Here is a 72089-nt window from a genome sequence, read left to right as displayed (position 1 = left end):
CATCAAATAATAACAAAGATAGCTAATAATGTAAGCATACTGTGTCCATAATAAGTATATAGGTTGTATGTTGGGAGCTTTTGGGAAAGAGCACAGTTAGAAAGATATGGCATATAGAAGCAAACCGGATGGACATCATGAAAATGATCGGAGAGGTTGAGAGTAGAAGAAGTTCAGGAGCAAAAAAAAATATATGTGTATATATATATTGTGATGTCACAAGAGGCTACACAGCTTTCAGCGGGATTGCTCAAGTAGTGCAAGGAGACCAGGTTCAACCAAAACAAGGATTTTATTAAAGGTCTTGGGAAACTAACGAAAGTATAACACAATACTGTTCTCTGGTGGCTCTTAAGGGTTAACAGTTCAGGGATGTCTCTTCCACATCCAAAATCATAACTCTCCCTCCTCAAATAACTTTTCCCCAGTCTTACTGTCTTCCACGTTGCAGCTAGTGGCCAACCCAGCAAAACGTCCTTCCAAATGTCCCACACGTATTTCCACAGGTGCATATATCCAAAGGTGAGTATTTCCCAAAGGTAAGTATCTCCAAATCCTTATATTCCTCATGGAAGTGGACGTGCAGCACTCTTGTCCTCCAGAGAGCCCAGGTTGGAGACTGTGTCTCTTCACCCCCCACACACTCCCTCAGTGTGTCTCTTCACTTCCCAAACCTTCAGCTCATCAGCTCCTCATTGGTTTCAGCTGCGTGGGAAGATTGGCCATAGAGGGTTGGAGTTCCCGACCATACCAGCAGATGGAGCCATAGCTGTCTGGGTTTGCAGCCATCTCAGGGGGATGTAACGTCCCTCCAGGACACAGCCTCTCGTGACATCACAATATATATATATACATATAATATAATTATTGTAAAATTAACTCTGTCCATAAGGTGTAGATAGTAAGTATAGACCGGAAGTAGAGGCCTGGGCATTGTTGTTCACTAATTTACTCCAAGTAGGGAAAGGATGGTGGGGTTGAAAAGTAATAAAGGGGAGTATAAATATAAAAAAAAAACATGGGGGATTGGAAGTGATGCAGACAATTACATTGATAGAAGATACAATCTATCTGCAATATTAAGCTGATCCATTCCCCCAGAAAAAAAAAAAAAAAAAGAATGCGGTGGTTGACAGAGTCGAAAGCCTTGGCCAGGTCGATGAAGACGGCTGCACAGTACTGTCTATTATCGATTGCGGTTATAATATCGTTTAGGACCTTGAGCGTGGCTGATGTGCACCCATGACCAGCTCGGAAACCGGATTGCATAGCGGAGAAGGTACGGTGGGATTCGAAATGGTCGGGTGATCTGTTTGTTAACTTGGCTTTCAAAAACTTTTTGAAAGGCAGGGCAGGATGGATATAGGTCTGTAACAGTTTGGATCTAGAGTGTCACCCCCCTTTGAAGAGGGGGGATGACCGCGGCAGCTTTCAATCTCTGGGGATCTCAGACGTTACGAAAGAGAGGTTGAACAGGCTAGTAATAGGGGTTTCGGCTGCTAATTTTAGAAAGAAAGGGTCCAGATTGTCTAGCCCAGATGATTTGTAGAGGTCCAGATTTTGCAGCTCTTTCAGAATATCAGCTGTCTGAATTTGTGTGAAGGAGAAGTGGGGGGTGGGGGGCATGGGCAAGTTGCAGCGGAGGGTGCAGAGCTGGTGGCCGGGGTAGTGGTAGCCAGGTGGAAAGCATGGCCAGCCGTAGCAAAATGATTGTTGAAATTCTCGATTATTGTAGATTTATCGGTGGTGATAGTGTTTCCTAGTCTCAGTGCAGTGGGCAGCTGGGAGGAGGTGCTCTTATTCTCCATGGACTTTACAGTGTCCCAAAACTTTTTGGAGTTAGTGCTACAGGATGCACATTTCTGTTTGAAAAAGCTAGCCTTTGCTTTCCTAACTGCTTGTGTAAATTGGTTCCTAGCTTCCCTGAAAAGTTGCATATCGCGGGGGCTATTCGATGCTAATGCAGTACTCCACAGGATGTTTTTGTACTGGTCAAGGGCAGTCAAGTCTGAGGAGAACCAGGGGCTATATCTGTTCTTAGTTCTGAATTTTATGAATGGGGCATGCTTATTTAAGATTGAGAGGAAAGCACTTTTAAAGAACAACCAGGCATCCTCTACTGACGGAATGAGATCGGCATCCTTCCCCGATATCTGGGCCAGGTCAATTAGGAAGGCCTGCTCGCTAAAGTGTTTTAGGGAGCGTTTGACAGTGATGAGGGGTGGTCGTTTGACCGCGGACCCGTTACGGACGCAGGCAGTAAGGCAGTGATCGCTGAGATCCTGGTTGAAGACAGCGGAGGTGTATTTAGAGGGTAAGTTAGTCAGGATGATATCTATGAGGGTGCCCATGTTTATGGATTTAGGGTTGTACCTGGTAGGTTCCTTGATAATTTGTGTGAGATTGAGGGCATCTAGTTTGGATTGTAGGATGGCCGGGGTGTTAAGCATTTCCCAGTTTAGGTCACCAAGCAGTACGAACTCTGAGGATAGATGGGGGGCAATCAATTCACATATGGTGTCCAGGGCACAGCTGGGGGCTGAGGGGGGGCTGTAGCAAGCGGCAACAGTGAGAGACTTATTTCTGGAAAGGTGGATTTTTAGAAGTAGGAGCTCAAACTGTTTGGGCACAGACCTGGATAGTATGATAGAGCTCTGCAGGCTATCTCTACAGTAAATTGCAACTCCACCCCCTTTGGCAGTTCTATCTAGACAGAAAATGTTGTAGTTGGGGATGGACATTTCTGCATTTTTGGTGGCCTTCCTAAGCCAGGATTCAGACACTGCTAGAACATCAGGGTTGGCGGAGTGTGCTAATACAGTGAATAACTCAAACTTAGGAAGGAGGCTTCTGATGTTAACATGCAAAAAGTCAAGGCTTTTACGGTTACAGAAGTCAACAAATGATAGCGCCTGGGGAGTAGGAGTGATATTGGGGGCTGCAGGGCCTTGGTTAACCTCTACATCACCAAAGGAACAGAGGAGGACTAGAATAAGGATACGGCTAAAGGCTTTAAGAACTGGTCTTCTAGTGCGTTGGGTACAGAGAATAAAGGGGGCAGATTTCCAGGCGTTGTAGAATAGATTCAGGGCATTATGTACAGACAAGGATATGGAAGGATATGAGTACAGTGGAGGTAAACCTAAGCGTTGGGTAACAATGAAAGAGATAGCATCACTGTAGGCACTGATTGCGCCGGGCTCCGCGTGTATGGGGGGTGGAACAAAGGAGCTATTTGAGGCAGTTTGAGCTGGGCTGGGGGATCTACAGTGAAATAGTACAATAAGGACTAACTGGAACAGCAATAGGCAAGGCATATTGACATGGGAGAGAGGCATAAAGCAATCACAGGTGTTATTCGAGAGAGCTAAGACAACAACTGGTAATGGCGATGAAAGTTTGGGCTGAGGCTAAACAGATAAAACAGGACAGGGTACCGTGTAAAGGAACAGTCCAGCAGGCATCAGCTGTGCAGCTGAGTGATCATAAGGTCCAGTGAACAGCAATGTGAGTCCGAGAGCAGTTCGAATTGGTGCTACAGCACAGGCGATCAGGAAGCACGACTGTTGAATTCTGTGTGCTAGCGGGCCGGGGCTAGCAGATGGATCTTCATGGTCATTGCAACGGGAAGCCTGTTGAAACCACAGACGATTACGTCGGCAGGCCAGTCGTGATGGATCGGAGGGGCTCCGTGTCGACACTAGGAGGTCCCGTCCGGTTGACAGAGAGGTAGATAGCCGGGAGATGGGCCTGACTCAAGATTTCCCAAATGTAATAACCCCTAAGAGCTTGTCCGAAATACAATGTGTTGATGTCATATGATTACCTCCATACACTGTTCCTCCAACAGGATTTCTCATACCCGGTTATCTCCAGGACCTCCTTTGAGGATTTGCTTCCCATGATGGAAAAAGAAGAAATCCCCCCCCCCCCCTGTTTCCTAACCTGCTCTACCATCCCCCCTGTTGACACATGGCTTTACCCATGTGTCAATATTTCCGCATATCAAAACAGTGACTTTAATAAAATTAATAATTTATCCTTATGCCAGACATTATCTCGTATGATTGCCCCTTTCTTTTTCCACATGTTCAATTCTTTATCCTGTCTTCTTTACTTGATCATGAATATAGGAAATATCTGTTTCCCCGTATATTGCTCCTGTCACCCCTCTTAATGTCATATTTCACTCATTTGCCTAAACCTATAAATAACAAACCCATTACCACTTTCCGGTAATCTACTGATTTAAACCAGTTGCATTAATTTATTAAAATATAAACCTATTGTTTAATAAATCCAGAACCTATGAAAAATGTTTACTACGCCATCAGCCTAATAGTAAAAACAATCTCCCATTGTTCAATGTGAACTGTCTGCATAACTCACTGTTGTATAAACAAGCTATTCAGACATCCGCTTCACATTACCCTCTGCTTCGTTTACTAAATCCTGGCATTAGTAAATTCTATCCACACACCACCAAAAACGAATAACATATTTGCATACACATAACTAGAAAGCATGAATTTAATACCATTCTTGCTTAAACAATGCAATTCAACATTTCTCATCACCCAATTTCTATTACTTTTTTTCACACAGGAAACCCTCTACAATCTCTATCCTCTACCGCTGTCTTTCCATCTAACATTACTTGAACAGATAACCAATTATTTTTAAGTCATAGTCAAAACAAACAAAACATCTATTCCCAGAGATGCAACGTAAACTCCTATGTTATACTATCCGCCATGTGTTGCTAGGACAATCTCTTTCGTATAAACGTATCAATTAGACCAGTCAGTCAATGTTATCTTACATACTCTGCTTCCTTCCAACACTGCTTCATTATTCTTAGTGTTGGTTTAATAATCCTATTATTCTCTGAGTTCCCTTACTTCACTTCCCATTAATATAAGACACTCGCTTCTCTAGGCGTCGTAAAATACATCCTATTACCTCTGTTATCAACTAAAATTATATCCACCTCTTATGAAACCCCCAATCCGTCATTATTTAGAATACAGCAGATCTAGGCAACTGTCCTTTCTAAGTAGGCTACAAGTAACACCAAACACATGCTGTAGTTGACCAGCATATATTGAATTTATCTCCATAGTATTAATATCCAATGTAGTGATTGACATTACGCCACCATTCTCAATCCTTTATGTAGCAAACCCTTAGGCAACGAAAAAAAAAAAACATGACTACCATGCAAACGTTTCAAACCTTCCCTTCTACATCACCAAACCAGATACTCTGTAGTATCCGTTCCAGCAACACATACCAGCAGATAATTGACACTCATAATGCCAGATTTATTCACTCTATGTGATTAAAATGGCAAATAAATCCCACTACTATCACAATTACAATGATTTGTCGTCTTACCATCTGATACAAAATGACGTTCCTTCACTTACTACACCTAAGCTCCACTCTGATAATTAGCTTAATGGAAACCCTAAATTGGCTTTGTACAATATTATAACTTACGTCTTTAACCACATTACTTATGGTCAGTTTATTCCTTAATCCTTATCTCTATTACATTATCCAAATACGATACAAACTTAGAAAACCAATATTAATTATGTCTCACCCATGACGTATGTCTACGTTTGGGTGAGCAAGTTAATATATAATTATTATTCCAATTATTATTTTATGAAATCTCTAGCCTCTCATTCAACACAAATCCCCTTCATCAAATATACTCCCAGTAGAACCAACAAAGAACAGACTGTGATTTCCAGGACACTGCCCCTTTGTTCTGGCCTCCTATCTCCCCGAGAGTTGCCATGAGATACTCAACTCCCTTCAGGTCTCTCTTACTCCTCTTTTCTCTCCCGTTCTGCTCATGGTGAACGGCATACCTTTTAACCTCAATCAGTGTTGCTGTGCCCCAGCCAATCAGGGTATTTTTTATTGTTTGAGAAATGTCAGGCCTCATTCCGCTTAAAAAGGCTATTTTTAATTGTTGATGATATGGCCCATCTGCTACCTGTTTTTTTTTTTTTAAATCAGCATGTCTATGGTAGTAATCTCTGAGATTGTCACATAGTTGAGTAAGTTTATCTCAATACTCTCCGTCTACGGCCCACTGTAAAATAACTCTGTCCAGTCTCCCTTCACAGTTGCCCAACCCTTTCCTACCACTATCTGTCTCACTGCCCTTTCCAATTCCCCCGTGTTTAACTTAAACCTTGCAGTGAGCCCTTCCATATCTCTCCTGAATCCCTCTATTCCTGTTTTCGGGTGTACCACCCCTTCTACGGCTCGGACCACATCTCTCTGGGTCCATGCCCTGTATACATCTAAGGTTGCCGGGGCTCCCTCAGCCCCTGCCAATGGATTGGGTAAGGCTATCATTGGGTACCAGCCCCCTCCTACTCCCTCATCTCCTGACTCATACTGACTCCCTCCTGAGCTCTGTTCTGAGTCCTCCTGTTCCTCTCTCCTTACTGGACTTTTATTGTGGGGTTTAAGTCTCCTCAGGGACCTGGGTTTTCCACCCTTCTGTCCCTTGATCCCCCTATTGTACCCTAATATACTAAAATTTCTTTACTATATTACCTCTGCTCCGATATGATAGATAGTTATTATAATGCTTAGTATTATTTCTATCATGTGACCTATGTGCTGTCTCCCACCCCTCACGTACGTCTACGTTTCGGGTGCGCAAGTCAGCACTTATCACTTTACTACCTAGACCCCTTCCCTCAGTCATAGAATCCTCCCAGAATCCTATAGACTGGTCACTATTCACTGATGTTACACTATTCTATGCCAGGCAGTGTTGTACACCCCCCAATATATCATTATATCAACAGCTTATTCCCAAACTTCAGATAACCTCATTCTCATATTCACACGACTCTCACATCACATTCACAGACCGCTATTTCCCAACACACAATCAATATTCGTACAGGAATATTTTATTCTATAAAAGTGCCCAGATTTGGAATGTTCACCCTAGCACGTTTGATATCTCACTATGGTAAATTTTAACATAATCCTATATTACTTCTACATTTCCCAAATGTAATAACCCCTAAGAGCTTGTCCGAAATACAATGTGTTGACGTCATATGATTACCCCCATACACTGTTCCTCCAACAGGATTTCTAATACCCGGTTATCTCCGGGACCTCCTTTGAGGATTTGCTTCCCATGATGGAAAAAGAAGAAATCCCCCCCCCCCCCCTTTGAATAATTATATTATGACTGTTGATAGATTATTAGGTCTCATTAATATATCTATTTCACAAGTCAACAATTATTCCTTAATTGAAGATTCACCCCCGTTATATACACTGCTCAAAAAAATAAAGGGAACACTAAAATAACACATCCTAGATCTGAATGAATGAAATAATCTTATTAAATACTTTTTTTCTTTACATAGTTGAATGTGCTGACAACAAAATCACACAACAATTATCAATGGAAATCAAATGTATCAACCCATGGAGTTCTGGATTTGGAGTCACCCTCAAAATTAAAGTGGAAAACCACAATACAGGCTGATCCAACTTTGATGTAATGTCCTTAAAACAAGTCAAAATGAGGCTCAGTAGTGTGTGTGGCCTCCACGTGCCTGTATGACCTCCCTACAACGCCTGGGCATGCTCCTGATGAGGACTCCTGGACAGTCTGTGGTGCAACGTGGCGTTGGTGGATGGAGCGAGACATGATGTCCCAGATGTGCTCAATTGGATTCAGGTCTGGGGAACGGACGGGCCAGTCCATAGCATCAATGCCTTCCTCTTGCAGGAACTGCTGACACACTCCAGCCACATGAGGTCTAGCATTGTCTTGCATTAGGAGGAACCCAGGGCCAACCGCACCAGCATATGGTCTCACAAGGGGTCTGAGGATCTCATCACGGTACCTAATGGCAGTCAGGCTACCTCTGGCGAGCACATGGAGGGCTGTGCGGCCCCCCCAAAGAAATGCCACCCCACACCATGACTGACCCACCGCCAAACCGAGTCATGCTGGAGGATGTTGCAGGCAGCAGAACATTCTCCACGGCGTCTCCAGACTCTGTCACATCTGTCACATGTGCTCAGTGTGAACCTGCTTTCATCTGTGAAGAGCACAGGGCGCCAGTGGCGAATTTGCCAATCTTGGTGTTCTCTGGCAAATGCCAAACGTCCTGCACGGTGTTGGGCTGTAAGCACAACCCCCACCTGTGGACGTCAGGCCCTCATACCACCCTCATGGAGTCTGTTTCTGACCGTTTGAGCAGACACATGCACATTTGTGGCCTGCTGGAGGTCATTTTGCAGGGCTCTGGCAGTGCTCCTCCTGCTCCTCCTGCTGCTGGGTTGTTGCCCTCCTACGGCCTCCTCCACGTCTCCTGATGTACTGTCCTGTCTCCTGGTGGCGCCTCCATGCTCTGGACACTACGCTGACAGACACAGCAAACCTTCTTGCCACAGCTCGCATTGATGTGCCATCCTGGATGAGCTGCACTACCTGAGCCACTTGTGTGGGTTGTAGACTCCGTCTCATGCTACCACTAGAGTGAAAGCACCGGCAGCATTCAAAAGTGACCAAAACATCAGCCAGGAAGCATAGGAACTGAGAAGTGGTCTGTGGTCACCACCTGCAAAACCAGTCCTTTATTGGGGGTGTCTTGCTAATTGCCTATAATTTCCACCTGTTGTCTATTCCATTTGCACAACAGCATGTGACATGTATTGTCAATCAATGTTGCTTCCTAAGTGGACAGTTTGATTTTACAGAAGTGTGATTGACTTGGAGTTACATTGTGTTGTTTAAGTGTTCCCTTTATTTTTTTGAGCAGTGTATTTATCTAGAATACTGGCGCATGGGTTTTCTCTAGATAAACGTCTAAAAATGCCGAAGTTCACTTCCTTTTTGTGTACTATTGACAATCCCGGATTGAACGCAACACAAGGTTAGTTTATTTTTGGTAATTGCCTCAACTACCTGGAGTCAATTGTGGACCCACACTCCATTTTTGATCTTACGCCCCCCCCCCCCCTCGTCTTATATTTATCTAGAATACTGGCGCATTGGGTTTTCTCTAGATAAACGTCGAAAAACGGGCTACCGGGATGTCGATCCCGTTTTGGATTATCGACGGATTACTACCCTCACTACAGCAGATTTAAACTGTTAATTTGTTAATTTTTTCTACTGCAGTTTCCAGATTTCAATCCCCCCAAATCCATGAATAAAGATCACTGACCTTATCCTTGCAGCTGGGATCTCAATTTTGGTTGGATCTCGTCACCGTTCCTGTCGTTTCCAGTTTGCCACCGGCCTGTAATGAACCCCCAATATCAGAGGGCAGGTCTTTGTCTATACGGCTGTATCATCCGCCCGTGCACGGTTTTCGGTGTCCCCCGTGTTGAGATCCGGCTCGAAGGACCAAGTTGTCACAAGAATTTCTATCTCAATGTTTCAAAACTCTTATATTACTCAATCTGTATACCAGAGGTTGTAAATCTCTAATAAGCAGACAGTCTCCCAGCTTACAATTGTCAGATCTTTATTCAGAGAGTGCTCTACCCCCAAAATGGGTGCACAGTCTTTTTATACTCACACACACACACACACACACACACACACAAGTTCTTATCATAGCCTACTCCTTGCTCAGGCAGGTTGCATTTTTTCACTATTCCCATACATAGTTATAGCGTTCTCACAATATTCTGCAAGCCTCTCACTCCCCCTCCCTGTGTGGTGACATCTGTTTTTGAAACTGGTCTCCTGTTATTGTTTTCAACGTTTGCACTTCTGCTTGCCTAACTACAAGACACAAATACTCTGTTGCTGGGCAAATATGCATCTTATATAAGCACATATGATTAACTCTCTAAGTTCTAGTCTTCTAATAGTCATACATTATTAGTTTAACTGAGGGTGTGACATTTTAGTCATATTTTACTCACACATTTCTTTATCAGTTTCTGAAGTATAATTCTGTATGATACGCATGGTTTTATCAAGTCTTCCTGCCCAAGATGCAGTAAACTCAATTAAGATTAAGACTTTTTAGGACTGAATAAGATGTGCAAACTAAGTACATGTTTATTTTCTTTCTTCCAGGACTGATGGAATGTCCGCTAAAGTATTTTTTTTTTTTACATGTTTATAAATTATTCTGTATCTCTTCCTTTGAAATGTTTTCTGAGGCAGGTGCCTTGGGAGAACAGTTAGTATAAAGATACCCGGATCCGGTTGTTATGGGAGCTCCCAAATTAAGTAAGGTCTGGTCATTTTGTTTGTTTTTACCTGTTCTGAATATTTGTTAGTGGTGTTAATACTGATTTATTGTGTTGGGTCGTTTTATTTTGTTTTTAGGGGGGTTTTCACGGGTTAGAAAGGATGCATCTTAAAGGACACACAAATAAAAATTTCTGAAGTATCTATTGTGTTTTTGTTGCACACATGTAAATTCTCTTGATAAGAAATGTCCTGAAAAACCCAATGTAAACCTGATACACAAAATGTTTTAAATGTTTCAAATATCTGTAAATAATGTCTGTTGTACAAGAAACACTCACTTAATAGGGTTGACTGACTTCTGACCTCTGTTCTGACTTTCTGGTGATGCCTGATTACCCTCACTAGAAATACTAGAGACATGGGGTGAGATTTAAATAGGCTATGTAAAATAATTAGGAAGAAGTTTATAATTTAGCAATAGTCCTATATGTGGTTCAGACCATGAAAAGGACAGAGAGAGAGCAATGCCCCTGAATGAGGGACACCTGTCTCTAGTCTATTTTACTATTTATTGAATTACCTTATGGGATACAATTAAGTTAAGATGGAGTTATCAAGGGTTGTAATTCAAATTGTTGTTGTTTTTTTTGGACGCATGAATCACGATGTGAGTCATGGATTACAGTTTCTCCTGTCCTATAGACTATTTTCAGGGCGAGGAACCATTTAACATCAAGTTGTAAAATAGTGAACTGCTCCTTTAAAAGTGGAAGTGGCACTCTCAAACAGTCAGTGAGAGGTGTGTTTGTCAAAATATTTTGTGTTTGTGCTTCTTCTGACAGTGACTGCTCGAGCTGCCGATCACCTGCTCTGTAAGGTAAGTAGCAAGTCGATGAAGGCTTCCAAATTGTTTAGCTAGCTTCACATGTATATCAGCTGTAGCTACATCCATAGCCTCATAACGATTAGTGTGTGAACTTCTTGCTAGCAGCAGCGTTTAGCTGGTTCAGCTACACACACCCACACAATCAAGTTATTGGACTTTGCACCAAGCTAATTTAACTAGCTAGCTAAAACATTACTGAGGGGATGTTAATGGAAATCCAGCTAGGACAGCTGCTCTAGCTAGCTAGCTAGCTAGTTAATACTCTCAACCACCTCAGTGCCTCCTTTTCCATGTCAAGGAATTTACGGGCATGCCAGGGCTTGTCTGTGTCTGCTGCTTCTACTGTGGGTGTGTTCCTAAATTCAATCTGGAGTGCCAGAGTGGGCTCTGGGCGTTCACAAAATCAGAGCGTTGTCAGATTGTCTGTTCATAAATTCGCTCTGGCTATCTACTCCTATTTCAGAGCACTCTCCACTGAGTGTGCCAGAGAACAGAACAACTGATTAATTTACTTTTGCCCTTAACGTGTGGCCCAACAACATTGAGCGCGTCTTTACTGCTTCTGAGGACTATCATTCATCTTTCATTGTAGTGTGTTGATTGTCAAGTTGCGTCAATTCGAATCTGGTATTGGAACAAAAGAGGATTCCCCCTTTTGACACCCACTAGGGTGTCACTCATTAAAATACAATACAAACAAAAATAATCACACTTTTATTAATAGGCAATAATGATAATAAAAAGGCCTTCAGTCCTTCCATCTACACCTAACTTGTACTAGGTTGGCTACCAGCCACCCAGGAACTTCAAACCTTCACACAAGGAAAGACAAACACAATAGTTAAAATGGATTCATAAAACATAAACAGGGAATTTTGATTCCCCCTTTAGACACCCACTAGGGTGTCACTCCACCACCTCACCAATAGCAAACCAAGGGTCATCCTTTGTCAACCCCATTTTCCTCCGAAAGCTAGACTCAGTGTCTGCATCTCCTTCTTGAGCCTCCAGCAAAGGCATCATACCAGCAGCATGCACGACATCTGTAACAGACTTTCTCAGACAAGGGATAATACAGGCAGCACAGCACACCAAAATTACAAACACAACAATTAGGGTCAGAAATCCAGTAACCACCAGCGCAGCATACTTACCAAACCACTCCCCCAACCAGGAGAAAAGTCCGTTTCCCTCCATTCCAGCCATGCTCTTCATTTCAGCTGATAGTTTATCTAAACCAACTAGGGCTTTAGAGATACTCCCGTCAGGACTGGTATTGTTAGGGATAAACGTACAACAATGGCTTACCATTCTATAGACACCACCCCTTTCTGCCTGATCTAGAGCCAACCTCTTTTTACTAAGTCATGAGTGGGATGGCGGATAATTGTTCAGAGATCCCTTTTGCTGCACCCCTAGTCTAGCCAATAAATCGTTGTTGGTCGTAACATATATAATTAATCCAATCCACAATTTTGCCTGTCACCCACCAAAAGAACGTGGTAGTAAACCCTTCCCCTAATTGTTTCATAGCTCGGTATCCATCCGATACCCCCCTTGGTATCCCAATCGCATCCATATAAATAGGGCTATTCTCCTTCTTGTTAAAACTCCTCCTACATCTGTTTAATACTTTGTTCCTGGTGACTAATTCTAACTAGCTGAACCAGTAGAACCAGGGCGCACGTATCTAGCCACCCTTTTGGAATTCTCTGCCTTATACTGCCTTTACTGGCACACGCCCACCACACATCGGTTACAGGGGCTGTAAGGTTTAGAATTCTCTCCTGTGCTTCCAAACTTAAGTCCGTCACATTACTACTATCTCCAATTGATAATTGGTGATGTCTTTGTTTCTCTTTACCTCCCATCTTGATGTTCAGTCCCGCCCGGTCTCATATCTCCAAGTGTGTCTAAACACTTGAGTCTAGGAACAATCCGTCGTGGGGGCCGAACACGAATATAATAGGATTTTATAATCCCAATTTGCTTATTGACATGTACCCCACCCGTTGGCTACGTCCCTAACCTTTATTTTGAATCTGACAGTCTGCCCTTCTCTGACTCCCATTTTGTAGGCCACTCGTCCTTGACGGTCAGTATGTCGTGTCGCTTCTCTTCTCTTTTACTTTTTAACAATGGTAAGGGCATAGCGTAATTGGTGGTGGATCTTGACATATCAAGACCATTGCCGAGACTATGATGCAGCTCAAGTCATCCATATTCCCAAAAACCGCCAACCCTCTCCTGTCCTCAGTCTTTCTGCTTGGTACTACCCCATACTCACACCCTGAGAACACACTACAGTGATGATAGGTCGGGGTAGGAGATCTTCATTAACAGAGGTGATCCCCAGACCCTATTGGTCCAGTTCTTCTCTCTAACTCTGCGTGTGTTCAGTGGTGCTTGCATGTGTTCTTACCTTTTTGCAGTGGGTAACGTGGACCCAGGTTGCTCTTTCTGCTATTCTAATGGCAAAGGCAGTGACCAATATAACCTGATACCTGGTTAGATAGAGTGGGTCACCTTCTCCTTTATTTCACCTGTGGGGCACAAAACCTCTGACATACGGGTGTGGTTAATAAACTATCTTCACACGTGTTCAGCTCTCAATTTCTATTTCTGACTGCATTCTCTTTCTAGACTGTATCTATTTATTTATTTTTTAAAGTATTTTGTCCTCTCCTTCGTATATATTTATTATTTAATCCTACCATCTACTATCATCCCCCTTTTGACACATGTTTTGCCCATGTGTCAATATTACCACCTACCTAAACAATCACTTAGGTAATATTGGTAAATCATCCAATTGCCATCCCTTATTTGTTTATTTTTTTTAGACTGTCCTTGCTTCTTTATTGCTCCTCCCACTTCCTTTGTCTTTTATGGCAGCTAAATTCGACTTTCATTCAGTTCAGAATCAATAGTAATCCAATCAATCAATCCCTTATCTTGTAAAAACACTCATTTTTAGTTCAAACTCTGTTCTACCCCGGCTCTCCCGGGCTTGACCTGAAGACTGATGGTTGGACATGACAGGTCCATACTTAAATATTTCAAACCTAACACAAACCCCCTAAATTTAACATAACAACCCTTTATAACCATCATACTAGGTGTGTTGTTTTTTATTTGAAAAACCAAATTTGAAAAACAACAACCACAAATAGCCAGGCCCCACTTAATTTGGTAGCTCACTTTTATGACCTAAATACTGCCTAACTTCACTACTGCTCCCCCTAGCCCTGGGCAACATTCCAATGAGATAAGCTAATCTCTTTCTCCTGGTTATACATTATGTTAACCTTCAATTACCATCAGTAATCTAAAGATGGTAGTACACACAACACATGATACAGATATCCCCAGTCCTAACCCATCAATAATTGTTTGTATCAATCTAATTCCTCATAACTAATCCATAAAACCACTCAAAATTTCTAGAGTATACAATGATTATTTAATTGATTACCCTAAATCTGCTACATGTGATCTCATCTCAAATGATCCATTATCAATTATTTGATCAACCTCCTAGGAAAATCTGTCTCCCCTTCTATTGTTCCTGTTGAAGTGCTAAGTCAATAGTAGCCAATTCAAACACCTCACAATTTGGATCAAAGGGTTCTACTCTTTCTCCCTCAAGGACTAGTCACGCCTTATCTTCCTCTTCCTCACGCTCAAAGCTGGGAAATAGACGTCTGTTAGGCTTCTCTCTCTTTTCTTTCTTTCCTCCTCCCCTGGGTCTGCATTGAAAAGAGTTATGGCCTGTCTTACCACAGTATCTGCATGGGACCTCACACTCTCTGGCGAAATGCCCTCCTTTGTTACAGTTGAAGCATCGACCTCCCCCGCTGTAGCCTTCACTTTTCCCTGCCTTTACCCGCTATTTCCCCAAGAGTGTCCATTAGGTACTCTGCTCCGTTCTGCTCTTTCTTGGCTCTGTCCTGTCTGATATTCTTCTCATGATGGATTGCATGTCTCTCTGAGGCTATTACACAATTCAGTTATTTTCCCAACATACTCTCCATGATCGGCCCATGGCAAAAGTGTCCTCTGGGCATCCCCTGAAACCCATTGCCTTCTAACGGCAGCCCAAACCTTACTATTCCTGTTTTGGGGTGGGTCATTCCTTCTACCGCTCTGGCCACGTCCTCTGTGTTCATGGCCTCTCTGCTAAATGGCATATTATTATTATTATTATTATTATTACTGTATACATCTAAGGTTGCTGGGGCCCCTTTCATTCCCCGCCAATAGATTAGGTAAGGCTATCAGTGGGTACTGGCCCCTCCTACTCTCTCTCTCTCTCACACTGCTTCTTTAAATTTACCCCTACGCGGTTCTCCCTCCTGTTTCCACTCGGAACAGGTTTTGTCTGTTTTTCATTTTAACGTAATATTTGTCCGTTATTTAAAGTACGTTAGTCTATTTATTTAAATCAAATTATTCCCACCTAATTAGTTAAAGTCGGTGCATATTTATATTTCAACGATAAACCAAATTATTTCAGTCTAATTATTTAACCAGTATTTTGCAGGGTCAAACATCAAACGTTACATTAAATAATAATCCAAATTGCTTCAACTTAATTATTTAAAACCAGTATTATGCTATGTCAAACATCAAATGTTAAATCAAATACTAAACCAAATTGCTTCAACATAATTATTTAAAACCAGTATTATGCTATGTCAAACATCAAACGTTAAATCAAATAATAAACCAAATTGCTTCAACATAATTATTTAAAACCAGTATTATGCTATGTCAATCATCAAACGTTACAGTTCAGTTATATCAGTTCAAACGTTTCAGTTTAGTCATACTAGTTATTCATTATTTTACCTTTATGTTCCCAATTTACTATTACTCCTTCCAACCTCGCCTCCTATTCCTCCTCCTATCTACAAAATACTCAGCCGAACCTAGCCGTACCCTCGTAGTTACGGACCTCGCCGGTGTAATTCTTCGAACCTAGCCGTACCCTCGTAGTTACGGACCTCACCGATAGCAATTACTAATTCAATGATTCCCTATATCCTCGAACCTAGCCGTACCCTCGTAGTTACGGACCTCGCCGAGAGATTTCAGTATTTTCCCCGAACCTAGCCGTACCCTCGTAGTTACGGACCTCGCCGGTAGAACAATACTCTATGGTACCATGGTTTAACATCACATTCACCACAGGTTTGCATGTCACAATATGGTGCTTATCTACTCATAATAATTCGTATAATAATTCATAATTTAGTTCACTTACATCAAACAGGTGTTTCACAAAATTAATTGTGCAGAACTTTAGTTATATAACAATAGGTCTCTGCTTACCTGTTTTTAGTTGTCCGGACTCTTTGTGAAACACACCGTCCAACGACAGCGATGTCCAATCGGCCGGACAATTCCCAGCGAAGTCCCTCTACCAGATCACGTCGTTGGTCACCAATTGTTAAGTTGCATCAATTCGAATCTGGTATTGGAACAAAAGAGGTGAACACACGTCTTTTAAGATATACTAGTATTTTAATTAATGCAAACACTTGAATGGTAAATATTATGTTCGTATATACGGGCTCACTGAAACACCACGCAGGGCAGACAGAGAACTAACTGTCCCAACCCAAAGTTATTATTTTAATACTCTGACAGAGATAGTTCCCGTTCAAAGCGGGCCTGTCAGAGTAGAGGCTGAGCGTGGTTTAAACTTACTCAGCCTATCGTTGGCGCACAGGCTGGTCCCAGCCCCTTGGCGCTTCACTGTTGCCGGGCATTAGTTGTTTTTTGCAACTTGTCTCGAGAGTCAGCAACCCTCAGACATAGTTTCCTCTTCTTCATTGTTGCAGTACACATGTCCTTGAGCGGTTTAACAAAGAGGCAGTGTGTGTGTGTGTCACAAGTCTATCTCAGCCTCCCCCCTAACGGTTCCTCACATTAGTCACAGCTTGTTATGTTAAACAATCTATATCAGTACAGCACAAACCTATTATGTTTAATCATTAATGTATTCTTTTTAAGCTAGGCATCACATCTAATTATAAGAAAATAGATCCCAACATGATTCATAACATTGTTTCTCTTTTTGAGAGAAAGGATGGCACCAAAGAGAAGTGTTGCCTCTTCCACCAAAGCCACTGAAGAGGATGGAAAGAATATGAAGCAAGAGCCTGACACACCAAAGGATGCCTTTACCTCTGCCAAAGAGGCACTGAAGGTTGCAGGGCCACACGTTAAGGGCAAAAGTAAGGCTGATGAGAAATGCTTGCTGTCAGAACAGCACTCAGGAGAGGTGAGTTGGACATCATGTCATATCAAGGCAGGAAGTAGACCATTTATTGGGCTGCCTGTACCACCTATCAGACAAATGTATTATGTACTATTTCAACTCAAAAGTCCTCCTGTGCAGCCATTATTTTACATTTTAGTCATTTAGCAAATGCCTTTATCCACATAGAGTGCATTCGGAAAGTATTCAGACCCCTTGACTTTTTCCACATTTTGTTACGTTACAACCTTATTCTAAACTGGATTAAATCGTTTTTTTCACTTATCAATCTACACAGAATACCCCATAAAGACAAAGCAAAAACAGGTCTTTTAGAATTTTTTGCAAATGTATAAAAAAAACCTGGAAAGACTACATTTACATAAGTATTCAGACCCTTTACTCAGTACATTGTTGAAGCACCTTTGGCAGCAATTAAAGCCTCGAGTCTTCTTGGGTATGACGCTACAAGCTTGGCACAACTGTATTTGGGGAGTTTCTCCCATTCTTCTCTGCAGATCCTCTCAAGCTCTGTCAGGTTGGATGGGGAGCGTCGCTGCACAGCTATTTTCATTCCGGGCTCTGGCTGGGCCACTCAAGGACATTCAGAGACTTGTCCTGAAGCCATTCCTGTGTTATCTTGGCTGTGTGCTTAGGGTCGTTGTCCTGTTGGAAGGTGAACCTTCGCCCCAGTCTGAGGTCCTGAGCGCTCTGGAGCAGGTTTTCATCAAGGATCTCTCTGTACTTCAAATCAAATCAAATCAAATTGTATTTGCCACATGCGTTGAATACAACAGATGTAGACATTACCGTGAAATGCTTACTTACAGCCCTTAATAAACAATGCATTTTTTTTTTATAAAAAAGTACAACAACAAAAAAGTATTCTGAAAAAAAGAGCAGAAGTAAAATAAAATAACAGTAGGGAGGCTATATACATGGGGGTACCGGTGCAGAGTCAATGTGTGGGGGCACCGGCTAGTTGAGGTAGTTGAGGTAATATGTACATGTGGGTAGAGTTAAAGTGACTATGCATAAATAATTAACAGAGTGGCAGCAGCGTAAAAAGATGGGGTGGGGGTGCAAATAGTCCGGGTAGCGATGATTAGCTGTTCAGGAGTCTTATGGCTTGGGGATAGAAGCTGTTGAGAAGCCTTTTGGACCTAGACTTGGCGCTCCGGTACCGCTTGCCATGCGGTAGCAGAGAGAAGAGTCTATGACTAAGGTGGCTGAAGTCTTTGACAATTTTGAGGGCCTTCCTCTGACACCGCCTGGGATAGAGGTCCTGGATGGCAGGAAGCTTGGCCCCAGTGATGTACTGGGCCATACGCACTACCCTCTGTAGTGCCTTGCGGTCGGAGGCCGAGCAGTTGCCATACCAGGCGGTGATGCAACCAGTCAGGATGCTCTCGATGGTGCAGCTGTATAACTTTTGAGGACCCATGCCAAATCTTTTCAGTCTCCTGAGGGAGAATAGGCTTTGTCGTGCCCTCATCACAGCTGTCTTGGTGTGTTTGGACCATGATAGTTTGTTGGTGATGTGGACACCAAGAAACTTGAAGCTCTCAACCTGTTCCACTACAGCCCCGTCGATGAGAATGGGGGCGTGCTCAGTCCTCTTTTTTCCCTGTAGTCCACAATCATCTCCTTTGTCTTGGTCACGTTGAGGGAGAGGTTGTTATCCTGGCACCACACGGCCAGGTCTCTGACCTCCTCCCTATAGGCTGTCTCATCGTTGTCGGTGATCAGGCCTACCACTGTTGTGTCATCGGCAAACTTAATGATGGTGTTGGAGTCGTGCCTGGCCATGCAGTCATGGGTGAACAGGGAGTACAGGAGGGGACTGAGCATGCACCCCTGAGTGGCCCCCGTGTTGAGGATCAGCGTGGCAGATGTGTTGTTACCTACCCTTACCACCTGGGGGCGGCCCGTCAGGAAGTCCAGGATCCAGTTGCAGAGGGAGGTGTTTAGTCCCAGGATCCTTAGCTTAGTGATGAGCTTTGAGGGCACTATGGTGTTGAACGCTGAGCTGTAGTCAATGAATAGCATTCTCACGTAGGTGTTCCTCTTGTCCAGGTGGGAAAGGGCAGTGTGGAGGGCAATAGAGATTGCATCATCTTTGGATCTGTTGGGGCGGTATGCAAATTGGAGTGGGTCTAGGGTTTCTGGGATAATGGTGTTGATGTGAGCCATGACCAGCCTTTCAAAGCACTTAAATAAATAAATTGGTCATTTAGCAGACGCTCTTATCCAGAGCGACTTACAGGAGCAATTAGGGTTAAGTGCCTTGCTCAAGGGCACATCGACAGGTTTTTCACCTAGTCGGCTCGGGGATTAGAACCAGCGACCTTTCGGTTACTGGCACAACGCTCTTAACCACTAAGCTACCTGCCGTTCATGGCTAGTGCTACGGGTCGGTAGTCATTTAGGCAGGTTATCTTAGTGTCCTTGGGCACGGGGACTATGGTGGTCTGCTTGAAACATGTTGGTATTACAGACTCAGACAGGGACATGTTGAAAATGTTGGTGAAGACACTTGCCAGTTGGTCGGCACATGCTCGGAGTACATGTCCTGGTAATCCGTCTGGCCTTGCGGCCTTGTGAATGTTGACCTGCTTAAAAGTTTTACTCACATCGGCTACGGAGAGCGTGATCACATCGTCATCCGGAACAGCTGGTGCTCTCATGCATGCTTCAGTGTTGCTTGCCTCGAAGTGAGCATAGAAGTGGTTTAGCTCGTCTGGAAGTCTTGTGTCACTGGGCAGCTCGCGGCTGTGCTTCCCTTTGTAGTCTGTAATAGTTTTCAAGCCCTGCCACATCCGACGAGCGTCAGAGCCAGTGTAGTTCGATTCAATCTTAGTCCTGTATTGACTCTTTGCCTGTTTGATTGTTCGTCGGAGAGCATAGCGGGATTTCTTATAAGTGTCCGGGTTAGAGTCTCGCTTCTTGAAAGCGGCAGCTCTACCCTTTAGCTCAGTGCGGATGTTGCCTGTAATCCATGGCTTCTGGTTGGGGTACTTACGGTCACTTTGGGGACGACGTCATCGATGCACTTATTGATGAAGCCATTGACTGATGTGGTGTACTCCTCAATGCTATCTGAAGAATCCCGGAACATGTTCTAGTCTGTGCTAGCAAAACAGTCCTGTAGCTTAGCATCTGCGTCATCTAACTACTTTGCTCCGTTCATCTTTCCCTCGATCCTGACTAGTCCCCCAGTCCCTGCCGCTGAAAAGCATCCCCACAGCATGATGCTGCCACCACCATTTTCTTTTTTATTTTATTAGGCAAGTCAGTTAAGAACAAATTCTTGTTTACAATGACGGCCTACACCGGCCAAAGCCGGACAACGCTGGGCCAATTGTGCGCCGCCCTATGGGGCTCCCAATCACGGCCGGTTATGATACAGCCTGGAATCGAACCAGGGGTCTGTAGTGACACCTCAAGCACTGAGATGCAGTACCTTAGACCACTGTGCCACTCTGGAGCCTCACCGTAGGGATGGTACCAGGTTTCCTCCAGACGTGATGCTTGGCATTCATGCCAAAGAGTTCAATCTTGGTTTCATGGTCTGAAAGTCCTTTAGGTGCCTTTTGGCAAACTTCAAGCAGTCTGTCATGTGCCTTTTACTGAGGAGTGGCTTCAGTCTGGCAACTCTACCATAAAGGCCTGATTGGTGGTGCTGCAGAGATGGTTGTCCTTCTGGAAGGTTCTCCCATCTCTACAGAGGAACTCTGGAGCTCTGTCAGAGTGATCATCGGGTTCTTGGTCACCTCCCTGACCAAGGCCCTTCTCCCCTGATTGCTCAATTTGGCCGGGCGGCCAGCTCTAGGAAGAGTCTTGGTGGTTCCAAACTTCTTCCATTTAAGAATGATGGAGGCCACTGTGTTCTTGGGGACCTTCAATGCTGCAGAAATGTTTTGGTACCCTTCCCCAGATCTGTGCCTCGACACAATCCTGTCTCTGAGCTCTACGGACAATTCCTCTGACCTCATGGCTTGGTTTTTGCTCTGATATGCACTGTCAACTGTGGGACCTTATATAAACAGATGTGTGCCTTTCCAAATCATGTCCAGTCAATTGAATTTACCACAGGTGGACTCCAATCAAGTTGTAGAAACATCTCAAGGATCATCAATGGAAACAGGATGCACCTGAGCTCAATTTCGAGTCTCATAGCAAAGGGTCTGAATATTATTGTAAAAATGTTATTTCTGTAGTTTTTTAATACATTTGCAAAAATGTCAAAAAACCTGTTTTCACTGTGTCATAATGGGATATTGAGTGTAGATTGATGAGGAAGAAAATGTATTTGATCCATTTTAGAATAAGGTTGTAACGTAACAAAATGTGGAAATAGTGAAGGGGTCTGAATACTTTCCGAATGCACTGTATCAGAGCCATAGTAAGTCAATTTTTGTGGGATTATTTAAGATACTCTTTTGAAGAGGTAGGGTTTCAGATGCTTTCGAAAGATGGGCAGGGACTCTGCTGTCCTAGATACAGGGGGAAGCTGGTTCCACTATTAGGGAAGAGCTTGAACTGGGCTGAGTGGGAGCTGCCCTCCCGTAGGGGTAGGAGGGCCAAGAGACCAGAGGTGGCAGAACGCAGTGCTCTGGTTGGGGTGTAGGGTTTGAGCATAGCCTGAAGGTATTGAGGGGCAGTTCCTCTTGCTGCTCCGTAGGCGAGTACCATGGTCTTATAGTGGATTTGAGCTTTGACTGGAAGCCAGTGGAGTGTGCAGAGGAGTGGGGTGGCATGGGAGAACTTGGGAAGGTTGAACACCAGGCGGGCTGCAGCATTCTGGATAAGTTGCAGGAGTTTGATGGCACAAGCGGGGAGCCAAGCCAACAGCGAGTTGCAGTAGTCCAGATGGGACATGACAAGTGAGTGGATTAGGACCTGTGCCGCTTCCTGTGTGAGGTAGGGTCGTACTCTACGGATGTCGTAGAGCATTACACTGCAGGAGTGAGTCACTTCTTTGATGTTTGCAGAGAATGACAATGTCACACCAAGGTTCTTTGCACTCTGGGTGGGGGACACCGTGGAGTTGTCAAGCTAGGGCCTAGAATCGAGCCAGGGGGACACCAGTATCAATAATACATGGTGCAGACACAGATCCACTCCACGTCACCTGGTAGGAGCGACCTGCCAGGTAGGATGCAATCCAAGAGTGTGCAGAGCCTGAGACGCCCAGCCTTGAGAGGGTAGAGAGGAGGATCTGATGGTTCACGGTGTCGAAGGCAGCGACTGGATGATGAGAACAGAGGAGAGAGTCAGCTTTGGCAGTGCGGAGAGCCTCTGTGACACAGAGAAGAGCAGTCTTGGTTGAGTGACCTGTCTTGTAGCCTGACTGGTTAGGGTGAAGAAGATCGTTCTGAGAGAGATGGCGAGAGTTGGTCAGAGACAGCATGCTCAAGTGTTTTGGAAAAATAAGAAAGAAGGGATACCAGTCTGTAGTTTTTGACATCGGAGAGGTTGAGTGTTGGAAACCAACCGGTCTGGACATTTTTAAAGTCAGAGGGGACGCAGCCAGGGGTCAGGGATGAGGGAATGGAAGAAGTTTCCCAGAGATTGGGAGAAGTTTCCCAGGGATGGTCTGGAGAAGGGAGGAGGGGATGGGGTCGAGCGGGCAGGTTGGTGTGCGGCCGGACCTCAGTAGACGCAGGATTTCATGTGAAGAGAGAGGGGAGAAAGAGGTCAAGGCGTAGGGCAGTTCTGTGTGAGTGGGACCAGTGAACTCAATAGGCTGAGTGAATGAGGAGCGGATGTCGTCAACCTTCTTTTCAATGTGAGTGGAGGGGTGGAGGATTAAAGCTGCAATATGTAACTTTGGGCGACCCGACCAAATTCATATAGAAATGTGAGGTATAGATCTGTCATTCTCATTGAAAGCAAGTCTAAGAAGCAGTAGATCTGTTCAAAGTGCGCTACTTCTATTCTTCCCGTGCTTAAGTTTTGTTTTTGCGTCTTTTACTTTCGGTTTTGTACACAAGCTTCAAACAGCTGAAAATACAATATTTTTGATTATGGAAAATATATTTCACAGCGTTTTAGATGGTAAAATGATTCTCTACACTATACTTCCTTGTTTTGTCACATAAACAGAAATGAGGGAAACTATTAGAATTTTGTCAACAAGGAAATGGTGAAGCAAATTCTGCATAGTGCATCTTTAAGGAGGGAGAAGGTGGAAAATGGTTTCCTAGCGTTAGAGGCGGAAGCTTGACATTTAGAGTGATAGAAAGGGGCTTGAGCAGCGGATACAGAGGAAGAAAAGGTAGAGAGGAGGGAGGGAAAGTATAATAAGTCCTCCAGAAGTTTAGTTTTCCTCAATTTTTCTGTAAGCTCGCAATGAGTCACTCAGCCACGGAGCAGGAGAGGAGGGCCGAGCCTGCTGGGAGGAAAGGGGACTGTGCGAGTCATAGGATACGGAAAGGGAGGAGTGTAGGGTTGACGAGGCAGAATCAGGAGAAGGATTTAGCAGAAGGGAGAGATTATAGGATAGGTTAGAAGAGGCTGGTGGGAGGAGATACAGGAGGACTGGCTCATTGTAATTGCTGGAATGGAATATATGGAATGGTAGCAAACGCCTGAAAACAATGCATTTGACTCCGTTCCATACATGCCCTTCCAGCCATTACAATGAGCCCATCCTCCTATAGCTCCTTCCACCAGCCTGCTCTGATTGAGGTACTTTGAAAGTGTTACTGTGATTGAAGCGCTTGTTACAAAGACAGTATAGGCTATGACAATGAAGGGCTTTGTGAGGTCAGTTCAACCACACCCTTCGGTTAGAGTATGAAAAGGCTAATTTACATTATACAAACCATGGAAGTGACATGTAGGGTACAGTAGCAGTTTCCGTTGGAGGGAAACTCCCTGAGCGATAGGTACTGTATACATTTGGCCCCTGCATTAACCTAATAATGAAAGGGACTATGCTCCTGTATCCTTGTTCAAGACATGGGGGCGGTGTTGCAGTCTATATTCAGAACCTATATTCTGTCTCACCTAAAGCCTATTCTTGTGGGAAGCTGCTATCCACCACCAAGTGCTAACAGTCAGTATCAGGATAATATGTGTGAAATGCTTGATAATGTATGTGATATCAACAGAGTGGTATATTTTCTGGGTGATTTCAATATTGACTGGTTTTCATCAAGCTGCCCACTCAAGACTTCAAACTGTAACCAGTGCGTGCAACCTGGTTCAGGTTATCAGTTATCCTACCAGGGTAGTTACAAACAGCACAGGAATGAAATCATCAACATGTATTGATCACATCTTTACTAATGCTGCAGAAATTTGCTTTAAAGGATTATCCAATTCCATTGGATGTAGTGATCACAATATAGTAGCCATATCTAGTAAAACCAAAGTTCCAAAGGCTGGGCCTAATATAGTGCATGAGGTCATACAATAAGTTTTGTAGTGATTCCTATGCTGATGATGTAAATAATATTTGCTGGTCTGTGGTGTGTAATGAGGAGCAACCAGACGCTGCACTTGACACATTTATGAAATTGCTTATTCCAGTTATTAATAAGCATGCACCCATTAAGAAAATTACTGTAAAAACTGTTAAATCCCCTTGGATTGATGAGGAATTGAAAAATGTGTATGGTTGAGAGGGTTGAGGCAAAAGGAATGGCAAATAAGTCTGGCTGCACAACCGATTGGCAAACGTACTGCAAATTGAAAAATCATGTGACTAAACTGAATAAAAATAAGAAACTATACTCTTAAAAAAAGATAAATTATATAAAGAATGATAATAGAAAGCTTTGGAGCACCTTAAAGGAAATTTTGGGCAAAACGGCAAACTCGGCTCCATCATTCATTGAATCAGATGGCTCATTCATCACAAAACCCAGTGATATTGCCAACTACTTTAATGATTTTTTCATTGGCAAGATTTGCAAACTTAGGCATGACATGCCAGCAACAAATGCCAACACTACACATCCAAGTATAACTGACCAAATTATGAAAGACCAGCATTGTAATTTTGAATTCTGTAAATTGAGTGTGGAAGAGGTGAAAAAATGATAGTTGTCTATCAACAATGACAAGCCACCGGGGTCTGACAACTTGGATGGAAAATTACTGAGGATAGTAGCGGACGATATTGCCTCTCCTTTTTGCCATATCTTCAATCTAAGCCTACTAGAAAGTGTGTGCCCTCAGGCCTGGAGGGAAGCTAAAGTCATTCCGCTACCCAAGAATATTAAGCCCCCTTTACTGGCTGAAATAGCCGACCAATCAGCCTGTTACCAACCCTTAGTAAACTTTAGGAAAAAATGGTGTTTGACCAGATACAATGCTATTTTACAGTAAACAAATTGACAACAGACTTTCAGCACACTTATGGGGAAGGACATTTAACAAGCACAGCACTTACACAAATGACTGATGATTGGCTGAGAGAAATTGATGATATAAAGATTGTGGGGGCTGTTTTGTTAGACTTCAGTGCGGCTTTTGACATTATCGATCATAGTCTGCTGCTGGAAAAACGTATGTGTTATGGCTTTACACCCCCTGCTATATTGTGAAGAAAGAGTTACCTGTCTAACAGAACACAGAGTGTGTTCTTTAATGGAATCCTCTCCAACATAATCCAAGTAGAATCAGGAATTCCCCAGGGCAGCTGTCTAGGCCCCTTACCTGTTTCAATCTTTACTAATGATTTGAGTAAAGCCAGTGTGTCTATGTCTGCAGATGACTCAACACTATATACGTCAGCTACTACAGCGACTGAAATGACTGCAACACTTAACAAAGAGTTTCAGAATGGGTGGCAAGGAATAAGTTAGTCCTAAATATTTCAGAAACTAAAAGCATTGTATTTGAAACAAATCATTCACTAAACCGTAAACCTAATCTAAATCTTGTAATGAATAATGTGGAAATTGAGCAAGTTGAGGTGACTAAACAGCTTGGAGTAACCCTGGATTGTAAACTGTCATGGTCAAAACATGTTGATACAACAGTAGCTACAATTGGGAGAAGTCTGTCCATAATAAAGCTCTACTCTTCCTTCTTAACAACACTATCAACAAGGCAGGTCCTACAGGCCTTAGTTTTGTCGCACATGGACTACTGTTCAGTCATGTGGTCAGGAGCTACAAAGAGGGACTGCCCAATTACAATTTGCTCAGAACAGGGCAGCACAGCTGGCCCTTAAATGTACACGGAGAGCTAACATTAAAAAATGCATGTCAATATCATGTGTTGACAAGCTGAATGCACCGAGCGGTCTGTTTAAACTACTGGAATATAGCTCGGACACCCATGCATACCCCACAAGACATGCCACCAGAGGTCTCTTCACAATCCCCAAGTCCAGAACAGACTATGGGAGGTGCACAGTATTACATAGAGTAATGACTACATGGAACTCTATTCCACATCAGGTAACTGATGCAAGCAGTAGAATCAGATATGTATATATATATATTTTTAAACACCTTATGGAACAGCAGGTACTGTGAAGAGACACACACACAGGTACAGACACATGCGTACACACGCTAGCACACTCACTCTACACATACGGTACCAGTCAAAAGTTTGGACATACCTACTAATTCAAGGGTTGTTCTTTATTTTTACTATTTTCTACATTGTAGAATAATAGTGAAGACATCAAAACTATGAAATAACACATATGGAATCATGTAGTAGCCAAAGAAGTGTTAAACAAATCAAAATATAGTTTATATTTGAGATTCTTCAAATAGCCATCCTTTACCTTGTTGACAGCTTTGCACACTCTTGGCATTTGCTCAACCAGCTTCACCTGGAATGCTTTTCCAACAGTCTTGAAGGAGTTCCCACATATGCTGAGCACTTGTTGGCTGCTTTCCTTCACTCTGCCGTCCGACTCATCCCAAACCATCTCAATTGGGTTAAGGTCGGGGGATTGTGGAGGCCAGGTCATCTGATGCACCACTCCATCACTCTCCTTCTTGGTAAAATAGCCCTTACACAGCCTGGAGGTGTGTTGGGCCATTGTTCTGTTGAAAAACAAATGATAGTCCCACTAAGCCCAAACCAGATGGGATGGCGTATCGTTGCAGAATGCTGTGGTAGCCATGCTGGTTAGTGTGCCTTGAATTCTAAATAAATCACAGACAGTGTCACCAGCAAAGCACCCCCACACCATAACACCTCCTCCTCCATGCTTTACGGTGGGAACTACACATGCAGAGATCATCCATTCACCCACACTGCGTCTCACAAAGGCACAGTGGTTGGAACCAAAAATCTCAAACTCCTTCTTCTTCTCAAAAATGTCCAACGGTCTAATGTCCATTGCTCGTGTTTCTTGGCCCAAGCAGGTATCTGCTTCTTATTGGTGTCCTTTAGTAGTGGTTTCTTTGCAGCAATTCGACTATGAAGGCCTGATTCACACAGTCCACTCTGAACAGTTGATGTTGAGATGTGTCTGTTACTTGAACTCTGTGAAGCATTTATTTGGGCTGCAATTTCTGAGGCTGGTAACTCTAATGAACTTATCCTCTGCAGCAGAGATAACTCTGGGTCTTCCATTCCTGTGGCGGTCCTCATGAGAGCCAGTTTCATCATAGTGCTTGATGGTTATTGCGACTGACCTTCATGTCTTAAAGTAATGATGGACTGTCGTTTCTCTTTGCTTATTTGAGCTGTTCTTGCCATAATATGGACTTGGTCTTTTACCAAATGGGGCTATCCTCTATATACCACCCCTACCTTTTCACAACACAGCTAATTGGCTCAAACGCATTAAGAAGGAATGAAAATCCACAAATTAACTTTTAAGAAGGCACACCTGTTAATTGAAATGCATTCCAGGTGACTACCTCATGAAGCTGGTTGATAGAATGCCAAGAGTTTGCAAAGCTGTCATCAAGGCAAAGGGTGGCTATTTGAAGAATCTCAAATATAACATATTTTGATTTGTTTAACACTTCTGTGGTTACTTTATGATTCCATGTGTGTTATTTCATAGTGTTGAGGTCTTCACTATTATTCTACAATGTAGAAAATAGTAAAAATAAAGAAAAACCCTTGAATGAGTAGGTGTGTCCAAACTTTTGACTGGTAGTGTACATACATTGTAATATTGTTGTAAGGTGGTATTATACATTTTGTATTGTAGATATGTAGTGGTGTAATAATGTTATATGATTTACTGTTTTATATTTTGTTTTATGTGTGATGTAAGTGCCTTATGTGTTTAGACCCCAGGAATAGTAGCTGCTGCCTTGGCAACAGCTAATGGGGATCCCTAGTAAATACAAAATACAACATTTTGCTCTGTTGTAATGAGTGTGTGAGGTCACATATCTACTGTACTGTACATGCTGCATACAGTTATAGCGGTTTCAAAAGACCAATGTGATGCTGTGTGTGTTACTCAATTATATGTTGCAGAATCTGATAAACTGTCACTAGCTATAGGTATTTGACTTAATGATTTGTTTGATCAGCCTTGGAGTCACATCAGTAGGACAGACTGTGCAGTGCAAATGTTCAATGGGTCGGCAGGTAGCCTAGCGGTTAAGAGCATTGGGCCAGTAATCAAAAGGTCGCTGGTTCACATCCCTGAGCTGCGGAGGTGAAAAATCTGTTGATGTGCCCTTGAGTAAGGCACTTAACCCTAATTGCTCCTGTGAGTTGCTCTTGATAAGAGTGCCTGCTAAATTACTCAAATGTAATGTGGAAACATGACCTAAATCATGTTCCCCACCCACAGGTGTATGAAGATTATGACTGCATGCTGAATCAGACCAATATTGGAAATAACAACAACAAGTTTTATGTCATTCAAGTGTTGGATATAGCTGCCTGTTACTACTGCTGGACCAGATGGGGGAGAGTGGTAAGCTTAATTACAGACAAAGACAAGATGGTAGTTTGCTACACATTCCTGTGTCAACTTTAGTAAATCTAAACTATTCATCTCTTGAGCATCCAGGATTGAAGCACTAAATCCTTTCTCCTCCCCTACAGGGGGAAACAGGACAGTCAAACCTATCAGACCACTCCGTCAGCCCAGACAAAGCCATCAAAGACTTTGAGAAGAAGTTCAAAGACAAGACGAAGAACAGCTGGAAGGAGCGGGACAACTTTGTGTCTCACCCATGGAAGTACACCCTTATAGAGGTGGATGGAGACCAGGATAAAGAGGTCAAGGTAACGGTGGTGTGCTGGATCTCAGGACTGCTAGGGACTCTGATAGATAGGTGGTCAGACTGCAACTTTACACTGACTCTCACTCATTATTGCTTTGCTGTGTCAATTTGTTATCTCTCTATAACATGCTCTCGTCTGGCTTTTGCAGGTGGACAATGTTGATGGGAAGATTGTCAAGGGGCCCAAAAACATCCTGCCTTGCACCCTGAATAACCCCACACAGAAGCTCATCCATCTCATCTTTAGCAACGACATGTTCAAAGAGGCCATGGAGTGCATGGACCTAGGTGGGTGTCAATCTCAGTCCAGCCCACCACCTTTACCGCTACAGCACTGAATCAATCCTCTGTTCCTCAGTCATTAAGCATGGGTGGGGTCTGTCTATGTACATTTTTTAAAACATTTTTAGTCATTTAGCAGACGCTCTTATCCAGAGCGACTTACAGTTAGTGAGTGCATACTTTTATTTTGTAATTATTATTATTTTTTATTTTTTTTTCTCTTTTTTTCATACTGGCCCCCCGTGGGAATCGAACCCACAACCCTGGCGTTGCAAACGCCATGCTCTACTAACTACATCCCTGCACATGTTCTGTTATGTAACATACCTGTTTGACTGGACTGCTTGTTGTATTGTATTCTACTCTCAGTGGAATTATACACAGTACTTGGCTGTTAAACTGAAGTCTCTGTGATCAAAGAGGTATCCTAAATCATTAACTAGAGTCATTTAAATAGAGGGTAAAGCCTGGCGATCTGGAGATAAATGTCTAATCCATATAAAACCCAGTCTGTCTGATCAATAATGTAAATGGCGCCTGACTGTACAATTTATTGTTTTGGGCTGAAGCTTATTCAGCTGTGTTGCGAGTTCCCCAACAACCACCTTGACCAACGTAGAGGAGAGCAGTCAACATAAAGCTATGTAAACTGTGCAGGTGTCTAACATATGAACTCAGACAGAGCGGTAATATGTGTATAATCATCATCTCCTCCCTGGTTGTCGCGCTCTCTCTCTATGGACCACCAGACATAAAGAAGATTCCCCTGGGGAAGCTGAGCACGCTGCAGATCGCCAAGGGCTTTGAAGTGCTGGAGGAGATTGAGGGAGCCATGAACGCCAGCCGGACCAGCATGACCAAACTGGAGGAGCACTCCTCCAAGTTCTTCACCACCATTCCACACAACTTTGGACGCACCAGGCCCCCGGTCATCGACAGCTCTGAGATCATAGAGAAGAAGAAGGAGTTGCTTCTGGTGAGATCTACTTGATCAACTTGTACTTAATTAGATCTGACACAGTATTGTGCTTTGTGGAATGACATTGATATTGGTCAGTACTATTTAGGGCCAATAGTTTTTTTTTTATAGCCTACAAGAAGGACCCAGAGTTTTGGTAAAAGGTACAACTCCTGGCCGTAACCATGATGAGTAGTCTTGTCCAGGCCTGATCCCATCTCTCCTTCCTCCTGCTGCTCCCTGCAGGTGCTGGCTGATATAGAGATAGCCCAGAACCTGAAGGCTGAGACTGAGAAGACCCAGGAGCTGATGGAGGTGGAGAAAGTACCTCATTCACTGGACCAGAACTATCTGTCTCTCAACTGCAAACTCTGTCTAGTTTGTCTAATTTAAAGGTAATTGAGAAATACCTGAAGGCCACTGCACATAGCCACAGCCAGCCAAAGATTATAGATGTCTGGGAGGTAGAGAGCGAGACTGAGGTGGGTAACACATGACACAACTACTTCATCATAATAATGTTAGCATGTAATACAGCGTGAATTTGTATTGATTCATTACTTATTTGGTGTGAGCTTGATTGTTGTAATGAAGTTGAGAATCTCTTCTTTTTTTGGCTAAAAAGTACACGGGTCCCTCTATTAAAGTGACTATGTTTGTGCGTTAGGTCAAGGATTCTGTACTCCTATCTACATATCTGTGTGTGGGTATTGTTTTCGGCAGGCGGAGCGGTTCAGGGAGAATGACAGCCTGGAGAACCGACGTCTGCTGTGGCACGGCACCAATGTGGCGGTGGTTGCGGCCATCTTGAAGGGTGGCCTGCATAGTCACTTCATGCCAAAGTCAGGGGGCCGTGTAGGCAGGGGCATCTACTTTGCCTCGGAGATCAGCAAGTCTGCTAAATACGGTGAGGTTCTACCCCAGCATTACAGTGCATTCGGAAAGTATTCCGACCCCTTGACTTTTTCCACATTTTGTTATGTTACAGCCTTATTCTAAAATGGATTTTTTTTTTTTTACATTTTCCTCTATACCCCAAAATGACAAAGCAAATGGGGAATTTAAAAAACGGAAATATCACATTTACCTAAGTATTCAGACCCTTTACTCAGTACTATGTTGAAGCACCTTTTGCAGCGATTACAGCCTCACGTCTTCTTGGGTATGACGCTACAAGCTTGGCACACTTGTATTTGGGAGTTTCTTCCATTCTTCTCTGAAGATCCTCTCAAGCTCTGTCAGGTTGGATGAGGAGCATCACTGCACATTTATTTTCAGGTCTCTCCAGAGATGTTCGATCGGGTTCAAGTCTGGGCTCTGGCTGGGCCACTCAAGGACATTCAGAGACTTGTCCCGAAGGCACTCCTGTGTTGTCTTCGCTGTGTGCTTAGAGTCGTTGCCTGTTAATACTGCTGGACCAGATGGGGGAGAGTGGTAAGCTTAATTTCAGACAAAGACAAGATGGTAGTTTGCTACACATTCCTGTGTCAACTTTAGTATATCTAAACTGTTCATCTCTTGAGCATCCAGGGTTGAAGCACGAAATCCTCTCTCCTCCCCTACAGGGGGAAACAGGACAGTCAAACCTATCAGACCACTCCGTCAGCCCAGACAAAGCCATCAAAGACTTTGAGAAGAAGTTCAAAGACAAGATGAAGAACAGCTGGAAGGAGCGGCTTTTTGGCAAACTCCAAGCAGGCTGTCGTGCCTTTTACTGAGGAGTGGCTTCAGTCTGGCCACTCTACCATAAAGGCCTGATTGGTGGAGTGCTGCAGAGATGGTTGTCGTTCTGGAAGGTTCTCCCATCTCCACAGAGGAACTCTGGAGCTCTGTCAAGAGTGACCATCGGGTTCTTGGTCACCTCCCTGACCAAGGCCCTTTTTTCACTTGATTGCTCAGTTTGGCCGGGCGGCCAGCTCTAGGAAGAGTCTTGGTGGTTCCAAACTTCCATTTAAGAATGAAGGAGGCCATTTTTGTTCTTGGGGATCTTCAATGCTGCAGACATTTTTTGGTACCCTTGCCCAGATCTGTGCCTCGACACAATCCTGTCTCGGAGCTCTACTGACAATTCCTTCAACCTCATGGCTTGGTTTTTGCTCTTGGGACCTTGTATAGGCAGGTGTGTGCCTTTCCAAATCATGTCCAATCAATTGAATTTACAACAGGTGGACTCCAATGAAGTTGTAGAAACATCTCAAGGATGATCAATGGAAACAGGATGCCTTGTGTGTAGATTGATGAGGAAAAAAATGAATTTAATCAATTTTAGAATGAGGCCGTAACGTAACAAAATGTAGAAAAAGTCAAGGGGTCTGAATGTTTTCCGAATGCACTCTAGGACAGACACTTCAAAATAAACTTCCTTTAGTTTTTTAAGTGTCTCTCCTACAGTGCATTCGGAAAGTATTCAGACCCCTTTACTTTTTCCACATTTTGTTACGTTACGGCCTCTCGGGGGGCCTACGGATCCGGGGGGACGGGGGTGGTCTGCCGTTCACTGGAATGAAAACCCAACTTGGAATGGGGAGGGGCTTTAGCGGTTGGAATAGTGGAGAACAATTGGAGGGTTACTTAGTAGCAATGCAAATATCATGGTACAGCTATATGGACACTCAATCACTATGGTACTTTTTAATGGTACATTTAGAAACATATATTATGATAAATAGATTTGAAACTTGTATCTCATTATGGTAGATCGTGAAATAAGTATAGCGAGTTATAATTGTAATGGCTTAGCAGATAATAAGAAAAGAAGAACAATATTTACCTGGCTCAAAGAGAAGGAATATAATATCTATTGTTTACAGGAAACTCATTCAACAATTTTAGATAAAGTTGTGTGGGAAAATAACTCTGGGGGCGGAAATATACTTCTCCCATGGGCAAAGAAACTCAAAAGGGGAGATGATATTAATTAACAGTAATTTTGATTTTAAATATGTTATGGGACCATAAACAGATATGGCTCATTAACCTTTAAGGACCAAATAATGATGATCCACACTTCTTTGAAAATATATATCATAAATGTTCAACCCTGCAAGCAATACAAGACTCTATTATTATGGTGGGAGATTATAATACTGTTTTAAATACCTCAATGGACCGTAAAGGAAATCACACTACAAACGATCACCCTCATGCTCTTAAGGAAATCATGAATGTCATGGATATATTGGAACTAGTGGATATATGGAGGCTTAAATATCCTGACCTAGTGAGATATACATGGCGGAGGCTCAATCAAACTTCTTTCTTATGTCATTCTCGTTGGCACCAGAAGTTTAAAAAGTGTTGGTAGGGGACAGAATGCGGTCGGACCATCAGATAATTGGCATATACATCACTCTTACTGAATTTCCACGTGGGTGAGGATATTGGAAATGTAATCAAAGCCTATTGTATGATAACTTGTTTTTAACTACGACAGAGGAATTTATAACTGAATTCTTCCGACATAACATAGGGACAGCAAATCCCCTTATTGTATGGGACACTTTTAAATGTGCCTTTAGAGGCCATGCAATTCAGTACTCATCTCTAAAATAAAAGCAATTTAGGTCAAAAGAGTCCATACTAACAAAGGAAACAGAAGGTCTAACAGAACAGATAGATAGCAATAAAAACTGTACCATAGAGGCTCAGAATAAGTTAGAGGAAAAACAAAAATAAATGGAGGAACTTATTCAAAAAAGATCAAGTGTAATATATTATAAAAAATAAAGCAAACTGGATGGAATATGGGGAAAAATGCACCAAATTATGTTTTTATCTTCAACATAGAAATGCTACCAAAAAGAATTGACTGAAATTGGTTACAAATGACGGAGTCACCCATGATTCACCAAATTATATTTTGAAAGAGGAAGAAAAGTACTTTAAGCATATGTTTTCGTTTCAGTCTCCTCCATCTCCTCTAACCGAAGCTAATTGTATGGATTGTTTTTCAAATTTTTTCTATAATGTAAAATTAACAGCTGTACAGAAATACTAATGTGAAGGCGAAATTACAGAGGAGGAACTTCTTGATGCAATTAAAGCCTTTAAGTCCAGGAAAACTCCAGGGCTGGATGGCATACCAGTTGAGGTATACCAAACCTATTTTAATATACTCAGAGGACCGTTATTAGCATGTTTTAACCACTCCTATGTAAATGGTAGATTATCAGACATGCAACAAGAAGGTCTGATTTCATTATTACTGAAACAGGATACAAGTGGGAAATATAAAGATCCAGTCCATTTAAAAAATTGGAGGCCCCTTACACTTCAGTTTTGTGATGCAAAAATTCTAGCTAAATGTGTAGTGCATAGAATTAAAAAGGTATTGTCGGACATTATTCATTGTAATCAGACAAGTTTTTTACATGGACGATACATTGGAGATAATATAAGGCAAGTACTGGAAACAATAGAACACTATGAACAATCTGGGAACCAGGCCTGCTGACTTTGAAAAGGCTTTTGATAAAGTTCAACTGGAGTTTATATACACTACCGTTCAAAAGTTTGGGGTCACATAGAAATTTAATTTTTTCCATGAAAACATAAATTAAATTAGTTTGAATAGGAAATATAGCAAAATGAATAGGAAATGTAGTCATTGACAAGGTTAGAAATAACGATTTTTAATTGAAATAATAATTGAATCCTCCATTTGCAGCAATTACAGCCTTGCAGACCTTTGGCATTCTAGTTGTCAATTTCTTCAGGTAATCAGAAGATATTTCACCCCTTGCTTCCTGAAGCACCACCCACAAGTTGGATTGGCTTGATAGGCACTTCTTAAGTACAATACGGTCAAGCTGCTCCCACAACAGCTCAATAGGGTTGAGATCTGGTGACTGTGCTGGCCACTCCATTATAGACAGAATACCAGCTGACTGCTTCTTCCCTAAATAGTTATTGCATAGTTTGGAGCTTTGCTTTGGGTCATTGTCCTGTTGTAGGAGGAAATTGGCTCCAATCAAGCGCCGTCTACAGGGTATGGCATGGCGTTGCAAAATGGAGTGATAGCCTTCCTTCTTCAAGATCCCTTTTACCCTGTACAAATCTCCCACTTTACCACCACCAAACCACCCCCAGACCATCACATTGCCTCCACCATGCTTGACAGATGGCATCAAGCACTCCTCCAGCATCTTTTCATTTGGTCTGCGTCTCACAAATGTTCTTCTGTGTGATCCGAACACCTCAAACTTCGATTCTTCTGTCCATAACACTTTTTTCCAATCTTCCTCTGTCCAGTGTCTGTTCTTTTGCCCATCTTAATCTTTTCTTTTTATTGGCCAGTCTGAGATATGGTTTTTTCTTTGCAACTCTGCCTAGAAGGTCAGCATCCCGGAGTCGCCTCTTCACTGTTGACATTGAGACTGGTGTTTTGCGGGTATTATTTAATGAAGCTGCCAGTTGATGACCTGTGAGGCGTCTGTTTCTCAAACTAGACGCTCTAATGTATTTGTCCTCTTGCTCAGTTCTGCACCGGGGCCTCCCACTCCTCTTTCTATTCTGGTTAGAGCCAGTTTGCGCTGTTCTGTGAAGGGAGTAGTACACAGCGTTGTACGAGATCTTCAGTTTCTTGGCAATTTCTCGCATGGAATAGCCTTAATTTCTCAGAACAAGAATAGACTGACGAGTTTCAGAAGAAAGTTAATTGTTTCTGGCCATTTTGAGCCTGTAATCGAATCCACAATTGCTGATGCTCAAGATACTCAACTAGTCTCAAGAAGGCCAGTTTTATTGCTTCTTTAATCAGCACAACAGTTTTCAGCTGTGCTAACATCATTGCAAAAGGGTTTTCCAATTATCAATTAGCCTTTTAAAATGATAAACTTGGATTAGCAAACACAACGTGCCATTGGAACACAGGACTGATGGTTGCTGATAATGGGCCTCTGTACACCTATGTAGATATTCCATAAAAAATCAGCCGTTTCCAGCTACAATAGCCATTTGCAACATTAACAATGTCTACACTGTATTTCTGATCAATTTGATGTTATTTTAATGGACAAAAAAAATGCTTTTCTTTCGAAAACAAGGACATTTCTAAGTGACCCCAAAGTTTTGAATGGTAGTGTGTATATATGCCTGGAACATTTCTATTTTGGAGAATCTGTTATAAAATGGGTTAAAATGATGTTACCCTAGGTGTAAAATAGTAAATAATCGCTACTTCTCAGAAAGTGTCAAGAGGAGTAAAACAAGGTTGTCCACTAACTGCATATTTATTTATTATGGCCATCGAAATGTTAGCTATTAAAATCAGATCCAACAATAATATCAAGGGATTAGAAATCCAGGGCTTAAAAACAAAGGTGTCATTGTACGCTGATGATTCATGTTTTCTTTTAATTCCACAACTTGGATCCCTCCACAGCCTCAGAGGATCTAGATAATATTTCTAATCTCTGGATTACAGCCAAATTTTGATACATTTACTATATTAAGTATTGAATCACTAAAAAATACAACTTTTACATTACCATGTAGTTTACCAATAAAATGGTTTGATGATGATGTGGATATACTCGGTATACATATCCCGAAAGAAAGAAATGATCTCACTCCAATCAATTTTAATTGAAAGTTAGCAAAAATAGATAAGATCTTGCTACCATGGAAAGGTAAATACCTGTCTATTTGTGGAAAAATTACCCTGATTAACTCTTTAGTAACTATTTACTTATGGTATTGCCTACGCCTGATCCTGGCGCCGATGAAGATGGGGCCTCACGACTAGCTCTTAGGAAACTTTGCAGTATTTTTTTTTAATGTATTATTTTTTACATTATTAGCTCAGAAAGTGTTTTGCATCATTACATACAGCCGGGAAAAACGATTGGATATCAGAGCGGCGGTAACTCACCAGCATTACGACCAGGAATACGACTTTCCCAAAGCAGATCCTTTGTTTGCTCTCCCTAGGGCAACTGAACTGATTCCAGCGGCTGACCCAAAACATCGCCGGCGGAGGAGATGCACTCGGAGCGGCCTGCTGGTTCGACTTAGGAGGCGCATACCACCCACCACTTCCAAGTATCCTACTCGCTAATGTTCAATCTTTGGTTAACAAAGTCGACGAACTATGGGCAAGGATTTCTTTCCAGAGAGACATCAAGGCCTGTAAACTACTCTGTTTCACGGAAACATGGCTCTCTTGGGATATTCTGTCGAAATCGGTCCAGCCAGATGGGTTCTCAGTTCATCACGCAAACAGGAATAAATATCTCTCCGGGAAGCAGAAGGGCGGAGGTGTGTGTTTCATGATTAATGACTCATGGTGTAATTGTAGTAACATACAGGAACTCGAGTCCTTCTGTTCACCCGACCAAGAATATCTCACAATCAAATGCCGACCGTATTATCTCCCAAGAGAATTTTCTTCGGTTATAGTCACAGCTGTGTATATCCCCCTCAAGCCGATACCACGGCCCTCAAAGAACTTCACTGGACTTTATGCAAACTGGAAACCACATATCCTGAGGCTGCATTTATTGTAGCCTGGGATTTTAACAAAGCAAATTTGAGGACTAGGCTGCTGAAATTCTAGCAACATATCGACTGTTGTACTCGCGCTGCTAAAATCCTCGACCATTGCTATTCAAACTTCCGGGATGGTTATAAGGCCCTCCCCCGCCCTCCTTTCGGCAAATCTGACCACGACTCCATTTTGCTTCTCCCTTCCTATAGGCAGAAACTCAAACAGGAAGTACCCGTGCTAAGGACTATTCAACGCTGGTCTGACCAATCGGAATCCACGCTTCAAGATAGTTTTGATCACGCGGACTGGGATATGTTGCGGGTAGCTTCCAAAAATAATTTTGACGAATACACTGAAACAGTGACTGAGTTTATCAGGAAGTGTTGTGCCCTCTGTGACTATTAAAACCTACCATATCCAGAAACTGTGGATAGACGGCAGCATTTGCGCAAATCTAAAAGCGCGAACCACCGCATTCAACCATGGCAAGGTGACTGGGAATATGGCAGAATACAAACAGTGTAGCTACTCACGCCGCAAGGCAATTAAAGTTAGATTAGGCAATTAAAATCAGTATAGAGACAAAGTGGAGTCGCAATTCAACAGCTCAGACACGAGACGTATGTGGCAGGGTCTACAGACAATCACGGACTACAAAAAGAAAACCAGCCACGTCGCCGACACCGACGTCTCGCTAAACAAGCTAAACACCTTCTTTGCCCGCTTTGAAGATAACATAGTGCCACTGACGAGGCCCACTACCAAGTACTGTGGCCTCTCCTTCTCCATGGCCGACGTGATTAAGACATTTATGCATGTTAACCCCCGCAAGGCTGCCGGCCCAGACGGCATCCATAGCCGCGTCCTCAGAGCATGGACAGACCAGCTGGCTGGTGTGTTTATGGACATATTCAATCTCTCCCTTTCCCAGTCTGCTGTTCCCACATGCTTCAAGATGGCCACCATTGTTCCTGTACCCAAGAAAGCAAAGGTAACTGAACTAAATGACTATCACCCTGTAGCACTCACCTCTGTCATCATGAAGTGCTTTGAGAGACTAGTCAAGGATCATATCACCTCTACCTTACCTGTCACCCTAGACCCACTTCAATTTGCTTACCGCCCCAATAGATCCACAGGTGATGCAATCGCCATCACACTGCACACTGCCCTATCCCATCTGGACAAGAGGAATACCTATGTAAGAATGCTGTTCATTGACCATAGCTCAGCATTCAACACCATAGTACCCTCCAAGCTCATCATTAAGCTTGAGGACCTGGGTCTGAACCCCGCCCTGTGCAACTGGGTCCTGGACTTCCTGACGGGCCGCCCCCAGTTGGTGAAGGTAGGAAACAACATATCCACTTCGCTGATCCTCAACACTGGGGCCCCACAAGGGTGCGTGCTCAGCCCCCTCCTGTACTCCCTGTTCACACATGACTGCGTGGCCAAGCACACTTCCAACTCAATCATCAAGTTTGCAGACGACACAACAGTAGTAGGCTTGATTACCAACAATGGCGAGACCGCCTACAGGGAGGAGGTGAGGGCTCTGGGAGTGTAGTGCCAGGAAAATAACCTCTCACTCAACATCAACAAAACAAAGGAGATCTTGGGAATTGTACAATAAAAATTCTGCAGCATTGAAGGTCCCCAAGAGCACAGTGGCCTCCATCATTCTTAAATGGATGAAGTTTGGAACCACAAAGACTCTTCCTAGAGCTGACTGCCCGGCCAAACTGAGCAATCAGGAGAGAAGGGCCTTGGTCAGGGAGGTGACCAAGAACCCGATAGTCACTCTGACAGAGCTCCAGAGTTCCTCTGTGATGATGGGAGAACCTTCCAGAAGGACAACCATCTCTGCAGCACTCCACCAATCAGGCCTTTATGGTAGAGTGGCCAAACAGAAGCCACTCCTCAATAAAAGGCACATGACAGCCCGCTTGGAGTTTGCCAAAAGGCCCCTAAAGGACTCTCAGACCATGAGAAACAAGATTCTCTGGTCTGATGAAACCTAGATTGAACTCTGGGACTGGGAGACTAGTCAGGATCGAGGGAAAGAAGAACGGAGCAAAGTACAGAGAGATCCTTGATGAAAACCTGCTCAGGACCTCAGACTGGGGCGAAGGTTCACCTTCCAACAGGACAACGACCCTAAGCACACAGCCAAGACAACGCAGGAGTGGCTTCGGGACAAGTCCCTGAATGTCCTTGTGTGGTCCAGTCAGAGCCCGGACTTGAATCCGATCAAACATCTCTGGAGAGACCTGAAAATAGCTGTGCAGCAACGCTCCCCACCCAAACTGACAGAGCTTGAGAGGATCTGCAGAGAAGAATGGGAGAAACTCCCCAAATACAGGTGTGCCAAGCTTGTGGCGTTATACGCAAGAAGACTCAAGGCTGTATTCGCTTCCAAAGGTGCTTCAACAAAGTACTGAGTAAAGGGACTGAATAGTTATGTTAATGTAATATTTACGTTTATTAATTTTTTTATACATTTGCAAAAAAATCTAAAAACCTGTTTTTACTTTGTCATTATGGGGTATTGTGTGTAGATTGAGGGGGGAAAAAACTATTTAATCTATTTTAAAATAAGGCTGTAACGTAACAAAATATGGAAAAAGTCAGGGAGTCTGAATATATCTGAGAGATATAAGGAAGATCAGGAATTAATTTTTTGGGATACATATTTAACCCCTTTTTTTGTGGGGGGGGGGCCCACATTTAACTACTTCCATGTATACTTCCATTCATTTTTGAAACTCTTACCGGGCTACCTTCAGACAAGTCTTGTGAGGCCTGTGGTTGTCCTAGAGCAAAACAACTGACATGTATGTGGTCGTAAGAGGGGCCATATTAGTGTGTAGCCCAAACTGTTCAGACGCTACAAACAGAAGTTGGCAGATTGGCGATATCGACTTCAAATGAGTCCCAGGATGCTTATGGGGGTAGAGAGCCTTATCTCGCCATAGAGGGTTCATAATAGTTTTTGTCGGCCAAACCGTTGAGACGCTACAGACGTTTTCGTGAGAAGTCCGATTTTCGGGATGTCTCCTGGTCTGACAAACACCTCTCTAGCTCTGCCACCTTTCACCGCAGATGCGGATGGCCGACATCGGTGGATGTTGTGGATTGAGACGCAGCCCATGCAAAAAAGCATATCTAGCTTATTATGCTAATTTGATTTCCGCAGGGGTGTGGACAACGACTCTAGGCGGTTTAAAGGACCTCCCTAACAGCCATGTCTCTGTGTCCTTTCCCTGTGTAGTGCATACGTCTAAAGACACAAGGGTGATGTTTCTGAATGAGGTGGTGCTAGGGAAGGAGCACACCATCACTAAGGACGACAACTCCCTGAGGAAGGCTCCTGCGGGCTACGACAGCGTGGTGGCTAGAGGACAGGTGGAACCAGGTACAGCACCACCACTCACAGCTCACCCCTGGTCTAAGACCAACTCACTCCCTTACCCTGGTGACAATATCCATTCACTGTTATTGTCTCAGCCATGGCCAGTCTGTCTCCATATATACTCTAATGAAGTGGTCACTGTATGTCTAAACATCTGGTAGATGGTCAGACGAAATCCAGAAGGCATCAGTATGGTTGTGTAGTAAACACTGTTGTGTTGTTTCAGACCCGTCCAAGGACATCTTCCTGACTCTGGATGGTAAGCAGGTGGCTGTGCCTCAGGGTAAACCCACCAAGCAGCCCCAGTACAAGGACAGCTACTTCTGCAACAGCGAGTACCTGGTCTACAAGGAGAACCAGTGTCGCATCCGCTACCTGCTGGAGCTCAAGTTTTAACTGGAGACAAGGAGAGAGGGAGGAGGCACCTATGCCCTCTAGGAGATGGTATGAAGAGTATTATTCAAGTCATTAAGGTTTTTGTTATTAATAGACACCTCTGTCACTGAGTGCAATATCCAACCAAAGTTCCCTATAATATCAGATATACTCTGTGCCTTATCCTTTATAGTATCCTAACAGGCTTTGAGTGAGCAGTCTTCCATGGTCAATTGTATTTGCCTGTTGGCAGTTTTATTCATAACCTGAGTGTCCTGTGTGGCTCAGTTGGTAGAACATGGCACTTGCAATGCCAGGGTTGTAGGTTCGATTCCCATGGGGGACCAGTACAAATGAAAATGTTTTGTATTCAGTATTGTATTGACTCAAATCAAAAAAAAAAAAAGAATAATACTGTACTCTCTTAAAATTATAATCCTTATTGTAATTCTATTAGTCTAGAATATTTACTTTGAACAGACAAATACTGTGGTTAGATTTTCAATGTAATTGTGCTATTTGGCAACTGTCATTTTTGTTATGGGAGGACTATACTCTTTTCCTTTACTGGATATAAAGTGTGAATACTGTACCTTTTACTAATGCAATACAGTACCTACCTGTATCTTTGTTCTGCACATTATCTGTTTAATTTCGCTCTGTATTTCCTACTCTGAATATACTTGTATAAAGCTTTTTATTTTCACTCACCTACTTTAGGTGAAAAAATATACTATATGAATGTTAGTGCATGCAACATAATTCAATACAGAATATATATGCTGTATCGGCATGGAGTAAAATGCCTGATTGAGGGAATAACTGTAGAGATGATCTCCATGTTCTGTATATGTCAACAAAAGTTTGATTTGACTATACATTAGTGTGTGTCTATGAAGGAGAAGATGCAGCTTTGCCAATCTATAATCCCAGTGCACTGTTTTTGTTCATGTGTTGCCTATCAATGCTTTGAAAGTGCCTGTGGTGATCAATGTGCTTGTCTCAGTTTATGGAGTGGCCTGGGCCCATATTCACAAAGCGTCTCGGAGTAGGAGTGCTGATCTAGGATCATTTTAGCCTTTTATATCGTAAAGAATAAGTGATTCTAGATCAGTTCTCCTACCCTGAGACACTATGAATACGAGGCCTATTTATTGCACACAGCAGCCTGTTAAGAGAATGTCCTTCTGCCTCCCCACCAGGAGGTGCCACTAGTGAGCACTGTCTCAGACCCTGTTGAATGTAACCACCTCAGCCTTTTTGCATGTGATCTATTTACTTGAACTCATGATACAGGCTCAATAAACAAAATGACCCTCAAGCTAGCAGTCAGACCTCTGTCTGTTGCCTATCTCTCTCTCTGCAGGTTTTCATCTTGATTTTTCTTAGTTTTATTATTGTGCCCTGCTCCCAGTGTTTTCTGCAAAATAACTAGTTATACCTCAGCGCTTTTGATGTCACTGTTGGTTGACACTGTTTAGTGGTTGTTGCCCAACATGTTTTTAATACACTGTATATGCACAGTTGGATCTGGTGACCCCATTCAACACTTACAGCATTTCAATTAAACAGCATCACCAACACACACAGTTGCCATTACAGTTTCTTCCTAACACTCAATTTTGAACATTGTCATCCAAAGATTGATAGAATTGTCATCACCACAGCTGGGTCAATTACTAAATGAATAGATGATAGTTCAGGAAAATATTATAGCAAATTGTTTTAATTAACCTTCACTCTGAGTAATGTGATATTTGGTAAAAAAATAAAATATTTGTCTCTAAATAATACAAAAACACATTGTTGGAAAAGGCCATGTTAACATGTACTGTACATGCCAGTTGCAGTTATTATTATTCTATTATTGTTACCACACAGCTGGTGCCAGTATTGTGAATGGGTGTGCTCTAGGACCCAGGGAAGACCTGACTCTTGAGGGGACAGTGGAGTGTGTGTCTGAATTTTTTTTTTTCACACAGCACACAATGTGTGACAGTCACTGCCATACACAGTGATTGAGTAAAAGGAGGAGGGTTGAGAGAGAGAAAGGATATCCTCTCACGTTTATCAGGGACTACACTAGTGTCCCTCTGTTACCCCAGCCTGGTCTGGACAAGGGATATTCCCTCTGGAGTACACCTATACCAGAGACTGAACTTCAAAACCTCTGGACAACCCACTCTGGCTACCTCTACCTGGAACCCTCACCAGTGTGGAACTTGTCCTGCTCATCCAGTGGAAATACCAACTGTAACTGGTCTACCTGGACCTTTTCAGGTCTACTCAACTGAGGTCTCCTCACTAAAACAACCTCTTGGATATCCAGAAAGTACGAATAAAAAATCCTTATCTCTTTTAATTGGACTGGACATATCATCTAATATTATGGGTAGGTTATGAGACTTATTTGATAATTTTACTCATTTTGACTCAGAGTTCCCATCTCCATAACATACATCTGCCACAGGATGCATGGCTAACAGGTGTACATTATGTTAGATGCACTGTGCACTTGATCATACAGTGTAATCACATGAACGTTTCATCACATTGTTATAGATTAGCTGAGAGTTGAGGGAACAAGCTATTTTAAGTAATTTTAGAAAATGTCCATAATATATCTGCAGTAATAGTAGAATTATAATGTTTCACAGTATTACTTACCCGCGAGTGTTGTGATTGGCTGTGATATTCGCCTATTGATTTCTCCCGCCGGGCTGTCATTTGTTGTCAAAATGGGAAAGCTGTTTTGACTTTGTGTCTGTGTTATTTAGTGGAATTCAGGCCAATGTAGGAATCGCTCTGTCATTTCCTGGTTGCTAAAATTCTACACTGTTCGCTCAATTTCAGTTTATGTGAGAAAACAAGCACTTAATAGTGTAGGGAGTCATTGTACCATCTACACAGGAAGCGGCACAGGTCCTAATCCAGGCACTTGTCATCTCCCGTCTGGATTACTGCAACTCGCTGTTGGCTGGGCTCCCTGCCTGTGCCATTAAACCCCTACAACTCATCCAGAATGCCGCAGCCCGTCTGGTGTTCAACCTTCCCAAGTTCTCTCACGTCACCCCGCTCCTCCGCACACTCCACTGGCTTCCAGTTGAAGCTCGCATCTGCTACAAGACCATGGTGCTTGCCTACGGAGCTGTGAGGGGAACCGCACCTCCGTACCTTCAGGCTCTGATCAGTCCCTACACCCAAACGAGGGCATTGCGTTCATCCACCTCTGGCCTGCTGGCTCCCCTACCTCTGCGGAAGCATAGTTCCCGCTCAGCCCAGTCAAAACTGTTCGCTGCTCTGGCACCCCAATGGTGGAACAAGCTCCCTCACGACGCCAGTACAGCGGAGTCACTCACCACCTTCCGGAGACATTTGAAACCCCACCTCTTTAAGGAATACCTGGGATAGGATAAAGTAATCCTTCTACCCCCCCCCCCCCAAAAAAATAATAATAATAATAATAATAAAACATTGTAAAGTGGTTATCCCACTGGCTATAAGGTGAATGCACCTATTTGTAAGTCGCTCTGGATAAGAGCGTCTGCTAAATAATGTAAATGTAAATCACTGTGAAATATATTTTCAATAACAAAAATATATAATATTTACAGCTGTTTGAAGCTGGTGGGCCAAAACCGAAAGTAAGTAGAATTTCTTTGATTTCCTCTGTGAGTGGAAGGTTGATGTTGGTCAGTGTTTGGATAGAAAGGAGGGCAGACTTGCATAACCCTGCATTTATGGGTAAAAACATCACAATCCCTCCATTGGCCTGGTGCCCCACACAGTATCTAATGTGCCCATTACTATTATCTACTTAGTGTTCCCCAAATCCATGCTATACAGACACACCATGTAGCAAGGAGTAAGGACTATAGGTTTCAGACAAACTGTTGTAAGTGCTTTATCTGAACTCAGAATCAACTTTCACATCTGTTTTTCTTATCAAAACAGTAAAAATGCATGTATTTTCAGTCCTTAGCAGAGATAAATGTCTTGGTTTTACGTCCATGTGATCTGGTAGTTTGGCTTGTCCGATAACCTCCAAGCAGTGAACTAGAGGGGCTTCAAGCCAGGGCAGGGATCCCCTTGTGACTATAATGCTCTAGTAATGTAAATCATAACCAACATTTTACAAATTAATTAGCTTTTCTTTTTTCTTTTTTTTTTACTATATTCGATTATATCAGACTGATGTATTTGGACATGTTTTTTCTAATCAAAGTGAAATTATATAATTTAGAAAAACTATCAATAAATGTAGATTTCGAGAGGTGACTCAGGTAAATTTATTGGCGAGCGTTGTGACATGCTGTTGGACATGAACGAAGGCCTTAGGCAGTCTTACCCTCTGTTTGGGAAACCCTGATAGAGCTTACTGTTAGTGAGCAACTGAAACCATCAGGCTTACCAAAAGTCTTTGTTTTCCCTCTCTTATCTTCAGTACACACACATACTGTAGCGTAGTGTAGGATGGGCCTGGATGGGAGATAAAGTTGCTTTGACATAAACACAGCTATTCTTACTTTTATTTTACCCTAAATGTTAATCTCAGCTCTGTTAAAGTACACTAAAGTACACACTTTTATTGATCATAGTGATTCAGGAGTTACATTAAAACAGGGTTATTTACCCCACCAACATTAGACAACTATTCAAAAAGCCCTAAAATTGCTGAAATAAGTAAATCAAATCAATGATGAGCGAATAGTCAGATTAACTGGTAACGGACACAGACATGGTGGCGTAGCAGGAAGATCATTATGCCGTGAACCAAGAGGTTGTGAGTTCAAATGCCAGGGGACGACATGTTGAATAATAATTACTGTATAAATGAACATGCACAATGTAATCATGTATGTGTCAAATATGTAAGTTGAAAACACTATGTTAAAAGCATTGTTTGTTTGTGTCTCTGACCTTGCCAACAAACAAAGAGCTGTGAATGGATCAGTGCTTCACCAATCAGAGTGTTGATGGGCTCATCCACAGTAACAAGGGGTGATGTGTAATGATGAAAATTATTTTGGGGGGAGAATGTTTCTTTGGGACCATCAGGCGACGTCCTGACGACTGATACACAGGAATGTTCTTGCAACGTTCCCATGAAAAGTGTCTAGAACATTAATATTTCATATTCTGAGAACATGGCAACCATGTTCTGTGTACGTTTGGTGGGATGTTGATGGAATATTCTCCTAACCCATAGAAAACTGGACACAGGAATGTTCTTGCAACATATTAATATTGAATATTCTGAGAACATGGTAACCACATTCTGGGTAATTTCTGTTTGACATTAAGGGAATGGTCTCTTGGAAACAGTCCTTGCAGATCACTGGAACAGTCCTTTGAAAACAGTAGGTAATGACCAAATGAGACTTTTAAGGGAACGTTCTCTAAAGTTGTGGGAACGTTTGTTGTTAGCTGGATAGATGTAAACCATCTGTTAAGCTGCATTAGCATGACATTTCAAGATCATATAAACATTTTTATTGTGTTTTTGTCTGTGTAACAGGACATATCCTAAAAAGAGAAGAAAGTAAACATTGCAATCGGGCCTGCTGCTGTAATGATGACTAGTCTTCTGTGAACTATGGAGAAGTCTGGTCCGATGCCGGCTTCTATTCCCAATCGCACAGGGGCCAACCTCACAACCAGCCTATGGGGACCCAACCCCACAGTTCCTGCAGAGGTGAGAGTGGTCACCAGCTCCCAGTCTCAGATCAAGGATCTGATTGGGCTGTTTGCAATGGTGACCCTTAACCTCATCGCCCTTTTGGCCAACACTGGAGTCATGGTGGCCATAGCCCGCGCCCCTCACCTGAAGAGATTTGCCTTTGTGTGCCACCTGTGTGCAGTGGACCTGCTGTGTGCCATCCTCCTCATGCCCCTGGGTATCATCTCCAACTCGCCCTTCTTTGGCACTGTGGTGTTCACCGTGCTGGAGTGCCAGGTCTATATCTTCCTCAATGTGTTCCTCATCTGTGCCTCCATCCTCACCATCACCGCCATCAGTGTGGAGCGCTACTACTACATCGTCCATCCAATGCGCTACGAGGTGAAAATGAGCATCAACCTTGCCATTGGCGTCATGCTCTTCATCTGGGTAAAGTCCATCCTGCTGGCCCTGGTCACCCTGTTTGGCTGGCCTGCCTACGGGGCCCACAGCTCCATCGCTGCCAACCACTGCTCCCTCCACTGGAGCCACAGTCGGCTGAGGAAGGTGTTCGCTGTGCTCTTCAGCTTGGTGTGTTTCCTGCTACCCGCCGTGGTCATCTTCGCAGTCTACTGTAACGTGTACAAGGTGGCACGCTCGGCTGCCCTGCAGCACACACCCGCACCCACCACCTGGGCCTCGTCCAACCCAGCCAAACGTGCCAACCGTTCCGACTCCATCAACAGCCAGACCACCATTATCACAACTACCTGCAGCCTGCCCCAGAGACTATCCCCCGAGAGGGCCTTCAGCGGGGGTAAGGCTGCCCACACCCTGGTGATCATCGTGGGCCAGTTCCTGCTCTGCTGGCTGCCTTACTTCTGCTTCCACTTGCACCTGTCCTTCAGCTCATCTCTGCAGAGCCCCGGAGATGTGGAGGAGGCTGTTACCTGGCTGGCCTACTCCTCCTTCGCTGTCAACCCTTTCTTCTATGGCCTGCTCAACAGGCAGATCAGGGAGGAGCTGGTCAAGTTCCGGCGCTGCTGCTCCTCCAGGCCGGTGGAGCTGGGTGCCTCCAGCCACGAAGGCTCCCTGCAGGAGAACTTCCTCCAGTTCATTCAGAGGACCAGCAGCACAGCCGACACGTGCTCCAGCAGCGCCAACTCCAGCCCCAGGAACACTCTGGACCAGGGGGTCAGGATCCCTGGACAGATACCAGAGGAGCATGGCTAAACACAGCGGACAACACACTTCAACATGGATTATTAATATTGACAGCCCTCGCTCCTCGTAGCACCCAGAGTTTGTGACCTGACCAAGACAAACTCTGGAGCCTAGTGAAAGCCTATAGGGCTCTGTGGTTTTTCTGGTCAGTTTACATGTATGCCTCTGAATAGGGGCTTATTATTTATTGGTATAACGGGATTTATTCAGGTAAGGTCCCCAACACAAGATCATAGTGTCGTTGTTTTAATGTGAAATATTAAATTATTGTGACATTACCTTTTACTATTGTTTCATTACAGGCCTAAACCTAAACTTTATGTAAAAATGTATGATTATTTTATGCTTAGTTTGTATAAATTATATGTTCTGAAATAACATTTATGGACATATCTGAGTTTACTCATGTTTCCAATGAACAGTGAGGAATGCTGTAGGAATACTTATATTTTCACATTTTACAGCAGCCATGTAAAGTTTCTCATTATGTTCTTGCAATAACACGTTATTTAAATAAAGTGACAAGCATCAGTACAATAGTAATACAATTAATTAATATTTTCTAATAATTCTATCCATCTTACAGTGAAAAACAATGTGTCATGTGCAAGTATATATCAATGCAAGTGATAAGAGGCAAAACTAGTACACAACATCAAAACAGCAACATGGAGATTTCAAAATGGAAGCATCCACCATGAATTGAAAGGGACAACTAATATAGCCTTAAATGTTGTCTGTGCTTGTCGCCATGGAAATGCAGTGAGGCAACGACACATAGCAACAAGGTCCTCTGCTACAGTGCAGGATGCTTGGCTTTAGATCCAGATTGGGAGAGCAGAGGGAGAGAGAGAGGAGCCTGCTCTTCACATAGGGAGGAATTCAGACCCGAGTTATGTGTGCGTAAATTGAACTTAATTCCCTTTTTATGCACTTTTCTCTCTACACATACAGTATTCTGACCTTGAACTTAAGCATGGGGAAACGCTTGTGCCAGCCAGCTATTTGTTTGGGGTGGAGATATGCATATTCTGACTGACTTAATTCCCTCACAATTCCACCACCTTTAAGCACGAGGAAACCATGAATAAGGTTGAGCAACCTGTCGGTTCCAAGTGGAGAAACATCTGCTTGATTTTTTTTAGCAATTGTAAATATAAATGTAAATTGTTTTAGATCTATTTTACCTCATGATCATTGGAGACAAATGTGAAACCAGTCATATTTCAGCAAACTGAAAGCATATCAACATGACAGGTATTTAAGCCCTTTTCCCACAGTGAAGTATGAAATGCTTTGTCATGCAGAATTTAAATTGTATGTCCTTAAAACTTGCAGGGATGACATTTGGAGTACCAAGCTATAGGCTTCTGCAGCCTATGGGAAGCCATGCGCAAATGACAGTATAACGGCGAACCTACCGAGTTGATTTATGTGCTCTAGAATGTTTAAATTATATGCCCAGACTCTTTTAACTGAGTTGGAGAGTGGCGCCGGAGAAGATGGCTGATGTTTTACAGCCCTCAAACCAATTGTACTATTATGTGTGTTTTTTCGTGTTATTTGTAATTTATTTTGTACATAATGTTTCTGCCATCGTCTCTTATAACCAAAAAGAGCATCTGGATATCAGGACAGCGATTACTCACCTCGTATTGGACGAAGATTCTTTCTTCAACGAGGCGGCCGCAAAGGATGTCCTACAGACACCCGACAAGGCCCAAATCCCTGTCATTTGCATGAGAAAGAGACGGAGATATCATGAACGTAGGTCAGGGTGCCTTGTAAGGATCCAACGGCGAGCGAGTAAACTGCCTCTCCCATCAATCCTACTAGCCAATCTTCAATCATTTGAGAATAAATTGGATGACCTAAGATTACGATTATCCTACCAACGGGACATTAAAAACTGTAATATCTTATGTTTCACCGAGTCGTGGCTGAACGATGACATGGACAACATGCTACATCGGCAGGATAGAACGGCTGACTCCGGTAAGACAAGGGTCTGTGTATATTTGTAAACAACAGCTGGTGCACAAAATCAAATACTAAGGAATCTCGAGGTTTTGATCGCCTGAGGTAGAGTATCTTATGATACACTGTAGACCACAGTATTTACCAAGAGAGTTTTCATCTATATTTTTCATAGCTGTCTATTTACCACCACAAACCAATGCTGTCATTATGATTGGACTGAATGAGCTGTATAAGGCCATAAGTGAACAGGAAAACGCTCATCCAGAGGCAGCGCTCCTAGTGGCCGGGGACTTTAATGCAGGGAAACTTAAATCCGTTCTACCTAATTTCTACCAGCATGTTAAATGTGCAACCAGGGGAAAATAAACTCTAGACCACCTTAACTCCACACACAGAGACGCATACAAAGCTCTCCCTCGTCCTCCATTTGGCAAATCTGACCATAACTCTATCCTCCTGATTCCTGCTTATAAGCAAAAACTAAAGCAGGAAGCACCAAGGAATCGGTTAATAAAAAAGTGGTCAGATGACGCAGATGCTAAGCTACAGGACTGTTTTGCTAGCACAGACTGGAACATGTTCCGGGATTCTTCAGATAGCATTGAGGAGTACACCACATCAGTCACTGGCTTCATCAATAAGTGCATCGATGATGTCGTCCCCACAGTGACCGTACGTACATACCCCAACCAGAAGCCATGGATTACAGGAAACATCCGCACTGAGCTAAAGGGTAGAGCTGCCGCTTTCAAGGAGCGGGACTCTAACCCGGACGCTTATAAGAAATCCCGCTATGCCCTCCAACGAACCATCAAACAGGCAAAGAGTCAATACAGGACTAAGATTGAATCGTACTACACCGGCTCTGACGCTCGTCGGATGTGGCAGGGCTTGAAAACTATTACAGACTACAAAGGGAAGCACAGCCACGAGCTGCCCAGTGACACAAGACTTCCAGACGAGCTAAACCACTTCTATGCTCGCTTCGAGGCAAGCAACACTGAAGCATGCATGAAAGCACCAGCTGTTCCGGATGACTATGTGATCAAGCTCTCCGTAGCCGATGAGAGTAAGACTTTTAAGCAGGTCAACATTCACAAGGCCGCAGGGCCAGACGGATTACCAGGACGTGTACTCCGAGCATGTGCTGACCAACTGGCAAGTGTCTTCACTGACATTTTCTACATGTCCCTGACTGAGTCTGTAATACCAACATGTTTCAAGCAGACCACCATAGTCCCCGTGTCCAAGGACACTAACTTAACCTGCCTAAATGACTACCGACCAGTAGCACTGACGTCTGTAGCCATGAAGTGCTTTGAAAGGCTGGTCATGGCTCACATCAACACCATTATCCCAGAAACCCTAGACCCACTTCAATTTGCATACCGCCCCAACAGATCCACAGATGATGCAATCTCTATTGCACTCCACACTGCCCTTTCCCACCTGGACAAGAGGAACACCGACGTGAGAATACTATTCATTGACTACAGCTCAGCATTCAACACCAGAGTGCCTTCAAAGCTGATCACTAAGCTAAGGATCCTGGGACTAAACACCTCCCTCTGCAACTGGATCCTGGACTTCCTGACGGGCAGCCCCCAGTTGGTAAGGGTAGGTAACAAAACATCTGCCACACTGATCCTCAACACGGGGGCCCCTGAGGGGTGCGTGCTCAGTCCCCTCCTGTACTCCCTGTTCACCCATGACTGCATGGCCAGGCACGACTCCAACACCATCATTAAGTTTGCCGACGACAAAACAGTGGTAGGCCTGATCACCGACAACGATGAGACAGCCTATAGGGAGGAGGTCAGAGACCTGGCCGTGTGGTGCCAGGATAACAACCTCTCCCTCAACGTGACCAAGACAAAGAGGAAGGCCCTCAAAATTGTCAAAGACTCCAGCCACCCTAGTCATAGACTGTTCTCTCTGCTACCGCACGGCAAGCGGTACCGGATTGCCAAGTCTAGGTCCAAAAGACTTCTCAACAGCTTCTACCCCCAAGCCATAAGACTCCTGAACAGCTAATCATGGCAACCCGGACTATTTGCACTGCCCCCCCACCCCACCCCATCCCCCTCTTTTACGCTGCTGCTGTTTATTATTTATGCATAGTCACTTTTACTCTACCCACATGTACATATGACCTCAATTACCTCGACTAGCCGGTGCCCCCGCACATAGACTCTGTACCGGTACCCCCCTGTATATAGCCTCCCTACTGTTATTTTATTTTACTGCTGCTCTTTAGTTATTTATATTAATTAACACTTTTTTTATTAGCCATTTTTTTTTAAAAAATGGCATTGTTGGTTAAGGGCTTGTAAGTAAGCATTTCACTGTAATGTCTTCACCTGTTGTATTCAGCGCATGTGGCAAATAACATTTGATTTGATTTGAATATTAGGGATCAATTAAATAAAGCCATCTAAATAAACGCATATTCGTCTACTTTTCAGCACCAATTGGTAGATTTAAAAATACTCTTGATCTTGTAGATTATTTAGGGTTAAAAAACAGGTTTGGGGAGTCTTTACGCACAAAATATATTGGTGAATCAAAAATACGGTGGTAATTTGCAATATTTAATTGTTTAATCAATGAAATATTGGAAGGTGAGAAAAGTGTACAATAGGGGTTGAAAAATTTTCCTAAAATCTACCCTAATACTCACTAATCATTGAACTGTGATGACAATGGCCCAGTCCTCTTGACAACAACAGCCACAGCATTCCATAATGATTCAAATAGGCTACATGTCCCAAATTATTGCACAAGTTGTAATATATTAGCCTAATATGATCCCCTATTGCTAGCGAGCCTCGGGAGACCAACCACACAAATGTGACAGAGGAAAGAAAGGTACACTAACGATGTAATTGAATGATGCAAAATTGAAGGAAAGGAAAACAAAAGTGACAGTTATAAATGTATGTGGGTATTACTAACGGTGGCTTCCGATAGTGGCTAATATTTAACAGGATTCAAGTTGTAAAAAAATTTAATAAATCAAATCAAATGTTATTGGCCACATGCGCCGAATACAACAGGTGCAGACATTACAGTGAAATAATTACTTACAGCCCTTAACCAATAGTGCATTTATTTTTAATAAAAAAGTAAAATAAAACAACAACAAAAAAGTGTTGAGAAAAAAAAGAGCAGAAGTAAAATAAATCAAATCAAATCAAATCAAATCAAATCAAATTGTATTGGTCACATGCGCCGAATACAACAGGTGCAGACATCACAGTGAAATGCTTACTTACAGCCCTTAACCAACAGTGCATTTATTTTATTTTTTTAAAGTAAAAATAAAACAACAACAAAAAAAGTGTTGAGAGAAAAAAGAGCAGAAGTAAAATAAAGTGACAGTAGGGAGGCTATATATACAGGGGGGTACCATTGCAGAGTCAATGTGCGGGGGCACCGGCTAGTTTAGGTAGTTGAGGTAATATGTACATGTGGGTAGAGTTAAAGTGACTATGCATAAATAATTAACAGAGTAGCAGCAGCGTAAAAGGATGGGGTGGGGGGGCAGTGCAAATAGTCTGGGTAGCCATGATTAGCTGTTCATGAGTCTTATGGCTTGGGGGTAGAAGCTGTTGAGAAGTCTTTTGGACCTAGACTTGGCACTCCGGTACCGCTTGCCGTGCGGTAGCAGAGAGAACAGTCTATGACTAGGGTGGCTGGAGTCTTTGACAATTTTGAGGGCCTTCCTCTGACACCGCCTGGTATAGAGGTCCTGGATGGCAGGAAGCTTGGCCCCAGTGATGTACTGGGCCGTACGCACTACCCTCTGTAGTGCCTTGCGGTCGGAGGCCAAGCAGTTGCCATACCAGGCGGTGATGCAACCAGTCAGGATGCTCTCGATGGTGTAGGGAGTAGGGAGGCTATATATACAGGGGGGTACCGGTGCAGAGTCAATGTGCGGGGGCACCGGCTAGTTGAGGTAGTTGAAGTAATATGTACATGTGGGTAGAGTTAAAGTGACTATGCATAAATAATTAACAGAGTAGCAGCAGCATAAAAAGATGGGGTGGGGGTGGGGGTGGGGGGGCAGTGCAAATAGTCTGGGTAGCCATGATTAGCTGTTCAGGAGTCTTATGGCTTGGGGGTAGAAGCTGTTGAGAAGCATTTTGGACCTAGACTTGGCAATCCGGTACCGCTTCCCGTGCAGTAGCAGAGAGAACAGTCTATGACTAGGGTGGCTGAAGTCTTTGACAATTTTGAGGGCCTTCCTCTGACACCGCCTGGTATAGAGGTCCTGGATGGCAGGAAGCTTGGCCCCAGTGATGTACTGGGCCGTACGCACTACCCTCTGTAGTGACTTGCGGTCGGATGCCAAGCAGTTCCCATACCAGGCGGTGATGCAACCAGTCAGGATGCTCTCGATGGTGCAGCTGTATAACTTTTTGAGGATCTGAGGACCCATGCCAAATCTTTTCAGTCTCCTGAGGGGGAATAGGTTTTGTCGTGCCCTCTTCACGACTGTCTTGGTGTGTTTGGACCATGATAGACAATTGGTGATGTGGACACCAAGGAACTTGAAGCTCTCAACCTGTTCCACTACAGCCCCGTCGATGAGAATGGGGGCGTGCTCAGTCCACTTTTTTTTCCTGTAGTCCACAATCATCTCCTTTGTCTTGATCACGTTGAGGGAGAGGTTGTTATCCTGGCACCACACGGCCAGGTCTCTGACCTCCTACCTATAGGCTGTCTCATCATTGTCGGTGATCAGGCCTACCACTGTTGTGTCGTCGGCAAACTTAATGATGGTGTTGGAGTCTTGCCTGGCCATGCAGTCATGGGTGAACAGGGAGTACAGGAGGGGACTGAGCACGCACCCCTGTGGAGCCCCCGTGTTGAGGATCAGCATGGCAGACGTGTTGTTACCTAACCTTACCACCTGGGGGTGGCCCGTCAGGAAGTCCAGGATCCAATTACAGAGGGAGGTGTTTAGTCCCAGGATCCTTAGCTTAGTGTTGAGCTTTGAGGGCACTATGGTGTTGAACGCTGAGCTGTAGTCAATGAATAGCATTCTCACGTAGGTGTTCCTCTTGTCCAGGTGGGAAAGGGCAGTGTGGAGCGCAATAGAGATTGCATCATCTGTGGATCTGTTGGGGCGGTATGCAAATTGGAGTGGGTCTAGGGTTTCTGCGATAATGGTGTTGATGTGAGCCATGACCAGCCTTTCAAAGCACTTCATTGCTACAGACGTGAGTGCTACGGGTCGGTAGTCATTTAGGCAGGTTATCTTAGTGTCCTTGGGCACAGGGACTATGGTGGTCTGCTTGAAACATGTTGGTATTACAGACTCAGTCAGGGACATGTTGAAAATATTCTTGAAGACACTTGCCAGTTGGTCAGCACATGCTCGGAGTAGACGTCCTGGTAATCCGTCTGGCCCTGCGGCCTTGTGAATGTTGACCTGCTTAAAAGTCTTACTCACATCGGCTACAGAGAGCTTGATCACATAGTCATCCAGAACAGCTGATACTCTCATGCATGCTTCAGTGTTGCTTGCCTCGAAGCGAGCATAGAAGTGATTTAGCTCGTCTGGTAGGCTTGTGTCACTGGGCAGTTCGCGGCTGTGCTTCCCTTTGTAGCCACATCCGACGAGCGTCAGAGCCGGTGTAGTACGATTCAATCTTAGTCCTGCATTGACTCTTTGCCTGTTTGATAGTTCGTCGGAGGGCATAGCGGGATTTCTTATAAGCTTCCGGGTTAGAGTCCTGCTCCTCGAAATCGGCAGCTCTACCCTTTAGCTCAGTGCGGATGTTGCCTGTAATCCATGGCTTCTGGTTGGGGTATGTACGTACGGTCACTATGGGGACGACGTCATCGATGCACTTATTGATGAAGTCAGTGACTGATGGGTTACCTTCAGACAAGAACCCGTTCTCTCAATTTAATCTAGTGAGTCTGTCGAGAAAATTCTAATTAAAGGTACACATATTTAAAGGAATGGCCAGTATGAAAAATGTATGCACTCACTAATTGGAAATCGCTCTGGATAAGAGCGTCTGCTAAATGACTAAAATATAAAATGTTAAGATAAATTTACTGAAAACCCTATTGAATGAAAACTCCACGAGACAGTCTGTTAGCCATCAAGTAGGAGGGTTTTCAGCAGTTGAATTAAATGTATTTTGTGCGCGCAAGGGAGCCACATCTGCAAAGCCCGTTACGCACAGGTAAAACATGTCTGAATACCAACCTCAAATCAAAACGCAGAAAAAAAGGCATACATTTCCTAAGTATGAATCGGCTCCATAGAGTCTGATTTACACACAGCCAATAGCTACAGACAGACAGACAGACAGACAGACAGAGCCTTATTACCATCCGAATAGAGTGGAAAGACAGGCCAGGATAAGACTCCTCAGCGAGTGAACCTATACCTGAGGATGTGGACCACTATATTAGAGTGACACAGTTCCAATGAGGGATAAACAGTGAATGTCCAATGGAAAATCATTACTAAGTGATATGAACAGTCTGGGAGTGATGACACTGTGTCATTTTATGACCGCTCCCTATCTGGATTGGGGCTATCACAAACAGGGGAAGACTCAGGGCAGTTTGTTCCCAAATAATGAAAAACAGCATGCTGTCTGGCATCGCCATGGAACAGGAGTATTTGTGTATTATTATGCAACCTGGGTTGTATGACCGACCAGTCGATGCATTAGGAAGAACAGGGAGGTAATCATCAAACACACCCACACACCAGACCTGGGTTCACTTGTCTGTATATTGGAGTATTTTCACTAAGTATTTTCACTAATTTAACATATGTCATTGTTTTAAGATTATCATCTCATGGATCATTTAGGTATTGGATTTTAGTACCCTTTCAGGTATATATATATAAAAACATAAATATGAATTGACTTTACTACTATAGCCCATAGAAACACATTGAATAACACATTCTAGGAGATATAAGAAAGCTCAGGAAATATATATTTTTACACGTATTTAACCCCTTATTTTTGTTGCCACAAAACTGCCTCCATACTTCCATTTGTTTGTATGGGTTACCTTCAGACAAGTCCTGTGACACTTGTGGGGGTCGTAGAGCAAAACGGAGAACACCATTGGGTTTGTTGGCCAATTCGGACACTACGGAAGCTTTTGTGAGAAGACCGATTTTCGGGATGTCTCATGGTCTGACAAACATCGCTGTAGCTCGGCCACCTTCCACCGCAGATGTGGAAGGCCGCCATTTGCAGATGTAGAGGATTGATATCTATAGCTTAAACTGACACATTTTGATGGGGATCTTTGTATTATGTTACTTAGATTGATGCACGGGTGCGTCAATTGACTCTTAATTAATGTTATTTTATGTTACACTGACAATAAAAACAATACCATCTATAATCTAAAGCAACAAGTGGATTACAGTAGATTGTGTAGGTTTCAAAGGGCTTCAATATTTTGCCATTATGGTCTAAAAACATATCATGATTATCATATTGCCTATAATATTACACAATAGTCCAGCACTTAAACCTTCCAAGCTGTTGTTGTGGGGATCAAAACAGATGAAAAAAAAGCAAGCAATGGAGAAGGTTCCAACATGCTAAACAAACCTCATCAGAGAGACAGATACAATAGAGCTAGAGGCACACTCAGATCTCTTAAAATTAAAAACACTATAAAAGTGTTGTTGTGATTTGGGATTTATGAACGTGAGAATCCCAAGCAGGCACGATGAAAACAGGATCAGACTAGAAATAGAATGTGAGTGGATGTCGAGACGGAGCGTGTGATGGAGATTAAGGCCAGTCCTCTCCTCCACCATGCAGATCTAGTCTGCATGAGATGTCCAAGGTGGCTGGGGAAATAGAAGAGACACAATGGAGCTAGTCAGACTTAACAGCTCCATCCCTGTCTTCTGGTTACAACACAACAACACAACATAAAAACTCTCCTCTGTACAGTAGGCAACCTAATGTAGCGTTTGCTTAAAGTGAGCTTGTGCCTGAACAGATGGGTTGGCAAAGTATTACAAGGGCACACCCATAGGGATAACGGTGTGGTGTATGTGGGTGCCGGGTGTATAAAGTGCACACCAGCTGGAGACACAGGTGTGAAGTGCAGGACACTGTGCTCTGAATTCGTCGCTCAAATCCACTTAATCTGGGGTCGGATGAAGGGGTGAGCTGGTTTTTGGGACAGATTTACAGGACAGTGTGGATTTGCCTGTCCTTTTACAGACACACTTAATGGAGTCCATTTAGACAGACAGAACAGCTGGCCCTAGATACAGTATCTGTTACAGTTTGGGAACCCTTTTGAGACAAGTGTTTCTCTGAGCTGATTGGAACAGATCCAGATGTTGTCGTCTCACTGTCTGGCTGCCAGGCTATTTCACTGTCCTGTTATGCAACAATTAGACCCTCCCTCATCAGTTGGATTGGCAAAGACCAGCCATCTCTGATTTAGCAGCTTTCCCACCTGAAAGTTTACTATAGAATACTACAGTACTTACTATAGAATTCTGTAGTAAACTGTAGTATACTGTAGAATACCATACTACACATTGTAGTATCCCTCGATCAAGTGTAGTACCTACTATGTGGGCCTCCCGAGTGGCGCAGTGGTCTAAGGCACTGCATCGCAGTGCTAGCTGTGCCACTAGAGATCCTGGTTCGAATCCAGGCTCTGTCGTAGCCGACCGGGAGACCCATGGGGTGGTGCACAATTGGTCCAGGGTAGGGGAGGGAATGGCCGGCAGGGATGTAGCTCAGTTGGTAGAGCATGGCGTTTGCAACGCCAGGGTTGTGGGTTTGATTCCCACAGGGGGTATGAAAAAAAATTATGTATGCACTCACTAACTGTAAGTCGCTCTGGAAAAGAGCGTCTGCTAAAATGTACTATAGAATATTGTTGTATATTGTAAATAGCCAAAACACCACACTTTATTTTACTATAATAAATACTACAGAATTTAATTTACATATACCCTGACCATTCCCCTCCCCCATATCCCAATTTGTGCCACACATAAGTGTCACGACTTCCTCCGAAGCTGCCACCTCTCCTTGTTTGGGCAGGCTTTGGCGTTTGTCGTCACTGACCTTCTAGCCATTGCCGCGCCGCATCTCATCATTCCATTGGTTTTGTCTTGTTTATTACACACACCTGGTTCATATCCCCTCATCAGTACCTGTATAAGTGTTCCCTCTGCCTCCTTGTCTTTGTGTGTGATTGTTTATTGTGGAGGATAGTGAAGCTCGGTGGAGCTCCGTGTATTTTGTATCGCTGGGATATTTCCCTGTGTGCCGTGTATTTTCCAGTGCGCCTGTTTTGCGCACTAGAGTGTTTTGACGCATTTCTGCGTAACTCTGTAATTGCGGAATAAAGCCTGTTATTCTGTGATTTACCCTCCTGCACCTGACTCCTTCGACATCACCTCATCACAATAAGTGAGAAACCTACATGCCATGTACAGTGAGGGAAAAAAGTATTTGATCCCCTGCTGATTTTGTAAGTTTGCCCACTGACAAAGACATGATCAGTCTATATCTAGTTTTAATGGTAGGTTTATTTGAACAGTGAGAGACAGAATAACAACAAAAAAATCCAGAAAAACGCATGTCAAAAATGTTATAAATTGATTTGCATTTTAATGAGGGAAATAAGAAAGAAAGATCAGAAAGATTTATGGCTCCCAGGTGTCTTTTATACAGGTAACTCTTAAAGGGAGTGCTCCTAATCTCATTTTGTTACCTGTATAAAAGACACCTGTCCACAGAAGCAATCAATCAATCAGATTCCAAACTCTCCACCATGGCCATGACCAAAGAGCTCTCCAAGGATATCAGGGACAAGATTGTAGACCCACACAAGGCTGGAATGGGCTACAAGACCATCGCCAAGCAGCTTGGTGAGAAGGTGACAACAGTTGGTGCGATTATTCGCAAATGGAAGAAACACAAAATAACTGTCAATCTCCCTCGGGCTGGGGCTCCATGCAAAATCTCACCTCGTGGAGTTGCAATGATCATGACAACGGTGAGGAAAGTCCAGAACTACACGGGAGGATCTTGTCAATGATCTCAAGGCAGCTGGGATCATAGTCACCAAGAAAACAATTGGTAACACACTACGCCGTGAAGGACTGAAATCCTGTAGTGCCCGCAAGGTCCCCCTGCTCAAGAAAGAACATATACAGGGCCGTCTGAAGTTTGCCAATGAACAGCTGAACGATTCAGAGGAGAACTGGGTGAAAGTGTTGTGGTCAGATGAGACCAAAATTGAGCTCTTTGGCATCAACTCAACTCGCCATGTTTGGAGGAGGAGGAATGCTGCCTATGACCCCAAGAACACCATCCCCACCGTCAAACATGGAGGTGGAAACATTATGCTTTGAGGGTGTTTTTCTGCTAAGGGGACAGGACAACTTCACCGCATCAAAGGGATGATGGACGGCGCCATGTACCGTCAAATCTTGGGTGAGAACCTCCTTCCCTCAGCCAGGGCATTGAAAATGGGTCGTGGATGGGTATTCCAGCATGACAATGACCCAAAACACACGGCCAAGGCAACAAAGGAGTGGCTCAAGAAGAAGCACATTAAGGTCCTGGAGTGGCCTAGCCAGTCTCCAGACCTTAATCCCATAGAAAATCTGTGGAGGGAGCTGAAGGTTTGAGTTGCCAAATGTCAGCCTCAAAACCTTAATGACTTGGAGAAGATCTGCAAAGAGGAGTGGAAGAAAATCCTGTGTGCAAACCTGGTGGCCAACTACAAGAAACGTCTGACCTCTGTGATTGCCAACAAGGGTTTTGCCACCAAGTACTAAGTCATGTTTTGCAGAGGGGTCAAATACTTATTTCCCTCATTAAAATGCAAATCAATTTATAACATTTTTGACATGCGTTTTTCTGGATTTTTGTTGTTGTTATTCTGTCTCTCACTGTTCAAATAAACCTACCATTAAAAGTATAGACTGATCATGTCTTTGTCAGTGGGCAAACGTACAAAATCAGCAGGGGATCAAATACTTTTTTCCCTCACTGTATAGACCATATTGTTTTCACTACAAGTTATAGAAAAGAGCAGAGTGCTGAACTATCTTTTTAGACTGCAGTCCTACTTACAAGTTATGGAAAATGTGCTCTTTCAGTATTTCTCCAAGGAGAAAGCCTCCACTTCTAGGTCAAAGATAATAAAACAAAAACACAATAGTGAATACTACAGTAATGTCTGCAAAAAAAATACAGTTTATATTACAGTCCGCAAAAACACTACATTATTTATTATAGTATATACTACAGTTCTCTTTTACTGCAGTATTTATACTATAGTTAACTGTAAATACTACAGTATACTACAGTGAATACTACGGTAAAGACCGCAAAAACACTACAGTGAATACTATAGTATTTACACCATAGTACACTATAGTATTTTTTCACGTGGGTCTCTATAAGGTCAAAGGGTATTAATCCATAACCCCATGGAGGGGTCACAGGGAGGAGGGGGTGTTACCTCAGAGTGGTTCTGTTAGAGTTGATCCCTAGCCAATCAGGCCTGAGTCGGGATGAGGCATGTAGAAAACAACTGTCAACAGGTCCTTAGATGGAGATTCACAGATGATGCATGGACGGACGGACACGCACACACCCTCGCTCATGCACGCATACGCACCTCTTTCTTTAATTGCACACTTCTATGTGTCTGTTGATAGAATTGTGGCCAAACAGTGGGTGGAAGGAGGGAAATAGTGTCCATGGGCGAATCAGAGCGTGGAAATGAGTTGCTTTGTCTGGTTTGCTTCACCTATTGGGTGCAATCACTGAGAGGATCAGGGAAAAAGGGGGAAATCACGCACACGCACGGTTGCACACACACACACCCGCACGCACACACACAGACACACACACACACACAGACGATCTGCTAATGGGTCCAAAGCAGATCTTCCCCTAAAAGCACCCTGGAAATCCACTGTACAGAGCTGGTAGGGGTAAATGTGCTCAGACAGAATTCAGACAGTTGTCTATTTGGCCCTGTAGTCACCTGGTGGTACTTGCCCACAGCCCCTCTCTCTGATGATCTAAATCAAATCAAATCAAAACAAATTTGATTTGCCACATGCGCCAAATACAACAGGTGTAGACATTACAGTGAAACGCTTACTTACAAGCCCTTAACCAACAATGCAGTTTTTTTTATTTATTAAGGAGTCTTATGGCTTGGGGGTAGAAACTGTTAAGAAGCCTTTTGGACCTAGACTTGGCACTCCGGTACCGCTTGCCGTGCGGTAGCAGAGAGAAAAGTCTATGACTAGGTTGGCTGGAGTCTTTGACAATTTTTAGGGCCTTCCTCTGACACCGCCTTGTATAGAGGTCCTGGATGGCAGGAAGCTTGGCCCCAGTGATGTACTGGGCCATACGCACTACCCTCTGTAGTGCCTTGCAGTCGGAGGCCGAGAAGTTCCCATATCAGGCGGTGATGCAACCAGTCAGGATGCCCTCGATGATGCAGCTGTATAACTTTTTGAGGATCTGAGAACCCATGCCAAATCTTTTCAGTCTCCTGAGGGGAAATAGGCTTTGTTGTGCCCTCTTCACGACTGTCTTGGTGTGTTTGGACCATGATAGTTTGTTGGTGATGTGGACACCAAGGAACTTGAAGCTCTCAACCTGTTCCACTACAGCCCCGTCGATGGGAATGGGGGTGTGCTCAGTCCTCTTTTTTTATGTAGTCCACAATCATCTCCTTTGTCTTGATCACATTGAGGGAGAGGTTGTTATCCTGGCACCACACGGCCAGGTCTCTGACCTCCTCCCTATAGGCTGTCTCATCGTTGTCGGTAATCAGGCCTACCACTGTTGTGTCGTCGGCAAACTTAATGATGGTGTTGGAGTCTTGCCTGGCCATGCAGTCATGGGTGAACAGGGAATACAAGAGGGGACTGAGCACGCACCCCTGAGGGGCCCCCGTGTTGAGGATCAGCGTGGCAGATGTGTTGTTACCTACCCTTACCACCTGGGGGGCGGCCCGTCAGGAAGTCCAGGATCCAGTTGCAGAGGGAGGTGTTTAGTCCCAGGGTCCTTAGCTTAGTGATGAGCTTTGAGGGCACTATAGTGTTGAACGCTGTGCTGTAGTCAATGAATAGCATTCTCACGTAGGTGTTCCTCTTGTCCAGGTGGGAAAGGGCAGTGTGGAGTGCAATAGAGATTGCATCATCTGTGGATCTGTTGGGGTGGTATGCAAATTTGGGTGGGTCTAGGGTTTCTGGGATAATGGTGTTGATGTGAGCCATGACCAGCAGTTCAAAGCACTTAATGGCTACAGACGTGAGTGCTACGGGTTGGCAGTCATTTAGGCAGGTTATCTTAGTGCTCTTAGGCACAGGGACTATGGTGGTCTGCTTGAAACATGTTGGTGTTACAGACTCAGTCAGGGACATGTTGAAAATGTCAGTGAAGACACTTGCCAGTTGGTCAGCGCATGCTCGGAGTACACGTCCTGGTAATCCATCTGGCCTTGCGGCCTTGTGAATGTTGACCTGCTTAAAAGTCTTACTCACATCGGCTACGGAGAGCTTGATCACATAGTCGTCCAGAACAGCTGATGCTCTCATGCATGCTTCAGTGTTGCTTGCCTCGAAGCGAACATAGAAGTGATTTAGCTTGTCTGGTAGGCTTGTGTCACCGGTCAGCTCGCGGCTGTGCTTCCCTATGTAGTCTGTAATAGTTTTCAAGCCCTGCCACATCCGAAGAGCGTCAGAGCCGGTGTAGTACGATTCAATCTTAGTCCTGTATTGACTCTTTGCCTGTTTGATGGTTCGTCGGAGGGCATAAAGGGATTTCTTATAAGCGTCCGGGTTAGAGTCCCGCTCCTTGAAAGCGGCAGCTCTACCCTTTAGCTCAGTGCGGATGTTGCCTGTAATCCATGGCTTCTGGTTGGGGTATGTACGTACGGTCACTGTGGGGATGACGTCATCGATGCACTTATTGATGAAGGCAGTGAGTGATGTGGTGTACTCCTCAATGCTATCGGAAGAATCCCGGAACATATTCCAGTCTGTGCTAGCAAAACAGTCCTGTAGCTTAGCATCTGCGTCATCTGACCACTTTTTTATTAACCGAGTCCTTGGTGCTTCCTGCTTTAGTTTTTGCTTATAAGCAGGAATCAGGAGGATAGAGTTATGGTCAGATTTGCCAAATGGAGGGCGAGGGAGAGCTTTTTACCCGTCTCTGTGTGTGGATTTTTTTCCCTCCGGTTGCACATTTAACATGCTGGTAGAACGGATTTAAATTTCCCTGCATTAAAGTCCCCGGCCACTAGGAGCGCTGCCTCTGGATGAGCGTTTTCCTGTTTACATATGGCCTTATACAGCTCATTGAGTGCAATCTTAGTGCCAGCATCGGTTTCTGGTGGTAAATAGACAGGTACGAAAAATATAGATGAAAACTCTCTTGGTAAATAGTGTGGTCTACAGCTTATCATGAGATACTTTACCTCAGGCGAATAAAACCTTGAGACTTCCTTAGTATTAGATTTTATGCACCAGCTGTTGTTTACAAATATACACAGACCGCCAACCCTTGTCTTACCGGAGTCAGCCGTTCTATCCTGCCGATGTAGCGTATATGCCGCCAGCTGTATGTTATCCATGTGGTCGTTCAGCCACGACTCGGTGAAACTTAAGATATTACAGTTTTTAATGTCCCGTTGGTAGGATAACCTTAATCTTAGGTCGTCCAATTTATTTTCAAATGATTGAACATTGGCTAATAGGATTGATGGAAGAGGCAGTTTACTCGCTCGCCGACGGATCCTTACAAGGCACCCCGACCTACGACCATGATATCTCTGTCTCTTTCTCATGCGAATGATGGGGATTTGGGACTTGTCGGGTGTCTGTAGGACATCCTTTGCGTCCGACTCGTTGAATAATTTTTTTTTGTCCAATACGAGGTGAGTAATCGCTGTCCTGATATCCAGAAGCTCTTTTTGGTCATAAGAGACGGTGGCAGAAACATTATGTACAGAATAAATTACAAATAGCGCAAAAACACACACATAATAGTACAATTGGTTAGAGGGCTGTAAAACGGCAGCCATCTTCTCCGGCGCCATCTAGTATGTACTGAATGGAGTTTCTACATAGATGATATACAGTAGTGTCTGGCAAATGTGTGGGCCACAAAGGGCTGCCTGCTTGGTTAGTAGTAATTCAATGTTTCTATCATGCTAAACACATGATTTGATTGTATAATATGACAGATAAACCAAGCCACGACGGATTGAGTTAGGCTACATCATTTCTCTGTGCCGCAGAAAGAGCAGGCACTGAAAGCATAGGCTCTGTCTGTGCTGCTCACCCACCAAGCTGCCTGGTGCGCTCCATCACCATGGTTTCACCAGACATCAATCATCATGTCCAGTCTCAATACCCTCCGCCAGAATGGCTGCTGTAAAACCAATCCACCCATCAATACCAGGGGGAGAAACTCCATTCAGTACACTAAATCATCAAGTCAAAGCTTATTTGATGATTATTGTAGTCTGTATATTTAGCTGCTCTTTGAGCAGTCTATACAGTAAGCAGCAAAAATATTGATGTGCATAAATTATAAATCACCCTGTCAGCTTGCATTTTTGGCAATCATGTTTCATAGGCCTCTTAATAGAAAACACTGAGTACAAAGTCTTGGCCAACAGAGAGTGCTATGGAGCCATGCAATGGCTCTATCACAAGGCTCTGAACAGGTTGCTTGCTGGCGCTCCATGTCTGGCTGCAGACTGATGGACAAACTGTGTCAGCTCCGTCTCCTGTGCTGTTCAACCAGGTGATGTGGATTACATTTACATTTACATTTACATAATTTAGCAGACGCTCTTATCCAGAGCGACTTACAAATTACACCCCCGGCATGATATCTGCCACTGACAACACAACAACAGCACATCCATATGAATCATGCTGGGTGTGGATCTACAGTGCCTTGCAAAAGTATTCATCCCCTTTGGCGTTTTTCCTATTTTGTTGCATTACAACCTGTAATTTAAATGGATTTTTATTTGGATTTCATGTAATGGACATACACAAAATAGTCAAAATTGGTGAAGTGAAATGAAAAAAATTACTTGTTGATAATAAAAAAAAAAAATCTATAACGGAAAAGTGGTGTGTGCATTTGCATTCACCCCCTTTGCTATGAAGACCCTAAATAAGATCTGGTGCAACCAATTACCTTCAGAAGTCACATAATTTGTTAAATAAAGTCCACTTGTGTGCAATCTAAGTGTCACATGGTCTCAGTATATATACACCTGTTCTGAAAGGCCCCCAGAGTCTGCAACACCACTAAGCAAGGGGCACCACCAAGCAAGCGGCACCATGAAGACCAAGGAGCTCTCCAAACAGGTCAGGTACAAAGTTGTGGAGAAATACAGATCAGGGTTGGGTTAGAAAAAAATATCAGAAAATTTGAACATCCCATGGAGCACCATTAAATCCATTATTAAAGAATGGAAAGAATATGGCACAACAACAAACCTGCCAAGAGAGGGCAGCCCACCAAAACTCACGGACCAGGCAAGGAGGGCATTAATCAGAGAGGCAACAAAGAGACCAAAGATAAACCTGAAGGAGCTTGGAGTATCTGTCAATAGGACCACTTTAAGCCGCACATTCCACAGAGCTGGGTTTTACGGGGGAGTGGCCAGAAAAAAGCCATTGCTTAAAGAAAAAAATAAGCAAACACGTTTGGGGTTCGCCAAAAAGCATGTGGGAGTGACCGTACGTACATACCCCAACCAGAAGCCATGGATTACAGGCAACATCCGCACTGAGCTAAAGGGTAGAGCTGCCGCTTTCAAGGAACGGGACTCTAACCCGGAAGCTTATAAGAAATCCCGCTATGACCTCCGACGAACCATCAAACAGGCAAAGAGTCAATACAGGTCTAAGATTGAATCATACTACACTGGCTCTGACGCTCGTCGGATGTGGCAGGGCTTGAAAACTATTACAGACTACAAAGGGAAGCACAGCCGCGAGCTGCCCAGTGACACAAGCCTACCAGACGAGCTAAACCACTTCTATGCTCGCTTCGAGGCAAGCAACACTGAAGCATGCATGAGAGCACCAGCTGTTCCGGACGACTATGTGATCACGCTCTCCGTAGCCGATGTGAGTAAGACTTTTAAGCAAGTCAACATTCACAAGGCCGCTGGGCCAGACGGATTACCAGGGCGTGTACTCCGAGCATGTGCTGACCAACTGGCAAGTGTCTTCACTGACATTTTCAACATGTCCCTGACCGAGTCTGTAATACCAACATGTTTCAAGCAGACCACCATAGTCCCCGTGCCCAAGAACTCTAAGATAACCTGCCTAAATGACTACCGACCCGTGGCACTGACGTCTGTAGCCATGAAGTGCTTTGAAAGACTGGTCATGGCTCACATCAACAGCATAATCCCAGAAACCCTAGACCCACTCCAATTTGCATACCGCCCCAACAGATCCACAGATGATGCAATCTCTATCGCACTCCACACTGCCCTTTCCCACCTGGACAAGAGGAACACCTACGTGAGAATGCTATTCATTGACTACAGCTCAGCATTCAACACCATAGTGCCCTCTAAGCTCATCACTAAGCTAAGGATCCTGGGACTAAACACCTCCCTCTGCAACTGGATCCTGGACTTCCTGACGGGCCGCCCCCAGGTGGTAAGGGTCAGGTAACAACACATCTGCCACACTGATCCTCAACACGGGGGCCCCTCAGGGTGCGTGCTCAGTCCCCCTCCTGTACTCTCTGTTCACCCATGACTGCATGGCCAGGCACGACTCCAACACCATCATTAAGTTTGCCGACGACACAACAGTGGTAGGCCTGATCACCGACAACGATGAGACAGCCTATAGGGAGGAGGTCAGAGATCTGGCCGTGTGGTGCCAGGACAACAACCTCTCCCTCAACGTGACCAAGACAAAGGAGATGATTGTGGACTACAGGAAAAAAAAGAGGACTGAGCACGCCCCCATTCTCATCGACGGGGCTGTAGTGGAACAGGTTGAGAGCTTCAAGTTCCTTGGTGTCCACATCACCAACGAACTATCATGGTCCAAGCACACCAAGACAGTCGTGAAGAGGGCACGACAAAGCCTATTCCCCCTCAGGAGACTAAAAAGATTTGGCATGGGTCCTCAGATCCTCAAAAAATTCTACAGCTGCACCATCGAGAGCATCCTGACTGGTTGCATCACCGCCTGGTATGGCAACTGCTTGGCCTCTGACCGCAAGGCACTACAGAGGGTAGTGCGTACGGCCCAGTACATCACTGGGGCAAAGCTCCCTGCCATCCAAGACCTCTATACCAGGCGGTGTCAGAGGAAGGCCCTCAAAATTGTCAAAGACTCCAGCCACCCTAGTCATAGACTGTTCTCTCTGCTACCGCACGGCACAGCGGTACCGGAGTGCCAAGTCTAGGTCCAAAAGACTTCTCAACAGCTTCTACCCACAAGCCATAAGACTCCTGAACAGCTAATCATGGCTACCCGGACTATTTGCACTGCCCCCACCCCATCCTTTTTACGCTGCTGCTACTCTGTTAAGTATTTATGCATAGTCACTTTAACTCTACCCACATGTACATATTACCTCAACTACCTCAACTAGCCGGTGCCCCCGCACATTGACTCTGCACCGTTACCCCCCTGTATATATAGCCTCCCTACTGTCACTTTATTTTACTTCTGCTCTTTGTTTTTCTCAACACTTTTTTTTTGTTGTTGTTTTATTCTTACTTTTTTTGTTTAAAATAAACGCACTGTTGGTTAAGGGCTGTAAGTAAGCATTTCACTGTAATGTCTGCACTTGTTGTATTCGGCGCATGTGACCAATAAAATTTGATTTGATTTGATTTGATTTGATTTGATTTGAGACTCCCCAAACATATGGAAGAAGGTATAATATATAATAAGCCATTTAGCAGGCGCTTTTATCCAAAGCGACTTACAGTCACGCGTGCATATATTTTTGTGTAGTCCCGGGGATCAAACCCACTACCCTGGCGTTACAAGCGCCGTGCTCTACCAGCTGAGCTACAGAGGACCACAGAGGTACTCTGGTCAGATGAGGCTAAAATTTTGCTTTTTGGCCATCAAGGAAAACACTATGTCTGGCACAAACCCAACACCTCTCATCACCCCGAGATCATCATCCCCACAGTGAAGCATGGTGGTGGCAGCATCATACTGTGGGGATGTTTTTCATTGGCAGGGACTGGGAAACTGGTCAGAATTGAAGGAATGATGGATGGCGCTAAATACAGGGAAATTCTTGTGGGAAACCTGTTTCAGTCTTCCAGAGATTTGAGACTGGGACGGAGGTTCACCTTCCAGCAGGACAATGACCCTAAGCATACTGCTAAAGCAACACTTGAGTGGTTTAAGGGGAAACATTTAAATGTCTTGGAATGGCCTAGTCAAAGCCCAGACCTCAATCCAATTGAGAATCTGTGGTATGACTTAAAGATTGCTGTACACCAGCGGAACCCATCCAACTTGAAGGAGCTGGAGCAGTTTTGCCTTGAAGAATGGGCAAAAATCCCAGTGGCTAGATGTGTCAAGCTTATAGAGACATACCCCAAGAAACTTGCAGCTGTAATTGCTGCAAAAGGTGGCTCTACAAAGTATTGACTTTGGGGGGGGTGAATAGTTATGCACGCTCAAGTTTTCTGTTTTTTTGTAAGGCAACAAAATAGGAAAAATGCGAAGGGGCGTGAATACTTTCGCATGCCACTCTATTTTTGGTTTATCATTCTCTAATTTTACATTGTGGTGAACAGCTCCTTGTTTAGGAAAGTTCTCACACAGGTCAAATTAGCTCTTTCATTTGGCCTGTCAGTTGTAGAATGTCATAAGTTATGTGCCTGTGGAAGCCAATTTGGCCATTCCACAGTGAGGGAGTATGCACTGATGCAGTCACCCGTCCACTATGTCCCACCGGGGTGCCAGTGACTGGGCTGCTGAGGCGAAAGGAGTGGGATTGGTCTACAGTGGTCAACCTCCAGAGCGACCCCCCTTCATCCTCTCTCCCAGCCCAGTGAGGGTGCACGCCACCGAGGCACACACACCATGACCACGGGGCGTACGCCAGCCGAGACCAGGCTAGACCTGGAGGACATAGAGGAGCAGGAGGAGACCCCTCTGTGGGTCCCACCCCTGGGGATCCCTCCAGGCAGACACACTGCAGAGGGACTACTGGAGGAAGTAGTGGAGGTAGAGGCAGAGGAACCAGCCCAGGAGGAGGACTCCACCCACAGTGACACCAGGCTTCTGGTCAAGGACAGGGACCCAAGGGGAGTCAACAAGTGTCTAAAGGTAACTGACACACACGGCAGCACAGCCTGGTAAACAGCGAGGTAAAGTGGAGGTTTAGACAGACAGACAGCACTCTGTGGGAGATAAAAGCACTGTGTGTGTTTGCCCATACTCCACATACAGTACCACACATCCCCTGTCTGTTGACTCCAGATAATGGAAGGGGAGGTTTAAACACAGGGACGAAGTAAGAGAGACACTATGGAAACAATCCCGTAATGATGTTCTGTGATACTCTGGTAATGTTATGGTTGAGATAGGAAGTAATTTGGAAGGATTTTGGTAGCATACATAGTGCTGTGTACACCATGAGCCGTTAATGGTAAACTTGTTATGTAATATACAATGTATACATTGTTCAGTGGTATGGATTAACTGCCTAGGATTTTATTGAGATGAGCACTCATTTATCTCAAAGCCCATATATTTAATGGTACACTGGACATAAATCTGGAGGCAATGGGGAGGGAGATCTGCCATCCAACGAAGTGGAATCTGATGTTGGAAAGTGGTGTGTTGAGCGATATTGACCTCGTGTGGACACAGTTAGAACTGTGCCTTGTGTGTCATCTCAAAGATCAGTACTCCTCTCCCGCTGTGACCATATGAGTGATGATTCAGGGCTCTATTTAATCTGTATCGCTGAAGCGTTACAGATTGGGCAATAGAAATGTAAAGGTAATTTCCGATTGAGCCAACATATGCAGCGTTTACCGTGAATGCAGTCTCTGCTAACGCGGCAACTTTGACTTAAAATTGTAATCATGCTGTGATGCTGAACTTC

General features: G+C 43.8%; 2 protein-coding genes and 1 pseudogene across 3 annotated transcripts in view; all 3 read left to right on the top strand.

The window, feature by feature from the left end:
* The first annotated feature begins 17199 nt into the window (after positions 1-17199).
* LOC121575918 lies at positions 17200-42086 on the top strand (annotated as a pseudogene).
* Positions 42087-47598: 5512 nt separating this feature from the next.
* On the top strand, positions 47599-49457 carry LOC121575917 (probable G-protein coupled receptor). The gene has a single exon (XM_041889209.1). It carries the CDS (start codon positions 47662-47664, stop codon positions 48955-48957), a length of 1296 nt encoding a protein of 431 aa, XP_041745143.1. The 5' UTR covers positions 47599-47661; the 3' UTR covers positions 48958-49457.
* Positions 49458-70924: 21467 nt separating this feature from the next.
* LOC121575218 (caveolin-2) overlaps positions 70925-72089 on the top strand; it is a 2341-nt gene continuing 1176 nt past the window's right edge. Inside the window, exon 1 of one of the 2 annotated variants that reach the window (XM_041888178.2) lies at positions 70925-71305. In XM_041888178.2, the coding sequence (XP_041744112.1) occupies positions 71060-71305 (246 nt within the window). In that variant the 5' untranslated portion in view covers positions 70925-71059. The remainder of the gene's footprint in view (positions 71306-72089) is intronic. The other variant, XM_041888179.1, reaches the window with a different exon arrangement.

This window comes from Coregonus clupeaformis, chromosome 10 (genome assembly GCF_020615455.1).
Source record: "Coregonus clupeaformis isolate EN_2021a chromosome 10, ASM2061545v1, whole genome shotgun sequence".
Lineage (NCBI taxonomy): Eukaryota > Metazoa > Chordata > Actinopteri > Salmoniformes > Salmonidae > Coregonus > Coregonus clupeaformis.
This window is presented reverse-complemented; position numbering and strand designations above follow the sequence as displayed.

Excerpts from the sequence above, each read along its gene's own strand:
- LOC121575917 (XM_041889209.1), top strand. The coding sequence starts at position 47,662 with ATGGAGAAGTCTGGTCCGATGCCGGCTTCTATTCCCAATCGCACAGGG.